General features: G+C 42.6%; 2 protein-coding genes across 7 annotated transcripts in view; both read right to left on the reverse strand.

Annotated features, from left to right (window-relative positions):
- Window positions 1-3,561: 3,561 nt before the first annotated feature.
- ube2j2 (ubiquitin-conjugating enzyme E2, J2 (UBC6 homolog, yeast)) lies at window positions 3,562-31,693 on the reverse strand. Its single transcript, XM_060937598.1, has 7 exons — window positions 31,441-31,693; window positions 16,419-16,549; window positions 16,268-16,308; window positions 16,081-16,183; window positions 11,649-11,787; window positions 11,448-11,528; window positions 3,562-5,104 (listed from the first exon to the last, which is right to left on the reverse strand). Exons 2-7 carry the CDS (start codon window positions 16,547-16,549, stop codon window positions 4,847-4,849), a joined length of 753 nt encoding a protein of 250 aa, XP_060793581.1. The 5' UTR covers window positions 31,441-31,693; the 3' UTR covers window positions 3,562-4,846.
- Window positions 31,694-57,809: 26,116 nt separating this feature from the next.
- Window positions 57,810-72,089, reverse strand: part of acap3a (ArfGAP with coiled-coil, ankyrin repeat and PH domains 3a) — a 213,213-nt gene continuing 198,933 nt past the window's right edge. For 3 of the 6 annotated variants that reach the window (XM_060937600.1, XM_060937603.1, XM_060937599.1), the window contains exons 25-27: window positions 63,093-63,132; window positions 62,587-62,689; window positions 57,810-60,075 (exon numbers count right to left, since the gene is read on the reverse strand). In XM_060937600.1, the coding sequence (XP_060793583.1) occupies window positions 62,629-62,689; window positions 63,093-63,132 (101 nt within the window). In that variant the 3' untranslated portion in view covers window positions 57,810-60,075; window positions 62,587-62,628. Of the gene's footprint in view, window positions 60,076-62,582; window positions 62,690-63,092; window positions 63,133-72,089 lie in introns of those variants that run through there. The other 3 variants (XM_060937602.1, XM_060937601.1, XM_060937604.1) reach the window with 2 other exon arrangements.

Genomic DNA, 72,089 nt, shown 5'->3' on the forward strand with positions numbered 1-72,089 from the left:
CCATTCTTTGGTAGAACGACTTGTGTGCTTAGGGTCATTGTCTTGCTGCATGACCCACCTTCTCTTGAGATTCAGTTCATGGACAGATGTCCTGACATTTTCCTTTAGAATTTGCTGGTATAATTCAGAATTCATTGTTCCATCAATGATGGCAAGCCGTCCTGGCCCAGATGCAGCAAAACAGGCCCAAACCACGATACTACCACCACCATGTTTCACAGATGGGATAAGGTTCTTATGCTGGAATGCAGTGTCTTCCTTTCTCCAAACATAACACTTCTCATTTAAACCAAAAATTTCTATTTTGGTCTCATCCGTCCACAAAACATTTTTCCAATAGCCTTCTGGCTTGTCCACGTGATCTTTAGCAAACTGGAGATGAGCAGCAATGTTCTTTTTGGAGAGCAGTGGCTTTCTCCTTGCAACCCTGCCATGCACACCATTGTTGTTCAGTGTTCTCCTGATGGTGGACTCATGAACATTAGCCAATGTGAGAGAGGCCTTCAGTTGCTTAGAAGTTACCCTGGGGTCCTTTGTGACCTCGCCGGCTATTACACGCCTTGCTCTTGGAGTGACCTTTGTTGGTCGACCACTCCTGGGAAGGGTAACAATGGTCTTGAATTTCCTCCATTTGTACACAATCTGTCTGACTGTGGATTGTGGAGTCCAAACCCTTTCGAGATGGTTTTGTAACCTTTTCCAGCCTGATGAGCATCAACAACACTTTTTCTGAGGTCCTCAGAAATCTCCTTTGTTCGTGCCATGATACACTTCCACAAACATGTGTTGTGAAGATCAGACTTTGATAGATCCCTGTTCTTTAAATAAAACAGGGTGCCCACTCACACCTGATTGTCATCCCATTGATTGAAAACACCCGAGTCTAATTTCACCTTTAAATTAACTGTTAATCCTAGAGGTTCACATACTTTTGCCACTCACAGATATGTAATATTGGATAATTTTCCTCAATAAATAAATGACCAAGTATAATATTTTTGTCTCATTTGTTTAACTGGGTTCTCTTTATCTAATTTTAAGATTTGTGTGAAAATCTGATGTTTTACATCATATTTACGGTATGCAGAAATATAGACAATTCTAAAGGGTTCACAAACTTTCAAGCACCACTGTATGCATAGGCGGCAAGCTTCAAACCAGGGTTATAACATTGATAGATAATGCTAGTGACACCCTAAAATAAACCTCCAAATATTTTTAGACATTCTAGACATACTGTCTACAGTATCTAAGATATTTGGTATACTCTATAAGGTGCCGTAATGTTTCATGAAAAGTGATCGAAATTTTGTCATAAAAGTCATAAAATAGCAGCTTTTTCCATAACTTTGAGCTCCTGGTGCCACCATTAAACTTTTGAATTTTGTCAAAATATTTCACCCAGTGTGTTTTCTTACCAAAAGGAACATAAAAACAAAAATCCATCATGATCGGAGGAACTTTTCATTTTTGGGGGCAACTGATGCACCCTAATAAGTAATTTAAGATGGATGTACTTGAGAAGAAAATGCTTCTTGTTTTTGTCGACATGATTGGTTCAAATCTTTGCAGCCATCAAGAGGAGAAAGTAAAAAATCTTCCAAGTGGCCTTACAGTCTTCAGAACAGAGACAAGAATCCAACGCTGCTCTTCTCCATCAAATGGGAAAAATAAAATCAACAAGCCAAAAACTGCTATCGTTTCAAACGGTGAAAGAGGAAAAAAAAAACACTAAAGGACATGCAGTTATTGGGTTGTTGATTTTTTCCCCACATATCAGTCCCAGTATCCACCCATCAAGAGAATAATAAACTTTTAATTAAATCAAACTTTATTTCAAATCTGTTGAATAATATTGTACAAGTTACACCATAAAAACAAAAATAAATGGGGTTTTTGTGTGTGTTATAGTGCACAAGTAATTGTGAAAATCCCTAAAATACACATAGAATACCGTAGTGTTGGATGAGCTCTTACAAACAAAACCTAAGCAGAGACACCAGGAAGCCATCATGAGAGATACGACAGAATTACATACTGGAACAGGCTACAATCCAGAGTGCGTTTCCTGAACAATCCATTGCATAATGAACGTCATTAACTTCACCTTAAGAATGAAGTCTTCTTTCATTAATAGCGGTGATCCACAAGCCTTCATGCAGGTTAATAAGACCAATTTGTAATCGATAAAACGTTTCTGGATTTGGTTCGGAAGTCCACTTGTCCCAATGTATACGGGTTAAATTTGGTACAAGGGCAAATTACTTGTCGTATTTATCAGTTATTTGTATCATTTGCCAGGTTTTCTGTTTAGTTCGGGGGGGGGAACTCAACAGAAAACCTGGCAAATGATACAAATAACTGATAAATACGACAAGTAATTTGCCCTTGTACCAAATTTAACCCGTATACATTGGGACAAGTGGACTTCCGAACCAAATCCAGAAACTCTCCGTGGCTGTGAGATTACGACAAGTAATTTGCCCTTGTACCAAATTTAATCCGTATACATTGGGACAAGTGGACTTCCGAACCAAATCACAGAAACTCTCCGTGTCTGAGATTTCACCCACTATTTGTGGATGACTGTTGTTAGTATATTTATAGACGCACGCCCGATTTGTCCTTGGATTGAACAGGATTTGCTTTTTCTGGTGTAACGCTGAGGACGCATTTTCAAATCTGATTCACCAGAAGTCATTGATTAATTTTCTATACCAGCAGCTCTGACAATAGTGCAACTCTAAATCAAATTTATACTGTATTAACACACTCAGTTTCTATCCTAACTTACACAGGGACTTGTACTGGGGACACTTCACATGTCTAATCTCTGCTATAGTGGAGACGTTGTATTAAGATTTACAGAAGGACGAGTCTACAGCGTCAGCGCTTTGGAGGAGTCCTCAGGATAGAGGACTGCGCTTTCTGGTTTCTTTTGATAATTGACTTGTAGAGAGAAAGTTAAAGAGAGCCTGGTGAGGAAATAACTGTTTTTATCCTAGCCACATTCACTGGATATGAGAAATCGCGTGCTCTGATTGGCGACGCTACTACTAGGCGATCAGCTCCTATACCGTGAGTAGAGAAATCAAAATGCCGGCACGTGTCGCTGAACCAACCGAGGATGAAATAAAAATGTTACTCGAAAACAAAACCCCCCAAAATTATCAAGTATTTAAAAGAAGCAGAAACAGATAAAAGAATATTTTTTGGTGCCCCCCCCAATATGTCCTGTTCCACACTCCAGCCCAGTCAGTGGCAGTAATGCCAAAAACCACCAAAAAAATCCTAAAGAAGAAGAAAACCCCAAAAAATACAAAAAAAAAAAAAAAAAGGAATGAAAATATTTGATGGTAAGAACGTATCTTTTTAATTTAAGAATTATTATGGCAGCACGGTGGTGTAGTGGTTAGCGCTGTCGCCTCACAGCAAGAAGGTCCTGGGTTCGAGCCCCGTGGCCAGCGAGGGCCTTTCTGTGTGGAGTTTGCATGTTCTCCCCGTGTCCGCGTGGGTTTCCTCCGGGTGCTCCGGTTTCCCCCACAGTCCAAAGACATGCAGGTTAGGTTAACTGGTGACTCTAAATTGAGCGTAGGTGTGAATGTGAGTGTGAATGGTTGTCTGTGTCTATGTGTCAGCCCTGTGATGACCTGGTGACTTGTCCAGGGTGTACCCCGCCTTTCGCCCGTAGTCAGCTGGGATAGGCTCCAGCTTGCCTGTAGAACAGGATAAAGCGGCTAGAGATAATGAGAATGAATGAATGTTACTGTCATTTCGCCAGTTTGTTTACATTCTAAGCAGAAATTATTTTGTCGGACGTTTTGTACAAAGTTTTTATTGATCGAATTTGCAAAAAATACAAATAAAAATGCTCCGTTCCTCAAAATCCAGTGAATGTGGAGAGAATAAAACAGTTATTCGACTCAATCTCGTCATACACGGCTTATAGACAGCTCGGTGCTACGCGCCTCGTCGGCTATCAGCTCGTGTACGACTCGATTTGGTGGAATAACTGTTGAATAGCTGCTAGAATATATAAAGTGATAACAAGGTCAAACTTGAATCATTTACTGGACCTTGAGCTCGTTTCTGATGTTGGCAAGGATTCAAGAAGGACATACTCTTCAGATAGCAGCAGTTCTTTTCTACAACAATTTTTTTTCAGAGAAAAAACAAAAACCACTACACACCACTAAGCTTGTGGGGCAAACTCTCCTAGGCTACTCTCATAACAAAGAATATAACGTGAGTTTTATCTACCTGAAAAAAACCCCTGCATACTTTATATATAAACATCTTCATATGTGCAAGATCTGACCATTCACGACAAATTCATATTTCACATCAGACTATCTGAATCAGCCCGTTTCTCCTTCACACCATTCCTTATGACCAGTGGTGATGGTGCTGCTGTTCTAGGTTGCGCAAAATACAAAATAACCTTCTCGTAAACAGAAAATAAAACCATACGGATGACAAAAATTCATCCTTATTGATAAGGTTGAGCTTGTTTATAGCCCACCATGTCTCAGTTGAACTGGAACAGGAGGATTATAAAAGGCACAGGACAATGACGCGCAGCGAGATGATTGCTCACAAAATCGCCGTCCTTCACACACAAACTCTCAAGCGTGCCACGTGGACAAAATAATTCCTGTTATGATGTTACATTTCTTTACCTATAAACACCTCGACTGTCTTTAGCTGGAATAAGGGCATCCTGTGACTCCTTTCCTTTGCTGGGACACTCACTAACTCACCAATAGCCCTGTTTGGTTTAGATTTGGACACAAGACGACACCACCTTGTGTTTTTGGTCTAAGAGGAGGTCCGGTGTTCTCCGTGTTTATTCCTGCGCGATGCTCCGCAGCACGTACTTGACCGTGTATGCGAAAGCGGCGAAGCCGACGATGACGAACAGGTTCGCGAGCGCTCCTCCGAGGAGTCCATGGTTGCGGTTGACCTGCTGGTGGTCAGGGGGCGGGGCCACCCTGGCAGGCACGTGTCCGTTCTGGGCCTCGCTGTTGGGCACGACGTCGGGCAGAGGGAGGGCCTGAGAGCGGGAACTCAGCTCTTCTTGCAGTCGCTGCTTCTGCTTGATCTCCTGTCGCGGAGGAACAGAGCAATAAGATTACGGTAATTAAGGCATGAAACATACAAAAAGGTACCAATTGCAAAGTCATCTGAAGTTTTTATTTATTTATTTATTTTTAAATTGTGCATGGCAGTGGCGTGCACAGACATTTTGGGGGGCAAGTGCTCTGGGGGGAAAAAGGGCACTTTTTTGCGCATGTGGAACACCTTATTATAAAAGTCTGAGATTTAACCCTCCTCTTGTGTTCATAATCATATCAAAGTTTTGGGTATTTTTCTGTAGTTCCATCTTTAAAAAGTCTGATAAAGTCTGAAAGTCTGATCTTCCCGTCACTGACTTGAGTCTCAAGACTGTGTTTATTCACAGAGTTCCGTGAGATCATCTTAAAATTTGTAACGAAATATACACACTCAATGGGCTCAACGGAGCTCTCCTTTATTTGCATAACGGCGTGCATACTAGCATAACGTGATATTCTTAATCAAGTTATAAAAACAGGTCGGAATTGATGGAGAGTGGGGTTGCCTCAATGGTTTAGGCTACATTTAAAATGTTGTTCAGTTTGTTTCTCCATATGGAAAGGGAGCAAACAAGCTGGCAAAGGCTGCCATGTGCAGTTGTTTCTGTATGCGACGGGCTACTTCACGACAAAATAATTACAGCTTGGGCTTAGAGGGCAAACAATACATTTTCACTCGATTCATGTGTTACCTGGCTGGTGGGGCAGGGGAAGAGCTGACTGACTGCCCGATGTGTTGTCTGCGCTACGACAAGGCCGTGGCTTCCAGGACGCTATGCTGCTGCAACCTCACATTGAATGCACTGCACGCTTGTTCACGTGACAGAGCAAGAGAGACAGAGGTCCGGTGTGTGTGCGGAGGGGGCACACATCGGGACATTATTTTCACACACGCTTTTAATGCCGCGGCTTTTCTAAAAGATCATGTTGACATTGGCCTGAGTAAACTGTAAAAAAAAAAAAAATTCAAAAGGGCACTTTTTTGGACAGAGGGGCAGGTGCTTGAGCACCACCTCGTGTCTATCTGTGCACACCACTGGTGCATGGCATTTCCCACATACAGTGGTGCTTGAAAGTTTGTGAACCCTTTAGAATTTTCTATATTTCTGCATAAATATGACCTAAAACATCATCAGATTTTCACACAAGTCCTAAAAGTAGATAAAGAGAACCCAGTTAAACAAACGAGACAAAAATATTATACTTGGTCATTTATTTATTGAGGAAAATTATCCAATGTTATATATCTGTGAGTGGCAAAAGTATGTGAACCTTTGCTTTCAGTATCTGGTGTGACCCCCTTGTGCAGCAATAACTGCAACTAAACGTTTGCGGTAACTGTTGATCAGTCCTGCACACCGGCTTGGAGGAATTTTAGCCCATTCCTCCATACAGAACAGCTTCAACTCTGGGATGTTGGTGGGTTTCCTCACATGAACTCTTTGCTTCAGGTCCTTCCACAACATTTCGATTGGATTAAGGTCAGGACTTTGACTTGGCCATTCCAAAACATTAACTTTATTCTTCTTTAACCATTCTTTGGTAGAACGACTTGTGTGCTTAGGGTCGTTGTCTTGCTGCATGACCCACCTTCTCTTGAGATTCAGTTCATGGACAGATGTCCTCACATTTTCCTTTAGAATTCGCTGGTATAATTCAGAATTCATTGTTCCATCAATGATGGCAAGCCGTCCTGCCCCAGATGCAGCAAAACAGGCCCAAACCACGATACTACCACCACCATGTTTCACAGATGGGATAAGGTTCTTATACTAGAATGCAGTGTCTTCCTTTCTCCAAACATAACACTTCTCATTTAAACCAAAAATTTCTATTTTGGTCTCATCCATCCACAAAACATTTTTCCAATAGCCTTCTGGCATGTCCACGTGATCTTTAGCAAACTGGAGATGAGCAGCAATGTTCTTTTTGGAGAGCAGTGGCTTTCTCCTTGCAACCCTGCCATGCACACCATTGTTGTTCAGTGTTCTCCTGATGGTGGACTCATGAACATTAACATTAGCCAATGTGAGAGAGGCCTTCAGTTGCTTAGAAGTTACCCTGGGGTCCTTTGTGACCTTGCCGGCTATTACACGCCTTGCTCTTGGAGTGATCTTTGTTGGTCGACCACTCCTGGGGAGGGTAACAATGGTCTTGAATTTCCTCCATTTGTACACAATCTGTCTGACTGTGGATTGGTGGAGTCCAAACTCTTTAGAGACGGTTTTGTAACCTTTTCCAGCCTGATGAGCATCAACAACACTTTTTCTGAGGTCCTCAGAAATCTCCTTTGTTTGTGCCATGATACACTTCCACAAACATGTGTTGTGAAGATCAGACTTTGATAGATCCCTGTTCTTTAAATAAAACAGGGTGCGCACTCTCACCTGATTGTCATTCCATTGATTGAAAACACCCGAGTCTAATTTCACTTTCAAATTAACTGTTAATCCTAGACGTTCACATACTTTTGCCACTCACAGATATGTAATATTGGATCATTTTCCTCAATAAATAAATGACCGAGTATAATATGTTTGTCTCATTTGTTTAACTGGGTTCTCTTTATCTACTTTTAGGACTTGTGTGAAAATCTGATGATGTTTTAGGTCATATTTATGCAGAAATATAGAAAATTCTAAAGGGTTCACAAACTTTCAAGCACCACTGTATCCTGCAAGAACAAGATCGTGTGAATGAGATGAGATGATTCTGATGGGTGCAGGGTCGCTTTTCTCCGTTTTGGGACTACCTCTTGAGGTACGGTCCTACAGAAACAGCCGAACGCGAGGAGCTTTAACTAATTCGCATAACGACGGAACTGGATCACACCAGGATGCCGATGTGCAGAAAACATCGTGACTCTGCATCGACCTCGGAGAGTTTTGAGTCGCAGGTGTGTAATTTGTGGTTGACGTTCGTGAAACAAAAAAGACGAATATCTCTGTTCTCCGTTACTGCTTTTGTGTTCTCGTTTCTTTCTCTGCAAGATCAAAATATTAGGTGTATAACTCCATACTCTGACTCACCAATCCAAGACAAGCGCCGCAAATTCTTCATCAGATTTCACGTCCGTTTCATCCTTCAGTCAATTCCGGCGATTAATCTGTCCCTTGACAACAACGTTTTGGTTACCATCGCTTTTCTGGCACACTTTCTAGCTGATTCGTTTTCATATTTTCATTTTCTTTTCCGCTGGCAGGAGAGCCGAGTCCGCCATGTTTGCCCATGCCGACTTTTGGTTAAAAGTAGGTTCAAACACGCCCCACGGTGGTCACGTGATATTGCTGCTCACTTCCTTTGGCAATCTCTGAAATTGTAAAACGTGCGACGCCTTTTATCTCGGCAAAACGTTTACACACAGGGTACACGATGTGTGCAGGAGTGAAACATCTCGAAAATCCAACAGCAACAGAAATAGGACATTTTACTGGAATTCCGGAAAACGACAGGCTTGTAGTACTCAAGTCTGACTCGTGCCCTAATTTTAAGGACTCGTGACTTGACTTGAGCACTGACGACTTAGACCCTTTAAGGACGTGCTGTTATAGGAACATAATCAATGACAGGTTGGTGTGACGTGGCCTGACATGAATTCTATCCTTTTTCAAAAACAGTACGTCATCACGCAGGTGTTTTGCTGCTCTTATACCACAGCACATGTCCAGTGACGACAATCTTATTTATTACAAAATGACAAGCTGTACATTTTATCCATTTACAGTTACATTTAACATCCGTGAAACATTATCATGCACTTTATAGCAGCTATAAACAGTCATTCCCTCTCCAAACTCTTTTACTCTCTTGAAGTGACCTATGAATATGACAGGCTTGTAGTACTCGAGTCCGATTCGTGCCCTAATTTTAAGAACTTGTGACTTGACTTGGACTTGAGCATTAACTGCATTCGGACTCATACTGTAAATTGAAGACGAGGACTGGGATTTTTTTCTTTATTTTTTATAACATGCCATAATAATTTGGCATAAGATATTTCTATTTCTATCTACAATGATTTTTATACTAATTTCGTACAAGCGAATGCACATCCACCTGTTCATACGTCATGTTGAGGAACAAACTAACATTAACGGCGCTAAAATGCCTGGAGAGAAGCCCCTAGGATTGTCTGCTTTGCTTAGACAGACTTCTCGTGCAGTGGGAAAAAATGCACTGCTGTGTGTTCCATATGTAGAAGAACTATCGAGGAGACGACGGGGACGACCTCGAACTTCAATCGTCATTTGGTGAGACCACACCCAGAGAAGGAAGTGACACGCTATGGTCATTGCTCTGTTGATAGCGGGGTTTGGTGAGCGATGAACTAGCTAGTGTTAACCCTCTCTCATGTTATTAGCCCTGTTGATAGTGGGCGGGGCTTGTGTTTGTGTTGGACTCAACTTGAAATTTTCTTTAATGACTTGGACTTGAACACTGGGGACTCGAAGTTTAGTGACTCAACTACAACACAAATATGGCAAAAATCACTGATCCGGTAGCCTGGGAAATCCCATGCTGCTTTGCACAATCATTCCGATCTGAAAAGACAGCATGGAAACTATGGTCTAAAGGCTCGCCTGAGTTAGGGAGCCAATCAGAGAGTGGGGAGGGATGGAAAGACGGTGACGTGTACTACTCGACAAATGGAAGCTTGTAGTTTATTTGGGACTGTTTACGGATCACATTTAACATGGCGGCGAGCGATACGAACCAAACTTTCGATCAAGCTTTAGACACTGTTCTGAATAGTTTAGAGCGAAAGTTTGTTTTAAAACGGCAGTAATCGTTCGGTGTCATTGTTTTCCTATTTTTGTTTTGCCTTCTCTTTCCTTCTCTTCTTCGTCGCTCTAACTACGTCACCGGGTACAACTGCCATGATTGGCCATGGGCCATGATTGGCCATACGCTAAATGATAGACATTCGCAACGTCCAATAAACGGCCGTTGACAATCGTAAACCACACCTCCCCTACGAGAAATTCAATAGGCGGATTCCAGACCATATTTCACTTGTGATATGGTCTGGTGTTAACCAGACTACTGATCCGGAGACCCTTTTCAAAAATGCTAAACAAACGTCTCCTTGGATCCAATGACGCACGCTTTTCAAATTTGTAAAAGGACTGTCCACTGTAATGTTGTTACTATAGAAACGATAACATGCATTATTTTTTTCGCGGTGCGGTTTCCATCAAATCCTGCGCTCTGATTGGCTGGTGAGCGGGTCCGTATCCTACGATACAGACCCCAGTTACGGACCTCCGGCGACTTGCTCGTTCACAACAACAACAAACATAGTAAAATTTTTTGTCAACATTTATCTTTTTTTAAGATTTATTTATAAGATTATCAAAAATTTTTGCCAGCATTTCTCAGGAGAATATCATTAATTTTACAGCATGGATAGCGATAACGACAGTGTTCACAGCGAAAGCGAGTTTTACTACCCTGAGGAAGAAGAAATAAAAGAAAGCATTTCAGGAGAAAGCTAAAAACCTCTAACTGTTGCTAACGCCGAGCAAAAACATGGCTGAATCCTGAATGACTCCTATTTGTATAAATAGGGGACTACATAGGCGGCAAAATGTAGTTTTTTCCTGCCATGGAAGTGCACTTGTATACCGAGGAAGAAGCCATTTACATTACAGCCGTGAATGAGGATTCAAAATGGCGGCTCAGCTCGGTTTTCCCTTTCGGGCACTCTCGTTTTCTGTTAGAATTTGGTAAAGAAAAAAATAAATATATTATTTACCAGCTTAAGGTCGGTCCGTATGGTGAAATACCGTGACCTCGGCCTTGAATACTGACTTCGGCCCAGAGGGCCTCGCTCAGTACTTTCATGACCTCGGTCACGGTATTTCACCATACGGACCTCCCAGCTGGTAATGTATTAGAATAAGGGTATTGATTCGAACTATAGCTGGCACTACTGTCAGAGCTGCTGTTATAGAAAATTAATCCCCTCCTGACCAATTCGAATCGAGAATTCAATAAAGGTTGTTTATTCATAGAAGAAAAATTGTATTCTTCCAAGAGTCATACGTTTTATAACGTTTGGATAGTCTGACTTCCTAAACTACCGGTATATCGACTCCACCGCTAATGGCATCTAACTGAACTGTAGAAACAATAAGGCAGGCAGTACCTCACATTAATACACCCAACAGCTTCATATTTCACTCCCAAGTCATCAGGTAGATTTCAGCGTGACTAGAAGACTACGTACTTTTTGTCCAGGTTTGCACGTTGCTATACTAAGGGTTGTGTGTTTGAAGTGGCATGATGCAGTGAGTTAATTTATTTTTAAGCACATCTACCTGTCGTACTTACATCGATGACATCTGGGAAGAGCTCGCAGAACACTTTGTCCTTAATGTTAAAGGCGAGGCTCTGCGAGGCAAGCTGTCTTTTCTGTTGATGTGGGAAAGTAAAATAACGCTCGACATTTTGCTGATACTAAACAAGAAATGTGTTACAAGTATGATATGCGCCGAATTAATACTAATTGATTTAATATTAAAACACACTCACGGTAAAATCGGATGTTTCTATGCTGCCCAGAGTGGGACCTTTTTCCACCATGAAGCTCAGGAGGCCAGTGAGGATGGTGGACACTGACCACGCAGGGTTCCACGTGTCCGGGTGAAAATCAGTAATGGAGAGACACAATCTGAAAGAGAACGAGAGAAGGCAGTAACGAGAATACATGGCTGATATACTGAAGCGTTAAATGAATGAAGTTCCAGCAAAAAAGGAACGCACGATGTTCAATTCACTCCCAAAAATCAGCTAATCAGGTTTTCGTCTTCAGTTCAGCACCAGAGACTAGCACAGAGCTTATAGTGTTTGTCGAGCATAATGGGCGGGGCTAACCGGACATCATTAGCACATCATCTTGGTTATGGCATGATAAACCGTGGAAGGACTTAGATTTATAAATGTTGATCCTACTTCGAATTCTGTCCCAAGTTCTTATTCTGAGCTGTGTTTAATACAGTATTAGCTATGGCCATGGGTGCCGCCAGGGGGGGAAAGGTTAGAACAATTCTAGGGGCCCAGCACTGCAATGGGGCCCTTTAAGGGGCTGATAATATGCTTTTAATGATTTTAATAAGACTTTTGAAATAACAACAATGCAATATTCCATCTGGTAAAATGAGCTAATTGAACAAGGTTGTCTATTTCTTGAGTTCTTCAACATATTGTCATTTAACCCTCCCCCTTTTGCGAAATGGTACGGTCCAGTTCTGGTAGAAGCGCGATGCATTAAATCTGTGTGCTGATCAGTGCAATGCAGTCAGCCAGCCAGCAGTGGAGTGCGTACAGTCTATGATCGCTAAATATGAAGAGTGGCTGTCAAAAACGTAAAGAAAGGCAGCTGAAAGCTGAGAGGGACCGGAGAGGCAGGCAACTGGTCACTCAGTTTTTCCCAAAGAAAGGTAGCTATCGCTCACATGTGTGTTCAAAATATTAGCGAATGGTAAATGAACAGTATGAACGTGGTTGGATTAGCCTATCAAGAGAACACTTTTACAGTTTGTACAGTGACATTTTTTCCATTTTAATAACTGAACTGACTTGTGTGATAAACAAGATGAAATATTACGTTATGCTGGTGCTAATAACCAGTTTCATAACTAATGGGGTGCCCTAAATATGCACAGATTCAGCCTCAGGGGGACCTCCACCCTACCAAACCACTGAACCCCCCTTTGGAGAAGGAGGTAAGCAGCAATACAACCCATAAATGCTTTAGGATTGAAGTTTTTAATGAGCGAGCGCCATATACAGTTTGCTATATTAAAGTGTTGCTAAGAACGGACACCAGTCAAGTGTTTGACATGGTTACGTGTGTGGAATGTTCACACGTTCTAAACCATTGGTTTCAAATTGAGGAGCTGGAGAAAGCGCAGCACACATAAAAGAGGGATAGAGGTTACAACATATGAAGAAATACGTACGTAATTGATCAAATTGAAATGTCACTCCGTGTCACTTTGAAATAAATTTATAATAAGATGTTTCCTTGCAATTGTGACGAGGGTGGGCAAAGTTGGGGGGCCCAAAATTCTAATCTTTCATGGGGCCCAAAATTTCTGGCGGCGCCCCTGGCTATGGCTAAATATTTCAGCTGTACATTTAGTACAAATTTTCTGAGCAACATAAACCTTGTTGAAAGCTGAGAATGATCCTACTAAAATTTATTTCACCTTTTTGTTTTTTTCCTGTTTAACATTCGTACGTCTTCACTCCTGGTTGATAAACAGCAGTTGGAATTGGTATAGTGCGGGAATTTTTTTTTTAACCTCTCATTCAACCAATGAGTGCTGAGTTTCCCAAAAGCATTGCAGCACAAAGGTCATCGTTAAATGATAGTGCGAGCAGCACAATGAACACTCTCTCTCTCTCCTAGTTAAGATGCTTTTAGCATTTGGGAAACTGACCACAGGACATTTAGAAACACACTAATATTCCATTATTATTCAGAATATGACAATATTTAACTCGCCTGCAACGGACGTATTGTAATCAGTGTGGTTTGTTTGTCTGTCTGTCTGTTAACAATCTAGCGCAGTGTTTCTCAAACTTTTTCAGACCAAGGACCACTTTGTCCCCCAAAAAAAAATTTCAGGGACCACCTGTCAACACCCGACCCCCACCTCGCCCCACACACACACACCATACAGAGATGTGTACTATTAGGTGTTCATCTCATCTCATTATCTGTAGCCGCTTTATCCTGAGGTTTGTTTTGCCTGGCAACACTTGCTCATAATTTGATACAGGTCATGTAAACAGCGTATTCAGAATCAGCCCTTATTCCGAATTTAGCATTTTCTGGTTAAAACATTTGGGATATGCTGATATTATTCAGGTTTTAGGAGCATTCTCTGGATGTGTAAATGGAGCATTCGGAATGCAGGTTTCATATGGGGTTTTTATGGCAGTTTGCAACACACGGCCTCTTGCCTGTTTACAGCCAGCTCTGTGTGTTACACACAAACCAACTAGACAATCGGAAAACGGACGGCCGCATGAAAACAGGAATATTAGTGGAATATTCGTTTTCATTCGCCATGTAAACAGCTTCGTAGGAATATTTTTGGCTTTGGAATAAGAGAAAAAGCGGGAATATTTTGTGTGTTTAAATGTAAAGACTGACGCAAGGTACGGTGCTGAAAGTGCATCTGCACTCACACATTCACAGTAATACAAGTGCAAAACTAAAGGGGAAAAAAAAGCAAATCTCAGGTAGGACTGATCCACTACACTTGGGATATGTGAAAAATTGTGTGTGTGTGTGTTACACTGTCACTCCTCTACTGTATAATGAACCCCTTGGGGGGACGTCCAAATAGTTCATTATACAGAAAAGTCTGCAATACTGAAACGGACCCAGTTGTCACGCCAAACACTCATGTTAAATGTGAAATTTTCACCGTATTCTCCTGATCATGAATTTCTCCTTCCGAGTCACTATCGCAGTTCATTGACTGACTTAAAGGATCACAAACGGAGGCAATGATTTCTTCGTCTGTTAAGCCTAGGTCACAACTGGCCGTACGTGTTCCTACGGCCAGTCTATGTGCAAAAAACGCAAGAAACGCACGGAGGGCGCGCGTGTGACGTGCTGATTTTCGAGCCGTAGACTGGCTGCAGACCGGCCGCAGAGGTTCTTTGTCATGTCAAACAAACTCTACGGGCGCTTACGTTTTTTTTTCCGGTTGCAAGACAAACTTACGACCAACGTGCGTCTTTCTCCATGAACAAAAAAAACGCAGCGATTTGGGAAACGCCAAAAATCGCACGGCCAAAAAAATCGTACGTCCGGTTGTGACCTAGGCTATACAGAAATGACAGAGGTTACCGGTGTATCGTTGGCAATGTCCACCCACTGACTCACTGTTTTCTAAATCTTCACTATTCAGTTCATTCATGTGTTGCAAATCACCAATTATATAATTTACGTCGCGCCACAGAGCCGGGCGGGGGTTATAAAAACACCGCCGGTGTGCTTTAACTAGGTGTTAAGTTTGTAATGTCTTAGCTCTTTATGTTCTCATCTCATCTCATTATCTGTAGCCGCTTTATCCTGTTCTACAGGGTCGCAGGCAAGCTGGAGCCTATCCCAGCTGACTACGGGCGAAAGGCGGGGTACACCCTGGACAAGTCGCCAGGTCATCACAGGGCTGACACATAGACACAGACAACCATTCACACTCACATTCACACCTACGCTCAATTTAGAGTCACCAGTTAACCTAACCTGCATGTCTTTGGACTGTGGGGGAAACCGGAGCACCCGGAGGAAACCCACGCGGACACGGGGAGAACATGCAAACTCCACACAGAAAGGCCCTCGCCGGCCACGGGGCTCGAACCCGGACCTTCTTGCTGTGAGGCGACAGCGCTAACCACTACACCACCGTGCCGCCCTAAGCAGGCGAATGATGGATGTAATTGCAGGAAGTGTGTTTATTTACAAACAGGCAGGCAAATAGTTCAAAAACGTAAAACAAAGGCAGGGTCGTGAAACGGGCAACAGTCAAGAGAGGCACAAACAGAATGGCGTCAGCAAAGACGAAAGAGAGAATCCAAATACACTAAACAAAGTCCAAACCACTAAAGCAATACACAGATATAAGGCTTGGTAATGTGAGACACTAGGTACAACACGTATACTTCAAATCTGTGTGTTTAGAGTCTCTTTATACTGTAAGCGTGCGCTGTGATTGCTTTCTAATCCGGAACAGGTGCATAGTACTGTAATTAGTCCTTATGGTGCTGCACACTCCGAGTGTGTGCGTAAACGTGACAGTGATTTTTTTTTTTAAGACTCTGACTCATTATTACTAAAAGTGGGGGGCATGAACATATAATAAACTACGTGAAAGTTCGTAGTAAAAAAGAATTCATTATGCCAGGGTTGCAGTGTAATTGCATGTGAATTGTATATACGTACCTCGTGTTACATTTAAACCTGCCGTTGGGTGTGATCATGTATATGCTCGGTGGTTTGAACGGGAATTCTCTCGGGAATATGAGCTTCCCGTGATAATACCCACCTGCGAACGGACACAAAAATAAAGTGTTAAAGTAGATCACACACACGCTGATTTCAGAGTTTTAAAAAACAATTTAAAAAACACCTTCATATGGCGTTTTCTCAGGACCTCGGACAAGATAGTGCCTGAAATGACAGCAGGAATGACGTGGTTTATTCAGATCAAACCAAAAATCACAAATATCAGCATATAAAGACTTAGGATCATACAGATAAAAGTTATTAAAGTGCTTTACCATTCCAGTATGTTTGAAGGGAGTGGTTCTGCACAAATGTATGGGACGGGATCTTTCTTTATTCGCAGGTAATCCTGTTTTAACCTCTGTGTCGCTGTCGCAGGGGCTCTCTTATTAATATTACTGCTCATCTAAAAACAGGACAACATTTTTCAAATCCATTGTTGTAACATGACCCCTTTAAAGAAAACTCCACCGTGAACATTCATCTTCATAATTAGTATGTGATCTTCAATTAAATTCTGAGTTGATATTTTAAGTTTAAACCATTTTCACTTTGCTTAACAGGTTCCTACGTTACACACATTGCAGTCTGACTGTTCACCGATTGTGGTGCAAGTGGGATTTTATCCCTCACTTCATGTTTACCTAAAGCCTAGGTCACAACCGGACGTACGATTTTTTGGCCGTGCGATTTTTGGCGTTTCCCAAATCGCTGCGGTTTTTTTTTGTTCATGGAGAAAGACACACGTTGGCCGTAAGTTTGTCTTGCAACCTGAAAAAAACGTAAGGGCCCGTTGACTTTGTTTAGCCTCGGTCACAACCGGCCGTACGTGCTCCTACGGCCGGTCTACATGCAAAAAACGTAAGAAACGCACGGAGGGCATGCGTGAAACGCACGGAGGGTGCGCGTGTGACGTGCTGATTTTCGAGCCGTAGACTGGCCGTAGAGGTTCTTTGTCATGTCAAACAAACTCTACGGGCGCTTACGTTTTTTCAGGTTGCAAGACAAACTTACAGCCAATGTGCATCTTTCTCCATGAACAAAAAAAACGCAGCGATTTGGGAAACACCAAAAATCGCATGGCCAAAAAAATCGTACGTCCGGTTGTGACCTAGGCTTTTGATATGACAAAGAACCTCTGCGGCCGGTCTGCGGCCAGCCTACGGCTCGAAAATCAGCACGTCACACGCGCGCCCTCCATGCGTTTCTTGCGTTTTTTGCACGTAGACCGGCCGTAGGAGCACGTATGGCCGGTTGTGACCGAGGCTTAAAGGGAGCGATACAGCGGCACTTTAGTCTGTCCAGCCTCCTCACCTGTACACTCTGCTCAAAAGGATCAGCTTACGACTTTCATGCTATTGGGCTTTTTCACAATCATGGTGGTCTTTTTGAATAACACCAACTAACTCCTGCAACTAGGTCCATGCTCGAGTTTCTTCTACCTTATTTTATATCATAATAATCCTTATCATCATCTTTCCCCTTCCACTGCTTCACCGGTTTGGGTGCCCAGAATTAAATGCTCCAACAAAGGCAGGAAACTTGACTTGTACTGCATTTCTCTTTGTAGAAGCGTTGCTGCGAGTCCAGTGAGTTTTTCATAGCTTTTCCAGATATTATAAGTAGTGCTGTCAAGCGATTAAAATATTTAATCGCGATTAATGTTGCGACTGTCATAGTTAATCGCAATTTAATCGCACATTTTTGTCACATGAAAAACCATTGTAATTCTCTTATCAGCATAAAAAAGTGAATGGGCTTGCGTTGTACCAATGTTTTTTTTTTTTTTTATTGCAGAGCATAACACTACGGAGCCGTAGAGGAGACATGGTGAATAAAAAAATAAAGCGTGGGAACGACGTGTGCACGAGATATTAATGCACGCGCACGAGTTATAACCCGTGCGCACGCTTTGCGTTAAGGCGTGCGCTCGGGTAATTAAAAGTGAGGGGATGAGTTACTACGGCTCCGTATAACACGTCTTGTCACAGCCACTGCAAAGTCGGGCTGGAGCCGCCGATGGGAAAACGAAACCTAAGCCGAGCACCGTGGCTCTTCGTCCCGAGGCGCGGCAGCGCGAGCTGCCCGTGCTGGTTCTTTGGGGGGAGGGCAGAGGACTCTGGCTGTGCGGGGCGTGACATTACAGTCTAGCTGCTATCGTTTTTCTAAGCAAAGTCTCTGTTCTGTTCCAAGTTCCTGGCAGTTTCAAAAGCTTATGAAAAACCTACATCATGTCACAGAGCGTTAATCTCGCGATAAAAAAAATTATCGCCGTTAAAATTGAGTCAAGTTAATGCGATAATAACGCGACATTTTTGACAGCACTAATAATAAGTATATGGCTTATTGTTAGATCAGAACAGAATTTGTTTCTGGAGGGCAGAGTTAGGAAATCTAGTGATACGGGCAATAGACTTCAGGTGCTGAGACAGACAGAAGTTTAGGACTGGTGAGGGAGAACATGTCGTTGTTGGTATATATGTAGTGCCAGTCCACGTCGTCTTCTTCGATAAATGGGGTTTCACAGCTGCCTCTTCGTCTTGATGGTGGGGCATTGACACGCTCGAAACCATTACGGACAAGTTCCATCCATCCATCCGTTATCTGTAGCCGCTTATCCTGTTCTACAGGGTCGCAGGCAAGCTGGAGCCTATCCCAGCTGGCTATGGGTGAGAGGCGGGGTACACCCTGGGAGACAAGTCACCAGTTTATCGCAGGGCTGACACAGAGACAAACAACCATTCGCGCACTCATTCACACCTATGGTCGATTTAGTGCGGACAAGTTTTCTAAGAAAATTCATCCACGTAGATTCCAATTTTGCCAGCTGCGAGGCGTTAAGATTACAGGCTTGGGTACTGTAGGCGAGACGACTGCGCACACAAGCAGTTAGAAACTTTACGCGCATGGACAGCGTTATTCAATGGTCCGTGAGTACAGTTTTTAACTCATTCCACTTTTCATGAACTGAAGTGATGCGCTGGATGGTAAATGCTGAATGGCCTTCCTCATTTGATATGATATGACCAAGATAAGTGAAGCTAGTGTTCAGGGACACGCCAGCCCTACCTATAGCACCAAGGTCTCTTATAAGTTCTTATAAATACTGTGTCAAATGCAGGCTCAGTTTTGACCTTGTGGTCATTTCATTTAATCCCACGTTAATTATTACACTTAGATTTTACTGGTTAAATTCAGAATGGGGGCGGCACGGTGGTGTAGTGGTTAGCGCTGTCGCCTCACAGCAAGAAGGTCCTGGGTTCGAGCCCCGGGGCCGGCGAGGGCCTTTCTGTGTGGAGTTTGCATGTTCTCCCCGTGTCCGCGTGGGTTTCCTCCGGGTGCTCCAGTTTCCCCCACAGTCCAAAGACATGCAGGTTAGGTTAACTGGTGACTCTAAATTGAGCGTAGGTGTGAATGTGAGTGTGAATGGTTGTCTGTGTCTATGTGTCAGCCCTGTGATGACCTGGCGACTTGTCCAGGGTGTACCCCGCCTTTCGCCCGTAGTCAGCTGGGATAGGCTCCAGCTTGCCTGCGACCCTGTAGAAGGATAAAGCGGCTAGAGATAATGAGATGAGATGAGAAATTCAGAATGGCGTTTTTTTTAGTACTAACTGGGTTTAACTTCTGGATGTATACAGTACTTTCTTTCACGACAGAAAGCTATTCAAGTAGAAGTTACATTATTTGTAAACTAATTGCTTCTGACAGGATCCCTTGTCCATCAATACTGTCCTCTCTGGAAAACATTCACCATATGATAAGGCTGTAGATGATTTTTAAGAAAATGTCTCTTTTGAAGCAGAATACTGTTGTTGCCCAGTAAAAAACAGGACTTGAAACAGATGCGAGACGCAGTAGCAGCAGAGCTTCACATGTGCTTGAAATATGAATCTATCAAAAAAAAAAAAGTGTCCTCTCTGGAAAACCACAAGGATTGACACCACTTCAGTTGTTATTAGTCACCACCATGTACGAACATCACGGCACAGGACGTGAAAATTTGTACTCAACATACACTACCGTTCAAAAGTTTGGGGTCACCCAGACAATTTTGTGTTTTCCATGAAAAGTCACACTTTTATTTCCCACCATAAGTTGTAAAATGAATAGAAAATATAGTCAAGACATTTTTCTGGCCATTTTGAGCATTTAATCGACCCCACAAATGTGATGCTCCAGAAACTCAATCTGCTCAAAGGAAGGTCAGTTTTATAGCTTCTCTAAAGAGCTCAACTGTTTTCAGCTGTGCTAACATGATTGTACAAGGGTTTTCTAATCATCCATTAGCCTTCTGAGGCAATGAGCAAACACATTGTACCATTAGAACACTGGAGTGAGAGTTGCTGGAAATGGGCCTCTATACTAGCCTGGGCCCGCCCATCCTAAGTGTGACGCAACACGGGGGCCTGTTGCGAACTTAGTCTGGCAAGGCAAGCTATCTCCAGCTCTTCCAAGCTCCCGAAAAATCGGGAGCCAATCAACTTTGAGCATCTCCAACGGCCCTGGGTAGAGGCGTGTTCAAGGCAGTGACGTAGTAGAACTGCGACCGGAAGCCATAGATTGTTTACAGAATCTATGCCGGAAGCGCTTCATTCACTAGAAACATTACGAACATGGAGCAGCGGCAAGCCTTTGACACAGCGGTAGATGCTGTATTGAAAGCATTCAACGGGAAGTTCTCATTGAAAACGGAGCAAAGAGCAGCCCTGGAGGTATTTATCTTCTTCCTGTTACTCAAGCAGTTTCCGTCGCGTCACATACGTCAGAGGAAAGAGTGATGTGATTGGTTTAAACTTCATCACAGCCTTTTCTGGCTTCGACCAGTAGCAAACTGAGGCATTTCAGGGAGGCGGGTCAACCACGCGCTTTGGGAAACGGTTGGGCTTAATATCTTTGCCAGACCAAATGCTCGCAGAGCTTTGAAGTTGCGTTAGCCAGGCTACCTCTATACACCTATGGAGATATTGCACCAAAAACCAGACATTTGCAGCTAGAATAGTCATTTACCACATTAGCAATGTATAGAGTGGATTTCTGATTAGTTTAAAGTGATCTTCATTGAAAAGAACAGTGCTTTTCTTTCAGAAATAAGGACATTTCAAAGTGACCCCAAACTTTTGAACGGTAGTGTACATCACATCCATTTCAACAGTTTTTCACTTTGTATATCTTACTCTTGTGGACTATAAGAAAGTGGGTCAGTTTTAGAAACACACTATATGCTGTCTTCTCACCACAAAAAAAAAAAAAAAAACACGCCCAGTACAGTGGTGCTTGAAAGTTTGTGAACCCTTTAGAATTTTCTATATTTCTGCATAAATATGACCTAAAACATCATCAGATTTTCACACAAGTCCTAAAAGTAGATAAAGAGAACCCAGTTAAACAAACGAGACAAAAATATTATACTCAGTCATTTATTTATTGAAGAAAATGATCCAATATTACATATCTGTGAGTGGCAAAAGTATGTGAACCTCTAGGATTAGCAGTTAATTTGAAGGTGAAATTAGAGTCAGGTGTTTTCAATCAATGGGATGACAATCAGGTGTGAGTGGGCACCCTGTTTTATTTAAAGAACAGGGATCTATCAAAGTCTGAGCTTCACAACTGAAGTGTATCATGGCACGAAAAAAGGAGATTTCTGAGGACCTCAGAAAACATGTTGTTGATGCTCATCAGGCTGGAAAAGGTTACAAAACCATCTCTAAAGAGTTTGGACTCCACCAATCCACAGTCAGACAGATTGTGTACAAATGGAGGAAATTCAAGACCATTGTTACCCTCCCCAGGAGTGGTCGACCAACAAAGATCACTCCAAGAGCAAGGCGTGTAATAGTTGGCGAGGTCACAAAGGACCCCAGGGTAACTTCTAAGCAACTGAAGGCTTCTCTCACATTGGCTAATGTTAATGTTCATGAGTCCACCATCAGGAGAACACTGAACAACAATGGCGTGCATGGCAGGGGTGCAAGGAGAAAGCCACTGCTCTCCAAAAAGAACATTGCTGCTCATCTGCAGTTTGCTAAAGATCACATGGACAAGCCAGAAGGCTAATGGAAAAATGTTTTGTGGACGGATGAGACCAAAATAGAACTTTTTGGTTTAAATGAGAAGCGTTATGCTTGGAGAAAGGAAAATACTGCATTCCAGCATAAGAACCTTATCCCATCTGTGAAACATGGTGGTGGTAGTATCATGGTTTGGGCCTGTTTTGCTGCATCTGGGCCAGGACGGCTTGCCATCATCGATGGAACAATGAATTCTGAATTATACCAGCGAATTCTAAAGGAAAATGTCAGGACATCTGTCCATGAACTGAATCTCAAGAGAAGGTGGGTCATGCAGCAAGACAACAACCCTGAGCACACAAGTCGTTCTACCAAAGAATGGTTAAAGAAGAATAAAGTTAATGTTTTGGAATGGCCAAGTCAAAGTTCTGACCTTAATCCAATGGAAATGTTGTGGAAGGACCTGAAGCGAGCAGTTCATGTGAGGAAACCCACCAACATCCCAGAGTTGAAGCTGTTCTGTACGGAGGAATGGGCTAAAATTCCTCCAAGCCGGTGTGCAGGACTGATCAACAGTTACTGGAAACGTTTAGCTGCAGTTATTGCTGCACAAGGGCGTCACACCAGATACTGAAAGCAAAGGTTCACATACTTTTGCCACTCACAGATATGTAATATTGGATCATTTTCCTCAATAAATAAATGACCAAGTATAATATTTTTGTCTCATTTGTTTAACTGGGTTCTCTTTATCTACTTTTAGGACTTGTGTGAAAATCTGATGATGTTTTAGGCCATATTTATGCAGAAATATAGAAAATTCTAAAGGGTTCACAAACTTTCAAGCACCACTGTATATGACCTGTACATCTGAAATTCTGTGCAGTTAATGTCCATCTCAAAAGGTCATTTTGGGAGCAGAGAAACAAAAATCTGGAGGTGTAATTTTTGGACTATTGTGGACCTGAAAAGTTTACCCCGATTGTGAAACAGTCCTAATAGCACTACCAACACCACCTCATAGATTAGGGGTCTTCAACCAGGCAGAATGTGAAGTTTGCACTTGGACAAAATGAGACGAAGATCAGTCCAGCAGTCGGAGCCAGGCGTCCTGCATCTCACGGAGCTTCTTCTGCACTTTTCGCCTTATGCTGGCAAAGGCATCTTTCTTTACTTGTGAAGAGGGATCATTCTAGTGAGCTCTGAACAGTTGATGTTTTTCTAACAGTAAGGTCTGTATCTCGTTGTCGTTCTCATCAAACCAACCTTGGTTTTTGCGGGTAGCTGGTCCGAAGTGTTCAAGGGCAGAAGAGTAGGCTGCATCTCTAAAGGCCGCCCACTGCACTTCAATGTTATCCTGATCAAAAGATATATTACACAACCTGCTATTCCAGTCACTGGCAAATTCCTCTGCAAATTTGCTGTCCTTCAGTCTGGAGACATTGATTCGCTTTGCTGTCTTCTGGCCTTGGGGTCTTTGAGCAGGCAGAATTCGAAGTTTGCACTTAGATACAATCAGATGATGATCAATCCAGCAGTCGGTGCCACACATGGATTTTGTCACTCTTGCATCCTGCCTATCCCTCTTCCTAGTGATAGTCATTCAGATGCCAATGTCTGGAACGAGGGTGCATCTAAGATGTCTTGTTATGGGTAGGGAGTCGAAATAGAGTGTTGGTAATGATAACATCATGAGCAGTGCTGAGTTCTGAGGAACAGTAAGCCATTGCTGTTACACTTGCCAATGCCGTGACTTCCTACAATCCCTTCCCAGATCTGGTGATCAGATCCCACTTTGGCATTGAAGTCTCCAAGAACAAAGAGCTTCTCTGACTATGGGACTGCTGCAATGATAGCGTCAAGTTCTTTGTCGAATTTATCCTTGATGTCCTCCTGAGTTAGTCATTGTGGGAGCATAATCAACGTTGTGTTCTTCTTGACTCCAAGTGGGAGCTGAAGTGTCATCAAGCAATCGTTGATGCCCTCCGGGAGTTTAGTAAGTTTCTGGTTGAGGTGGGACTTTACAGCAAATCCAACCCCTGCCTCTTGCCGTTCAGTGCTGCTACAACCACTCCAGAAGAAGGTATAACCACCACTGTGTTCAATGAGCTGGCCCTTGTCCACTAAACATGCTTCGCTAAGGGGTCATTCCATGTAAATTCACACACCCTCCCCAGTGACACCTCTTCAATTTGCCTGATATTTATTTTATTAGTGCCTTATGACGTCAAAAGAAAGAATCCAAAATTTTAGCTTCCTAGCTGGAACGGTTTTTGAATTTTGGCCCTTCAAAGTTTGGGTGCCACGCCCACTTTTGGGGTCCGGGAATTGTACACTTAATTTGCACGCATTTTTGGAGGCCCATATCTTTTGTTCTAAGGGGGATAAAGACCTGTAAATTGCTATATCTATGTATTCTGGCCCTGTCTATCTAATTCTGCACCTAAAAATAGCACAGGTTTACTAACTTTATAGATATTAACCCCTTAAAAGTGGATTTTTTTTAATGACAATTTTTTTTTTGACATTTCAGGGGTCCATATCTTGGAAAGTTTTTGTGTTGATAGGGTTTAAACGGATTTATCATCATATTTGGGAACTCTACTGTGTACTTAGAGAGTTTCAGGGCACTCAGAGGTTTGGTGGGGGTACAGAAGGGCCCCAAATATGGCTTCGGGACAAAATTACCGTTTGGTACGCCCTACTTCAGGCCATTAGTTGGCCATGTGGGCACATGATGACTGGAATGAGCCTTTAACCCTATCAACAGACACCTTTTATCAAACTTTTAAGCCAATAAAAACTTTGATTATCCAACTCCTTCAATACAAACTAAGTATTTGCATATGGTACTGTTTTTGCATATTTTCTGAAAAATCCGAAAAGTCCGGAAAGTAGGTCAACTACTGTTTTAACTGCCAATTCAAATCAAAAGGTACTAAAACACATTCAAATTATAAAATAGTAAGATTAAAACAAGGATAATATCACTGAACACATATATTTGAATATATAAACTGACAGTTTACATTTATTAACCCTTTGCACACACACGTAACTTAAACTACACTTACTTAAGAATAAATTAGTCATGTGATCAGATCAGACAATTTTAATGAGGCATGGACGCCATTTACTGCTGTAAAATACATGTAGGTACAATACAAAATGATTCAATTCAATATAAAACCATAACCAGGCTTGTTGACGGACACTGACAGTTAATTAATTTTACTTTGTATACAAAATAATTGTTACAAAAGTGAAACATTTGTTTACAGATATCTCTTTGATTTTTTAATGCTAACTGTTCGTGAAAATGGGCTGCACGGTGGTGTAGCGGTTAGCGCTGTCACCTCACAGCAAGAAGGTCCGGGTTCGAGCCCCGTGGCCGGCGAGGGCCTTTCTGTGTGGAGTTTGCATGTTCTCCCCGTGTCCGCGTGGGTTTCCTCCGGGTGCTCCGGTTTCCCCCACAGTCCAAAGACATGCAGGTTAGGTTAACTGGTGACTCTAAATTGAGCGTAGGTGTGAATGTGAGTGTGAATGGTTGTCTGTGTCTATGTGTCAGCCCTGTGATGACCTGGCGACTTGTCCAGGGTGTACCCCGCCTTTCGCCCGTAGTCAGCTGGGATAGGCTCCAGCTTGCCTGCGACCCTGTAGAACAGGATAAAGCAGCTACAGATAATGAGATGAGATGAGAATGTTCATGAAAATACCAGTGGGTTTGAGCCATATGCTCAAGGCTTTGATATTGAAACAACCAATTATTGTAAGTAATGAACACATAGCATAAAACTGTTAACATTTAGATGTCTTTATGATCAATACTTTAAAAACAATTGTATAGAAGAAAGGTATGTATCAAAAATATAGAGTTCCTCATGAATACCCTTGCCCCCTTCATGTTTATAATGATTATATATATGTAAAAAATTTCCCCTTTTTACTAATTGATATGCTAATTTTCCCCACATGAGTGGCTAGGGGCTCCTTCCCCTTTTCTTGAAAAAAAAAAAAACCCTGATGAGTCTAGGTTTAACTTCCAGATCGGATGTCAGAACAAATGTAGTAAAGCAACCAGGATGTTTTTCTTGGGATCATCCCCTTGTTTGCATCTTTCCCTTTCCTGTTCGAAAGATGCACTTAACTATTAAGTGTATAGTGGTCAGAGTTTGGTTGGATACAGGGAAAGGTGTCAAATGTAAAAAAAAAAAAAAACAGCATCGTGAAACAGCCGGGAAAGGGTTTATCCCTTGTAATTGTCAATATAACTAATGGGGTATTGGGTATAAATAATCGTCCCATAGATTAAAATCACTATATGGGTGTGCTTTTACTACCTTAAACATGAACAGGCAGTCAAAACAACAGTTGACCTACTTTCCGGACTTAGGATTTTTCAGAAAATAGTACCATATACAAATGGTTAGCTTATATTGAAGGAGTTGGATAATCAAAGTTTTTATTGGCTTAAAAGTTTGATAAAAGGTGTCTGTTGATAGGGTTAAAGGCTCATTCCAGTCATCATGTGCCCACATGGCCAACTAATGGCCTGAAGTAGGGCGTACTAAACGGTAATTTTGCCCCGAAGCCATATTTGGGGCCCTCCTATACCCCCACCAAACCTCTGAGTGCCCTGAAACTCTAAGTACACAGTAGAGTTCCCAAATATGATGATAAATCAGTTTAAACCCCATCAACATAAAAACTTTCCAAGATATGGACCCCCAAAATGTCAAAAAAAATTGTCATTAAAAATCCACTTTTAAGGGGTTAATATCTATAAAGTTAGTAAACCTGTGCTATTTTTAGGTGCAGAATCTGATAGACAGGGCCAGAATACATAGATATAGCAATTTACAGGTCTATATCCCCCTTAGAACAAAAAATATGGGCCTCCAAAAATGCGTGCAAATTAAGTGCGCAATTCCCGGACCCCAAAAGTGGGCGTGGCACCCAAACTTTGAAGGGCCATAACTCAAAAAACATTCGAGCTAGGAAGCTAAAATTTTGGATTCTTTCATTTGACATCATAAGGCACTAAGAAAATAAAAATAAGGCAAATTGAAGAGGTGTCACTGGGGAGGTTTTGGGCATTTGTGTGAATTGACATGGAATGACCCTGAGGGCAGCTATGTCCACAGTATAGCGAGCTAGTTCCCTGGTGATTAGTGCAGTTCTTCTCTCCTGCCTGTCTGCTTTGATGTTATCCAGTAAAGTGCACAAGTTCCACATGCCAAAGTTGAGTACCTTCACTATCTTATTTTCTTATTTATTGTATTTCGACCGCTGAGTGGAGTCCTTGTCAGCCACGGCATGCTGGCCAGGGTGAGGTGAAGCAGGCTATGTTTGGGGCACCTTTTCTAGCTCCTTCCTCCATGGAGGTGAGCAGAGCTAATCCTAAACAGGGCTGCTCAGACACCCAAAGGGCTGCCAAACTTCGCTGCTGCTTCGTTCTAGCAGAGAGCGACCCAATGCCCTAGGTTGCCTGTGTGCAGGTTCGTGACTACAGCTTCCAGTGTTTCCATACCTGCTGCTTCGCCACAGGACTTGAATTTGAAGTCATGACTTGCGCCTGACTTGGATTAGAGTATGGGAGAGTTGTGCAGCCGTCAGCCTCACTCTCTCATCCCAACCTAACTGGGTCCAGGGGCAAGACAGAATCAAGACGGCTGGAACTAGGTCGGGATGCAGTAGATGGCCAACAGTGTTCTACATGTTGCACTGTGCCCTGATCGTGCTCCACAAATGCTTTGCTGAGTCTGCCTTCCTGCCCGGTGAGCCACCAGGTGGTGGTCTCCTCTGCATAGTCTGCTGCGTCTAGTCTTCAGTCATAACCCTGACCAGGGGGAGCGAGGGGTTACTAGTGCTTGCTCAAGGCACCACACCAGGCTAGTGGAGGGAAGGAGACACCTTACTACTACACTGCATGGCGGTCGAGGATGGCACATGCCCACTGCCCTAATACAGACTCTACACTATTCTGTAACACGTTCTACACTATATCCCATACACATTCTACCAAATTCAAGTCCTGTGGCGATGGGCAAGTGGGGAAGCAGCAGGTGCAGAAACACTGGAAGCTGTAGTCACGAACCTGCACAGAGGCGGCCCAGGGCAGAGGGTTGCTCTCTGCTGGAACTAAGCAGTAGCGGAGTTCGGCAGCCCCCTGGGTGTCTGGGCAGCCCTGTTTAGGATTTGCTTTGCTCACCTCCATGGAGGAAAGGGCTAGAAAAGGTGCCCCAAACAGCCTGCTTCACCTCACCCTGGCCAGCACACCATTGCTGGCAGGGATCCCACTCAGCGGTCGAAATACAACAAAAAGATAGTGAAGGTACTCAACCTTGGCACGTGGAACATCGGCAAAGACCGGACCGGCCTCATCAGTCACCTCCGCACCCACAACCACCACCCACCAAATTGAAGCCTGTAGGACGAACATCATCAAACTAGCTGAATCTATGCTGTAAGGGTAGTATCTCACTGGGCTGCGACAGCCCGCAACTAGTTGGAGACACAACAATTGCGATTAAATATGCGAATTAGCGACAATTTTCACTTGGAATCACACTGAATTGATATTCGCATATTTTACCACAATTGTCGGGTCTCCAACTAGTCGCAGGTTGTCGCCACCCGGCTTTCCCTCGGCAGGCAGCGAAGTAGACGAAGCCTCACGGAAACTGACTTGAGAAGGGTTCGCGACGGCTTTGCGACACCAGCGACACATTTGCGGCTATTTTGTAGAGATGAAAGTGGAGCAAAGAAAAAAATCCTCAACTTTTGAAAGTCAAACTAAGATGGGGGGGGACAACGTCCCCCGAAAAATTTTTAATAACATAACACGCAAAACCCTGCATTCTAGTGCATTTTAGTACTTATTTTCACTAAAACAATTTATAAACTTTTAAGCCTTTTTCTTTCATGTACATTAATGATTAACATGTCAAAAATATCAAATTTAATTCCCCTAGTTAATGAGTAATTTTCAGGCGTGTATTTAGAAAACGTGGTGATTTTCCTGCTACACACTTCATTACTTTGAAAAAAAATCAGACAGTTGAAGGTAAACTCAGCAAAATCCCAAAACAGTCCTGTTAAAAAGTAAAGGTCTGTTAGAGTTTCTAAAGCTTTCAGGTTTCAGTGTTGGGGACATTGAGCCTCGTTTATCAATCTTTTAGTAGAGTTGTGCGTTTGCAGAAGCTAAAGTGAACTAAACATTTCCAATTCATATTTATGCGAGTTGAAGCCAATTGTTTACATTAGTTCGTATTGTCTGTAAATTTAAACACCAATGAATACCAAATTTCTCATGTAAATCAGGGGCGTAGCTAGGATTTTTCAGGGTGTGTGTGTGTGTCACACACTGACTGGCAGCCTGAGTGCATTATGTAACAAAAAATAAATTACCATTGCTAGTTTTAGGCAGTTTAGAAACCGGTTCTTCCATTATTGCTGTTTCTTCCACATTTTCTTGATGTTATGTTCTAGAAACGGCACTAAAACTTAGCTTCGAAACCACAAAATGCAACTTTGATGGAAAAAATAAATAAATAAATTGCTGACCTGTCTTCACGTCGAAAGGAGGAGGAAAATTTTGCTTGTTTTGACATGGCCAATTATGAACACAAGAGGAAATACTTGTAACTTGCAACTAAAAAGACTGCAGCTCCACTGGCAGCTCAAACATGCTTTCTAGTGCGATTGTGTTGCGCTTGCGCAGAACGGTGTCAGTCCTGCACGCCGTAGCTCGTGCACCTGAAGGTGCACCGTTAACAAAGAACACCTGTCTTTAATCAATGAACTGTGTTTGGGCTATTTAAGGACTGCGCCCATGCAAGGACGATGTGAAGTATTACGCCGCGTCTAGGAACGCGAAAAATCCGAAAAATAAATTTCTCCATTTGGAAAACTGGAGATTTTCAAGAGTTTTGTCAAATATCCAGATTTCCGGGTAAATCCGGAAGACTTTCATCTATAATTTTGAGAGAAATTTTGTCGCACGAATTTCTTGAACATGTTCAAAATTTCAGCGACGAAGGAGCGACACTTCGCGACTCATGCGAGGAAACTGAGAAGCCCCGCGAATGTTTCAAGACACTTCTGAAACCCTCTCATGAATGACGTTCGCAAGCTGTCGCAGCCCAGTGAGATACTGGCTTAACTCAGCTGCATTGTATTCTGGGACTCAGGGCCTCTGCATGCTCTTGCGACAAGGCTTTAGCAGATAGCTTTTCGCAGACAGTTGTAATTTATCGTTGAGCGGGGAGTAATAGGCGTGCGCGATGTTATTCACCACCACAACGCAAGGGGGCGCGAAGTCGCGAAATCGCTAGGAGTAGTTGGTGGGTGTGGTTAGCGGAGTGTTTATCCTCCGGTTACTTATAATGACTAGAACTGGAGTCGTATAGATGTACGTACTTCCTCGATCAACCGCTCTTCGTGCTGCTCCATTTTTGCTCGTGTTTTTAAAAATGGCGGTCGTGAAAACAAACCAAACCGGGAAAGTAGGGAAGCGGAAGTGCGTGTACAGCGGATGTAGAGTGGACCTGGAATGGACCAATCCGAGCCCTCTTGTCTGCGATGCTGTCTGCGAGGCTTCTGCGGTGGTCACAATTTTTGGGAGGTGCGTGCAGAGCGTCTGCGAAGGGGGGGGCTACACAGACGCCATCTGCGAGGACTGCGTTGTCAGCATAAATTGGCCTTCAGAATCCAGCGTTTACACCATCTTCACTACTACAAAGGTTGATTTCTCATTAAAATGACTTTGGGTGTCGCTGGAAAATGGTTTGTTTTTAGGTGTGAATAATGACACTTGACCATTATCCCTGATGTCTGAGATCCCTGAATATTGTTCTACACATTCTTCTGTACATTGTCCCCCTGTGACATCAGTGTGGCACATGTGCTCACTTCTCACAGGAATAACGAAAATACACCACCAACCACCACGTCAACAACCTAATCACTACACACAGCAAAAAGATTTCAACATAAACATATTTAATGTGTTTCAGGGTGAAGGTTTACTTTAAAGAAACACTTTTCTTCTTTGTGTTCTCTCTCTCTGTCTCTGTGCATGTTTAAATGAGTTTATTTTACTTTAAGATAAGATACTGGTCTACACAGCTAGAGTAATGAATATAGTATATTAGTACAGTGTTAATAAATGTTCCATTGTATTAAATATGACATAAACTGACTGAAAACATTCATTATCACCAGAGGGAGTAAATCCGGTGTGACACACACAGACACTTAGCATATCATGCTAACGGCGTCTTACCTCTTAAACACCGGCTAAAAACTCAACCAGGGGCTAAAATTTTATTTTTAAAAATATCCTAATATACTTCCGAACGAAAACACAGATGGAAAATGTTAAAGGAAACATAAATGCAGTTTTGAGCTCGCCGAAACGCTCATCTGTGCCCCTTCCCAATATGTCCGCCGACAAAACCCGGAAGTGATGATAAACGAAAATAAAAGTTCCGCCGTCGTGTGAAAGTAAAAGCACGACAGGAATAAACACAAAGGATGTAGACATGAGTGACAAACACTTTCTTTCTTTATCCATCCATCCATCTTCAGTAAGTGATTTATTCAGTGTAACCCAGGACCTTCCGACAGTAAGTGTGATGTGGGATTAGGGGAGAGCGGGGAGACTTGGGAGAGAGGAGACTTGGGACAGTTTGCATCCCCATCAATGAGCTAATGGCCCTTTTCCACTACCCTTTTTCAGCTCACTTCAGCCCGACACGGCTCGCGTTTCGACTACCTCAGAACAGCACGACTCAGCTCGCTTCAGCCCTGCTTAGCGCCCAAAACTCGCACGGTTTTGGAGTGGGGCTGAAGCGAGCCAAACCGAGCTGAGTGAGGCTGGGGGCGTGAGCAGACACTCCCCTGTGCACTGATTGGTGAGGAGGAGTGTCCTCACACGCCCACACATGCCCCGCGAGCACGCTGGGATCTGTAAACACCGTAAACCCGGAAGAAGAAGAATTACGAGAATTTCTGAAACCTTATGCGCCTCGCCTCATCTATACGCTCTTGCCAGTATCTGTTGGCGTTGTCACCGACAACAAGCCACAGAACCAAGACCAGCAACACTAACGACTCCATGTCCTCCATGTTTATTGTTTACTATCCGGGTCGTGAGACTACCGCTTAAAAGATCACTGATGTCACTGTTTGCGCCGCTTAACGACATCACGTGACGTCCACCCACTTTCGCTAACTCCACCCAATGTGTCCACCCACTTCCAGCCAGCACGGTTCAGCGCGGTTGTAGTCGAAATGCAACTCCAATAGCCCCACTCAGCTCGACTCAGCCCAACTCAGCACGGCACGGCTCAGCCGCGTTTGTAGTGGAAAAGCGGCATTAAAGTGCAAATCAGGGTAAATTCAGGAGCAAGATCAATGTCTCATCTCATCTCATTATCTCTAGCCGCTTTATCCTAGCCTAGTAAACTAGACCCACCTGCCTAGCGGCCAAAAATATTTTTTGCCTAGCGAGTGGGTCTAGCCTCGCACCATATAAACAAAAACACCCCGGGCATCAAATCGTGCCCGCCAATCACAACGCAAGGTTTTTGTTTGGATTCTTTGGGCGGGCTTTTGCAGGAGTGACGACAAAGCTGCGCGACGCTGGAGAAAGCACAGCAGGAAAGATGGCTACGGGCTAGTGAACAGCGCGCGTTTGACTCCGCTTTGGAATCAGTTTTAGAAGAATTAGACTTGGAGTTTTCGTTGAAACATGAGCAGGAAGAGGCTCTCCGCTCATTCCTTTTCAAGAAGGACATTTTCGCTGTTTTGCCGACCGGCTATGGCAAAAGTCTGATCTACCAGCTGGCTCCGCTCGTAGCCAAAAGGATGGGGCTAGTTTGTGCAGTATGAAGAATTAATAAACAGCTTTGAAACATTACTTTTTGATTGTTTCTTATTTTCCCGTTATTTTAAATTTAAGGGAAATTATTTCACCAAACACCACTAAATAAAAACTCTCAAAAACAGTTTAAGCAAACCCTTGAAAAACACTTGGAAAAAAAAAAAAAGAGTCTAAGTATGTGGTATAGACTCCAAACTTGTGGTAATTATTTCCAAACTTCTTAATATCTAGAACCTGTTTATTAATTAATATGCATTTTGAAAAATTATTTAATTTCAAGGCCTCCCCCACTGCTTTCTGTCGCTCTGACTATGTCACAGTCACTGTTGCGCTGATTGGTCAGAGCGTTGGCCTATACGCACAGAGACAGTTTGAAAGACAGCGGTTTGTTCCTCCTACCCGCTTCGGAAATGTCTACGGATCGAGGCCAGACTAAATATTCACATTTAGTCTGGCTTGCCAGGCTAGCTTTATCCTGTTCTACAGGGTCACAGGCAAGCTGGAGCCTATCCCAGCTGACTACGGGCGAAAGGCGGGGTACACCCTGGACAAGTCGCCAGGTCATCACAGGGCTGACACATAGACACAGACAACCATTCACACTCACATTCACACCTACGCTCAATTTAGAGTCACCAGTTAACCTAACCTGCATGTCTTTGGACTGTGGGGGAAACCGGAGCACCCGGAGGAAACCCACGCGGACACGGGGAGAACATGCAAACTCCGCACAGAAAGGCCCTCGCCGGCCACAGGGCTCGAACCCGGACCGTCTTGCTGTGAGGCGACAGCGCTAACCACTACACCACCGTGCCACCCCAAGATCAATGTAATTCTCCTATTTTATATTAAACTTTGGTCAAACATCTGTAACATTCTGCATTCTCTGCAATTTTTTTTTACCTTGCACAATACCAGAAAAGTTCAGTTGAAATCAAGCCATTTGAGGCGAATTGGTCCACCTCTGAAAAAACTTGGCGTTTGGATTTCCCAGCAAACATTGATTTTCATGACGTCGCGTGCGGGACGCCTCTCTCTGAATCCTACGTCAGCGCTGGTTTGTTTACGAGAAAACGACCTGGTGGTTTTCTGCAAATTTCTTCAACGTTATTGTGTAATTATTAAAATGGTTAACAGATAGAATAGAATGCCTTTATTGTCACTATACACATGTACAATGAGATTTAAAGCAACTCCAATAACAGTGCAAACAGCATGTATAGAGGGGGGGGGAGAAGAAAAAAAAAGGGGGGGTAAGGTAAGGAAAGGTGCACAGTCTGAGGTGTATGTGTTGTGTTGTGTTACACATTATGGAGTGAGGTATTGCACATATAAAGTATTGCACAGAGACAGTCACATTATAAATTATTGCACGAGAGAGTCACATTATAAGATAAAATATCACACATTATGAAGTATTGCAAGGTAAGGTAAGGTGCACAGACTTGAGGTGTGTGTGCTGTGTGTAAGGTGCACAGTCCTGAGGTGTGTGTGCTGTGTGTAAGGTGCACAGTCCTGAGGTGAATGTGTTGTGTGTAAGGTGCACAGTCCTGAGGTGTATGTGTTGTGTGTAAGGTGCACAGTCCTGAGGTGAATGTGCTGTGTGTAAGGTGCACAGTCCTGAGGTGAATGTGTTGTGTGTAAGGTGCACAGTCCTGAGGTGAATGTGCTGTGTGTAAGGTGCACAGTCCTGAGGTGTATGTGTTGTGTGTAAGGTGCACAGTCCTGAGGTGTATGTGTTGTGTGTAAGGTGCACAGTCCTGAGGTGAATGTGCTGTGTGTAAGGTGCACAGTCCTGAGGTGAATGTGTTGTGTGTAAGGTGCACAGTCCTGAGGTGTATGTGCTGTGTGTAAGGTGCACAGTCCTGAGGTGAATGTGCTGTGTGTAAGGTGCACAGTCCTGAGGTGAATGTGCTGTGTGTAAGGTGCACAGTCCTGAGGTGAATGTGCTGTGTGTAAGGTGCACAGTCCTGAGGTTTGTGTGTTGTGTGTAAGGTGCACAGTCCTGAGGTGTGTGTGCTGTGTGTAAGGTGCACAGTCCTGAGGTGTATGTGCTGTGTGTAAGGTGCACAGTCCTGAGGTGTGTGTGTTGTGTGTAAGGTGCACAGTCCTGAGGTGTGTGTGTTGTGTGTAAGGTGCACAGTCCTGAGGTGTGTGTGTTGTGTGTAAGGTGCACAGTCCTGAGGTGTGTGTGCTGTGTGTAAGGTGCACAGTCCTGAGGTGTATGTGTTGTGTGTAAGGTGCACAGTCCTGAGGTGAATGTGTTGTGTGTAAGGTGCACAGTCCTGAGGTGTATGTGTTGTGTGTAAGGTGCACAGTCCTGAGGTGTGTGTGCTGTGTGTAAGGTGCACAGTCCTGAGGTTTGTGTGTTGTGTGTAAGGTGCACAGTCCTGAGGTGTGTGTGTTGTGTGTAAGGTGCACAGTCCTGAGGTGAATGTGTTGTGTGTAAGGTGCACAGTCCTGAGGTGTATGTGCTGTGTGTAAGGTGCACAGTCCTGAGGTGTATGTGTTGTGTGTAAGGTGCACAGTCCTGAGGTGAATGTGTTGTGTGTAAGGTGCACAGTCCTGAGGTGTATGTGTTGTGTGTAAGGTGCACAGTCCTGAGGTGTGTGTGCTGTGTGTAAGGTGCACAGTCCTGAGGTGAATGTGTTGTGTGTAAGGTGCACAGTCCTGAGGTGAATGTGTTGTGTGTAAGGTGCACAGTCCTGAGGTGTGTGTGCTGTGTGTAAGGTGCACAGTCCTGAGGTGTGTGTGTTGTGTGTAAGGTGCACAGTCCTGAGGTGTATGTGTTGTGTGTAAGGTGCACAGTCCTGAGGTGAGTGTGTTGTGTGTAAGGTGCACAGTCCTGAGGTGTGTGTGTTGTGTGTAAGGTGCACAGTCCTGAGGTGTATGTGTTGTGTGTAAGGTGCACAGTCCTGAGGTGAATGTGTTGTGTGTAAGGTGCACAGTCCTGAGGTGTGTGTGTTGTGTGTAAGGTGCACAGTCCTGAGGTGTGTGTGTTGTGTGTAAGGTGCACAGTCCTGAGGTGAATGTGTTGTGTGTAAGGTGCACAGTCCTGAGGTGTGTGTGTTGTGTGTAAGGTGCACAGTCCTGAGGTGAATGTGTTGTGTGTAAGGTGCACAGTCCTGAGGTGTGTGTGTTGTGTGTAAGGTGCACAGTCCTGAGGTGTGTGTGTTGTGTGTAAGGTGCACAGTCCTGAGGTGAGTGTGCTGTGTGTAAGGTGCACAGTCCTGAGGTGAGTGTGCTGTGTGTAAGGTGCACAGTCCTGAGGTGTATGTGCTGTGTGTAAGGTGCACAGTCCTGAGGTGAGTGTGCTGTGTGTAAGGTGCACAGTCCTGAGGTGAGTGTGCTGTGTGTAAGGTGCACAGTCCTGAGGTGAATGTGTTGTGTGTAAGGTGCACAGTCCTGAGGTGTATGTGTTGTGTGTAAGGTGCACAGTCCTGAGGTGTATGTGTTGTGTGTAAGGTGCACAGTCCTGAGGTGTGTGTGTTGTGTGTAAGGTGCACAGTCCTGAGGTGAATGTGCTGTGTGTAAGGTGCACAGTCCTGAGGTGTGTGTGTTGTGTGTAAGGTGCACAGTCCTGAGGTGAATGTGCTGTGTGTAAGGTGCACAGTCCTGAGGTGTGTGTGTTGTGTGTAAGGTGCACAGTCCTGAGGTGAATGTGCTGTGTGTAAGGTGCACAGTCCTGAGGTGTGTGTGTTGTGTGTAAGGTGCACAGTCCTGAGGTGTATGTGTTGTGTGTAAGGTGCACAGTCCTGAGGTGAATGTGTTGTGTGTAAGGTGCACAGTCCTGAGGTGTATGTGTTGTGTGTAAGGTGCACAGTCCTGAGGTGTGTGTGCTGTGTGTAAGGTGCACAGTCCTGAGGTGAATGTGTTGTGTGTAAGGTGCACAGTCCTGAGGTGAATGTGTTGTGTGTAAGGTGCACAGTCCTGAGGTGTGTGTGCTGTGTGTAAGGTGCACAGTCCTGAGGTGTGTGTGTTGTGTGTAAGGTGCACAGTCCTGAGGTGTATGTGTTGTGTGTAAGGTGCACAGTCCTGAGGTGTATGTGTTGTGTGTAAGGTGCACAGTCCTGAGGTGTGTGTGCTGTGTGTAAGGTGCACAGTCCTGAGGTGAATGTGTTGTGTGTAAGGTGCACAGTCCTGAGGTGAATGTGTTGTGTGTAAGGTGCACAGTCCTGAGGTGTGTGTGCTGTGTGTAAGGTGCACAGTCCTGAGGTGTGTGTGTTGTGTGTAAGGTGCACAGTCCTGAGGTGTATGTGTTGTGTGTAAGGTGCACAGTCCTGAGGTGAGTGTGTTGTGTGTAAGGTGCACAGTCCTGAGGTGTGTGTGTTGTGTGTAAGGTGCACAGTCCTGAGGTGTATGTGTTGTGTGTAAGGTGCACAGTCCTGAGGTGAATGTGTTGTGTGTAAGGTGCACAGTCCTGAGGTGTGTGTGTTGTGTGTAAGGTGCACAGTCCTGAGGTGTGTGTGTTGTGTGTAAGGTGCACAGTCCTGAGGTGAATGTGTTGTGTGTAAGGTGCACAGTCCTGAGGTGTGTGTGTTGTGTGTAAGGTGCACAGTCCTGAGGTGAATGTGTTGTGTGTAAGGTGCACAGTCCTGAGGTGTGTGTGTTGTGTGTAAGGTGCACAGTCCTGAGGTGTGTGTGTTGTGTGTAAGGTGCACAGTCCTGAGGTGAGTGTGCTGTGTGTAAGGTGCACAGTCCTGAGGTGAGTGTGCTGTGTGTAAGGTGCACAGTCCTGAGGTGAATGTGTTGTGTGTAAGGTGCACAGTCCTGAGGTGAATGTGTTGTGTGTAAGGTGCACAGTCCTGAGGTGTGTGTGCTGTGTGTAAGGTGCACAGTCCTGAGGTGTGTGTGTTGTGTGTAAGGTGCACAGTCCTGAGGTGTATGTGTTGTGTGTAAGGTGCACAGTCCTGAGGTGTATGTGTTGTGTGTAAGGTGCACAGTCCTGAGGTGTGTGTGCTGTGTGTAAGGTGCACAGTCCTGAGGTGAATGTGTTGTGTGTAAGGTGCACAGTCCTGAGGTGAATGTGTTGTGTGTAAGGTGCACAGTCCTGAGGTGTGTGTGCTGTGTGTAAGGTGCACAGTCCTGAGGTGTGTGTGTTGTGTGTAAGGTGCACAGTCCTGAGGTGTATGTGTTGTGTGTAAGGTGCACAGTCCTGAGGTGAGTGTGTTGTGTGTAAGGTGCACAGTCCTGAGGTGTGTGTGTTGTGTGTAAGGTGCACAGTCCTGAGGTGTATGTGTTGTGTGTAAGGTGCACAGTCCTGAGGTGAATGTGTTGTGTGTAAGGTGCACAGTCCTGAGGTGTGTGTGTTGTGTGTAAGGTGCACAGTCCTGAGGTGTGTGTGTTGTGTGTAAGGTGCACAGTCCTGAGGTGAATGTGTTGTGTGTAAGGTGCACAGTCCTGAGGTGTGTGTGTTGTGTGTAAGGTGCACAGTCCTGAGGTGAATGTGTTGTGTGTAAGGTGCACAGTCCTGAGGTGTGTGTGTTGTGTGTAAGGTGCACAGTCCTGAGGTGTGTGTGTTGTGTGTAAGGTGCACAGTCCTGAGGTGAGTGTGCTGTGTGTAAGGTGCACAGTCCTGAGGTGAGTGTGCTGTGTGTAAGGTGCACAGTCCTGAGGTGTATGTGCTGTGTGTAAGGTGCACAGTCCTGAGGTGAGTGTGCTGTGTGTAAGGTGCACAGTCCTGAGGTGAGTGTGCTGTGTGTAAGGTGCACAGTCCTGAGGTGAATGTGTTGTGTGTAAGGTGCACAGTCCTGAGGTGTATGTGTTGTGTGTAAGGTGCACAGTCCTGAGGTGTATGTGTTGTGTGTAAGGTGCACAGTCCTGAGGTGTGTGTGTTGTGTGTAAGGTGCACAGTCCTGAGGTGAATGTGCTGTGTGTAAGGTGCACAGTCCTGAGGTGTGTGTGTTGTGTGTAAGGTGCACAGTCCTGAGGTGAATGTGCTGTGTGTAAGGTGCACAGTCCTGAGGTGTGTGTGTTGTGTGTAAGGTGCACAGTCCTGAGGTGAATGTGCTGTGTGTAAGGTGCACAGTCCTGAGGTGTGTGTGTTGTGTGTAAGGTGCACAGTCCTGAGGTGAATGTGCTGTGTGTAAGGTGCACAGTCCTGAGGTGTGTGTGTTGTGTGTAAGGTGCACAGTCCTGAGGTGAATGTGCTGTGTGTAAGGTGCACAGTCCTGAGGTGAATGTGCTGTGTGTAAGGTGCACAGTCCTGAGGTGTGTGTGTTGTGTGTAAGGTGCACAGTCCTGAGGTGTATGTGCTGTGTGTAAGGTGCACAGTCCTGAGGTGAATGTGCTGTGTGTAAGGTGCACAGTCCTGAGGTGAATGTGCTGTGTGTAAGGTGCACAGTCCTGAGGTGAATGTGCTGTGTGTAAGGTGCACAGTCCTGAGGTGAATGTGCTGTGTGTAAGGTGCACAGTCCTGAGGTGAATGTGCTGTGTGTAAGGTGCACAGTCCTGAGGTGAACGTGCTGTGTGTAAGGTGCACAGTCCTGAGGTGAACGTGCTGTGTGTAAGGTGCACAGTCCTGAGGTGAACGTGCTGTGTGTAAGGTGCACAGTCCTGAGGTGAACGTGCTGTGTGTAAGGTACACAGTCCTGAGGTGAATGTGCTGTGTGTAAGGTGCACAGTCCTGAGGTGAACGTGTTGCATTTCACATTATGGAGTGAGGTAAAGTATTGCATAGAGAGTCACCTTATAAAGTACTGCACATTATAAATTAGTAAAATAGTAAAATAAATAGACTATAAAGTCAGAGCATATCCGAGCTCAGGGCGGTTATGGCTTTTGGAAAGAAGCTGTTTTTTAATCAATTTCTCTTTGTCCTGATGCACCTGTAGCGCCTCCCTGAGGGCAACAGGTCGAACAGATCAAAGCCAGGGTGGGAGCTGTCCTTGATAATATTCTTAACTCTGCTAAGGCAGCGGGAGGTGTAAATGTCCATCAGGGAGGGGAGAGGGCAGCCAATGATCTTCTGTGCTGCCTTAACTACCCTCTGGAGCCTCTCCCTGTCTACAGCAGTGCAGCTGCCGTACCATACTGTAATACAGTACGTCAGCAGGCTCTCGATGGATGAGCGGTAGAAGGTCAGCAGCAGGTTGGAGCTTAATGATGTATTGTAGGAGGGTGTAGTAACACCAATCTTGATGGGATTAGTACTCATCGTTTCCCAAAAGACCGGACAATGAGAGAGAAATGGGATCGCTTGGTCTACGCAGGCTGTGCACTGAAACCGCGCAAGCTCGCACAGCCTGCTGGCGCTTCCACAGGTAACGTCACGAATCTGGCTCCAGACTCATCTCATCTCATTATCTCTAGCCGCTTTATCCTGTTCTACAGGGTGGCAGGCAAGCTGGAGCCTATCCCAGCTGACTACGGGCGAAAGGCGGGGTACACCCTGGACAAGTCGCCAGGTCATCACAGGGCTGACACATAGACACAGGCAACCATTCACATTCACACCTACAGTCAATTTAGAGTCACCAGTTAATCTAACCTGCATGTCTTTGGACTGTGGGGGAAACCGGAGCACCCGGAGGAAACCCACGCGGACACGGGGAGAACATGCAAACTCCACACAGAAAAGCCCTTGCCAGCGACGGGGCTCGAACCCGGAACTTCTTGCTGTGAGGCGACGGCGCTAACCACTACACCACCGTGCCGCCACGCGTTTTGTTATTTTATTTTTTTCTGCTGTAGACAGATGGCCTTGTGCAAAATTACCCTTCTGGATGAGTGTGTAAAGGGACATACTTTCATATAAAAAAACACGAAATTGGTCCAGAATATGCACTTTAAATCACTCAGGTTTTAGATTACACCAGAAGTTAAGCCTCACTCACAACCCACCGTACATGCTGCTACGGGCAGTCTACGGTAAAAAATTTGGCAAAACCATGCTTGAGACTTGCGCGACACTCGCGTGTGTTCAGCGCCATAGAAGGTCGCAGACTGGCCGTGGAGACTTTTGGTCCTGCACATGCAAATTCTACAGGTCTTGCGACAAATCAAGAACACATACACTATGTACGGGACCCGTACTCCTTTTTTACGCCTGAACTGAGTCAGCAGCGCGGCTAGTAGGGGCTTTTTGCGATGACCGTAAGACGCACGAGTGACGCATGGTCATTGTACGAGTGATGTGCCTCAGAATTACTACACAAGTATTCCACATTTGCTATTTGTGCAGCCTGCAAGACAGAAGTACATCTCACTTTCTACCCCTATGTGTGGCGCATGCGACCTGCACGCGACACGAGGGGCAAGACTCTGGGTATATATATTGGGGAGGAACCAAGGAACCGATCATGTAGCGTGTAGCATTGTAGAAAGGAAGAAGACCACCTCATTTGCTGTTTTTATTTGAGTATATGTTTAATTTACCATGCAAACATCAAATAATAAAACATGAGTATAAGGGATAACGCATTTTATTAAATTGTAAGGCTCATTGATCTGCAAGGAAATGCTGCATTAAGAGAGCATTTTGAGACAACTGACCCTGCTACTTTCTGGTTACAGACTGTTTCTGAGAGTGTGTTCCCTTGTCTAACCAAAGGAACACTGCACACCTTGACTATGTTTGGATCGACTTACAGCTGTGAGTCAGCTTTTTCCACTATGAACATTGTCAAAACCAAGTACTGTTCTAGGCTCAACAGTGAACACCTACATATCTGCATGAGAATGGCACTCCAACCAAGATTTAAATTACTGGCAGGTCAGCCACATGCCTGTTTTTCTCATTAAGAAGAGTAAAAGAAGAATTAAAAGAGAAAAGTTCAAAGAAAAATGTTCTGTTTGCATTTCCCCCCAAAAAGCCACTTGTTTGCTGAAAATGTGGACTTTTTTTTCTTGAAAAGTAGGCTCTCATTTTTTTAGGCTGGGACCTCCTTATTTTAAGAACAAAGAAGAGAAAATGTGAAGTCAACGCTCTGTTTGCACTTTTTAGTTAATGTTTTCTGAGTTGACTTTTTTACTTGAAGTGTAGGCCTTCAATTCTTCAGGTTGGGACCTCTTTCATTTAAGAGAAAAAGGAGTTATTCCACTCTGTTTGCACTTTTTTATTTATTTTATTCTGAGGTTTCTGTTTTCTTTAATCTGAAATAAAGGCCTTGAATTTATTTTCCTGGGATTACTTTTACACTACGTTCAGACTGCAACCTGAAACGACCCATATCCGATTTGTTGTGAAATCCGATTTTTTTGTTAGGCCGTTCACATTACCAATTATATGAGACTTGTATGCGATCTCCAATATGAACGGAAAACGACCCAAAAGTGTCCCGCATGCGCAAATTGACACGTAATAAGCACATCTACGTAATATGTAAACAAAAAAGCGCGCGCACTCTTCAAGTTTGCAAGTAAAGCATGGAGATGAGGCGAGACCTGGCGATGTGGTTTTTGTGGCGGCGGCGGAACTCACACAATAATCTGATTAATGTGGGCAGCAGACTAATGAGACCGAAGGTGTCAAATTACTGGAAATTTCCAGAACAATCTTATAATCTTGTAATACAGGATGGTTTAAGTTATAAATCAGTTATAGAAACTGTTTTATTTAATCAGGCTAACAGATCAACATCCAGGTCCCTACCAAATCCACCATTAGCTTGATCAATTCTATAAAAGTCTATTTAAATTCTGAAAACTGTACAAATGTTGTTGTTTTCCACCAAAGAGGCGGGATTAGCCAACGCAGAATAGTGACGTTTGTCTCTTGTTGATGACGTGTAGGTCACATGAATGCGACCTGTCCGGTCAGACTGCAGTCGCATGTGAAAATAACGGATATGCATCGGAATTAGGACCACATATCCAAGCGGCCTGGGTTGCATGTGAAAAAAATCGGATCTGTGTCGTTCAGATTGTCAATAACAAATCGGATACAGGCCGCATATGGGCAAAAAAATCGGATATGGGTCGTTTCAGGGTGCAGTCTGAACGTAGTCTCCTTTATGGTAAAAGAGATAGTTGTGCACTCAGTTAATTTCTTGCATTGGAAATTAACAATAAATATTGTTGAAACCATATGAAAATGTGGACATAGGGGAAGGCTATAAGACACAAGCTGGACTTCGGGTCGGACCTTCTACTTGGACAAAATTTAATAACTGAACCTCAGTGACTTTTAATTGAATAACCCTGCTTTAGACGTTGCCCACTGATCTCTACATACATGTCAACCCCCTTAGGACCCCACCAGTATCATCTTCTGTAAACATCCATATTTAAAGAAAAAAATCCATAAGATCTCTAAACTGGATTGCAATGTGACATTTTAATAATTCAGTGAAATAAAAGACATGCTCATACAAACTAGTGAGTAGCACAGCTGCATTAAACAATATATGAACTGATTATATTCATCATGCATCACAAGCTGCATTCCAATAATTTTAATAATCTCATCTCATCTCATCTCATTATCTCTAGCCGCTTTATCCTGTTCTACAGGGTCGCAGGCAAGCTGGAGCCTATCCCAGCTGACTACGGGCGAAAGGCGGGGTACACCCTGGACAAGTCGCCAGGTCATCACAGGGCTGACACATAGACACAGACAACCATTCACACTCACATTCACACCTACGGTCAATTTAGAGTCACCAGTTAACCTAACCTGCATGTCTTTGGACTGTGGGGGAAACCGGAGCACCCGGAGGAAACCCACACGGACACGGGGAGAACATGCAAACTCCACACAGAAAGGCCCTCGCCGGCCCCGGGGCTCGAACCCGGACCTTCTTGCTGTGAGGCGACAGCGCTAACCACTACACCACTGTGCCGCCCTAATTTTAATAATATAATGATAATAATAAACAAGATTGTAGAGGTTTAATATTGCAACAGACGTTCTTTTATAGCATAAATATTAATAAGCTGGTATAATTAATGAAGTGACAACTAAAATAATTTCATACTTTCATTAAACCTGAAAAAATGCTTATTTCAAGTGCGAAAATATAAAATACCTCAAAACCTCATCCAGGACAGTGAAGATCGCCTCGCTGGTGCCAATGTTACACACTGGCATGTCCAGGATCCTAGATTTCGCTCCAGTGTCTGTGAAAATCTGCACCAAGATTGCTAGTCTCTTATCCATTTTCTTATCATTCAATTCGTCAATCATGATAGAGAATGGCGATGTCCGACAGTGGTCAATGACAGGCTGTGTTGCTTCAGTAGTCAGGCTCTTCTTGATGATTTGTGTGGTCTTTGTACGTTTGCAGCTGATGCTTTTCGCGATTGTACTGTCCGTACAAATGTTGGGCAGAAGCTCTGTCAGATGATCAACGACGGCCATGGGCAAATTGTGTTGTGCTATGAAGTTACACAACATGACTTCGGCCTTCACAACAGTTGTTGGCATATCAGTTTTTGAGCGCGCAAATACTGTCATCAGTGGCTGATTTTGCCTTTGGCTTGCATTCCGCTGATGTCGTTTCGATTTGAAATGTTCTTTCACATCATACACTCCCGATGCTGCAACTTTGATGTCACGCATACACAGTGTGCAGTGTGCGTATTCTTCGTTTTTGGAGGCTGCCGGTTGGATTATGCCATTGAAAAGGTCCTTCCATTCAGGGAGAAACCTACCGCTGTATTGTGTTTTGAATTTCTTTGCCGGAGTGCCCATTCAGAATCTTTTCAGTCGCTAGTGAAAGTCGCTCAGGTGGAAATACGCTTTTCAAACAAAATGTTACTTCCCGGTTGGCGGGATTCTCGCCAGTGCGGTGTGCGCATGATCAAAAGTGGAACAAAGTCTCGCTACCACGAGATAATGCGCGATTTCATAAGACTCTTTACTGGCTGGCTGTGGTGTACAGTACGTTTGTAAATGTTATGTGCTCTTTTATCATCGTGGGAATTGATTATAGCTCTAAATAAATATTGAAGTTTTTTTAAAGAATCCGTATAACTTTATTTGTATGCCCGTATACTACGTTTATTGAATCAAATCCGTATAAAATACGGACATTCCGTATAGGTTGACGTATGTCTCTGTGGAAAATATCTGGATAGCCCATTGGCTTGTCAGAGTGAAGCCATCTGGCCGCCATGTTACCACACACATCGGCTCGGTACGGTCATATCTCTGCTTAGGAAGCTACACAAAACTGGACATGTTATTCATTTAATTTCTGAGAAAACACACACACGCAACCTGGACATGTTATTTATACGTGTGTGTCCCTGCATGAGGTTGAATCTTATTTCATTCCTTCTTGAGAATGAAAATGTTTTGTCTCGTCAGGTTTTGGGTAAATTGACATTTTTCTATCGCTGTACCAGCATTGTGTGTTCATACAGTTCATATGTTACAAGTTCTCATCTCATCTCATCTCATTATCTCTAGCCGCTTTATCCTTCTACAGGGTCGCAGGCAAGCTGGAGCCTATCCCAGCTGACTACGGGCGAAAGGCGGGGTACACCCTGGACAAGTCGCCAGGTCATCACAGGGCTGACACATAGACACAGACAACCATTCACACTCACATTCACACCTACGGTCAATTTAGAGTCACCAGTTAACCTAACCTGCATGTCTTTGGACTGTGGGGGAAACCGGAGCACCCGGAGGAAACCCACGCGGACACGGGGAGAACATGCAAACTCCGCACAGAAAGGCCCTCGCCGGCCACGGGGCTCGAACCCAGGACCTTCTTGCTGTGAGGCAACAGCGCTAACCACTACACCACCGTGCCGCCCTGTTACAAGTTCTGATAATAAATAAAAACTAAACATGTCAGATGAAGCTTGGTATTTTATTTTTGTTCCATGACAAACAGGTGAAAACGGAACCTCCTCCAACAAAGTTGGCAGAAGTAAAGAACATACACTGGTTCCAGGTTTGAGAGCAGAATCAGGACCAGCACCCTGTCAATGGAAAAAGGTTAAGTGTGTATCATTGTAGTGCATCTGACCAGTTTCACACTCACTACAATGCCAAGAAACTACTATTACTATTTTAATAGTCGATGTGGATTTAGCCCTGAGACCTCTGGTATATTAGCAGAGCTCCCCACACGTGAAGAACACAGAGCGGAGCTCCATATTTAAGAGCATATGGTCATGCATCAACCTGATTTTTGATGGATTTTGCGACTGTATGACATCCAGTGGTGCTTGAAAGTTTGTGAACCCTTTAGAATTTTCTATATTTCTGCATAAATATGACCTAAAACATCATCAGATTTTCACACAAGTCCTAAAAGTAGATAAAGAGAACCCAGTTAAACAAATGAGACAAAAATATTATACTTGGTCATTTATTTATTCAGGAAAATGATCCAATATTACATATCTATGAATGGCAAAAGTATGTGAACCTCTAGGATTAGCAGTTAATTTGAAGGTGAAATTAGAGTCAGGTGTTTTCAGTCAATGGGATGACAATCAGGTGTGAGTGGGCACCCTGTTTTATTTAAAGAACAGGGATCTATCAAAGTCTGATCTTCACAACACGTGTTTGTGGAAGTGTATCATGGCACAAACAAAGGAGATTTCTGAGGAGCTCATAAAAAGCGTTGCTGTTGCTCATCAGGCTGGAAAAGGTTACAAAACCATCTCTAAAGAGTTTGGACTCCACCAATCCAGTCAGACAGGTTGTGTAACAATGGAGGAAATTCAAGACCATTGTTACCCTCCCCAGGAGTGGTCGACCAACAAAGATCACTCTAAGAGCAAGGCGTGTAATAGTCGGCGAGGTCACAAAGGACCCCAGGGTAACTTCTAAGCAACTGAAGGCCTCTCTCACATTGGCTAATGTTAATGTTCATGAGTCCACCATCAGGAGAACACTGAACAACAACGGTGTGCATGGCAGGGTTGCAAGGAGAAAGCCGCTGCTCTCCAAAAAGAACATTGCTGCTCGTCTGCAGTTTGCTAAAGATCACGTGGACAAGCCAGAAGGCTACTGGAAAAATGTTTTTTGGACGGATGAGACCAGAATAGAACTTTTTGGTTTAAATGAGAAGCGTCATGTTTGGAGAAAGGAAAACACTGCATTCTAGCATAAGAACCTTATCCCATCTGTGAAACATGGTGGTGGTAGTATCATGGTTTGGGCCTGTTTTGCTGCATCTGGGCCAGGACGGCTTGCCATCATTGATGGAACAATGAATTCTGAATTATACCAGCAAATTCTAAAGGAAAATGTCAGGACATCTGTCCATGAACTGAATCTCAAGAGAAGGTGGGTCATGCAGCAAGACAACAACCCTGAGCACACAAGTCGTTCTCCCAAAGAATGGTTAAAGAAGAATAAAGTTAATGTTTTGGAATGGCCAGGTCAAAGTCCTGACCTTAATCCAATGGAAATGTTGTGGAAGGACCTGAAGTGAGCAGTTCATGTGAGGAAACCCACCAACATCCCAGTGTTGAAGCTGTTCTGTATGGAGGAATGGGCTAAAATTCCTCCAAGCCGGTGTGCAGGACTGATCAACAGTTACCGCAAACGTTTAGTTGCAGTTATTGCTGCACAAGGGGGTCACACCAGATACTGAAAGCAAAGGTTCACATACTTTTGCCACTCACAGATATGTAATATTGGATCATTTTCCTCAATAAATAAATGACCAAGTATAATATTTTTGTCTCATTTGTTTAACTGGGTTCTCTTTATCTACTTTTAGGACTTGTGTGAAAATCTGATGATGTTTTAGGTCATATTTATGCAGAAATATAGAAAATTCTAAAGGGTTCACGAACTTTCAAGCACCACTGTATGTATGAACGTGTCCCACCACAGGGAGCCCAATTGTAAGTGCAAGGTAACGTATCCCATAAACACCTGACCACCAGACAATGAAATTTGTATCTTTATCCAGTGCTTATTTTTAATTTGGTTTTTAAAAATAACGTGGGATTATTTACTATCACATTTTATAGAAAATATTCATGACAGTTTCATATAAAGCTAGTTAAATCAGTTGTATTAGTCCACTAGCTTGTTGGACAGTTGACAGTTTATGTCATGTAAGAGCGATAGACGGATGTAATTGCAGGAAGAGTTTTATTGAAAACATGCGAACAAACAGATCCAAAACATACACAGAGTCGAAAAACAGGCAGTGGTGGAGTGAGGCACAGACAGGATATCAGAGATAATACAATACTTACAGTCCAAAACCTCAAACAGGGTGAAAACCAGAAAAGTGATACAAAACACAAGGGTTTCGCAAAGTCTGTGTGTTATTGAGAGTCCTTATATACAGTGCTCAGCGTAAATGAGTACACCCACTTTGAAAAGTAATGGCACGGTGGTGTAGTGGTTAGCACGGTCGCCTCACAGCAAGAAGGCTCCGGGTTTGAACCCAGCGGTCGGTGAGGGCCGTTCTGTGTGGAGTTTGCATGTTCTCCCCGTGTCTGCGTGGGTTTCCTCCGGGTGCTCCGGTTTCCCCCACAATCCACAGACATGTGGTCAGGTTGACGTGGGGCGGCCTTGGGCTGAGGTGCCCTTGAGCAAGGTACCGAACCCCTGACTGCTCCCCGGGCGCTCTGGTGTGGCTGCCCACTGCTCTGAGTGTGAGTGTGTGTTCACTGGTTCAGATGGGTTAAATGCAGAGGATGAATTTCACTGTGCTTGAAGTGTGCATGTGACGAATAAAGGTTTCTTCTAACATTTTAAACAATATCTCAATGAACACAAACAATTTCCAAAATGCTGAAAAGACAAAGTTTAATATAACATCTGTTTAACTTATAACATGAAAGTAAGGTTAATAATATAACTTAGATTACACATTTTTCAGTTTTACTCAAATTAGGGTGGTGCAAAAATGAGTACACCCCACAACAAAAACTACTACATCTAGTACAACCCTTGGCAAAAAGTATGGAATCACCAGTCTTGGATGAGCACTCATTCAGACGTTTTATTCTGTAGAACAAACTGAGATCAGGGCGGCACGGTGGTGTAGTGGTTAGCGCTGTTGCCTCACAGCAAGAAGGTCCAGGTTCGAGCCCCGTGGCCGGCGAGGGCCTTTCTGTGTGGAGTTTGCATGTTCTTGCCGTGTTCGCGTGGGTTTCCTCCGGGTGCTCCGGTTTCCCCCACAGTCCAAAGACATGCAGGTTAGGTTAACTGGTGACTCTAAATTGAGCGTAGGTGTGAATGTGAGTGTGAATGGTTGTCTGTGTCTATGTGTCAGCCCTGTGATGACCTGGCGACTTGTCCAGGGTGTACCCCGCCTTTCGGCCGCAGTCAGCTGGGATAGGCTCCAGCTTGCCTGCGACCCTGTAGAAGGATAAAGCGGCTACAGATAATGAGATGAGATGAAACTGAGATCACAAACATGATACAATAATAAAGTCATTCCAAAGTGCACCTTCTTGGCCTTCAGAAACACTAAAATAAACGAAGAAAATATGGAATCACTCAATTCTGAGGAAAAAAATATGGAATCATGAAAAACAGACAAACAAAAGAACATTCAAAACACATCACTAGTACTTAGTTGCACCACCTCTGGCTTTTATAACGGCTTGCAGTCTCTTAGACATGGACTTGATGAGTGACAAACAGTATTCTTCATCAATCTGGTGCCAACTCTCTTTGATTGCAGTTGCCAGATCAGCTTTGCAGGCCGGAGCCTTGTCGTGGACCATTTTTTTCAATTTCCACCACAAGTTTTCTATTGGGTTGAGATCTGGACTATTTGCAGGCCATGACATTGACTGGATGTGTCTTTCACCAAGGAATGCTTTCACAGTTTTTGCTCTACGGCACGATGCGTTGTCATCTTGGAAAATTATTTCATCATCCCCAAACATCTTTTCAATTGAAGGGATAAGAAAACTGTCCAAAATGTCAATGTAAACCTGTGCATTTATTGAAGAAGTAACCACAGCCATCTCCCCAGTGCCTTTGCCTGACACGCAGCCCCATATCATCAAGGATTGTGGAAATTTGGATGTTTTCTTCAGGCAGTCCTCTTCATAAATCTCACTGGAACGGCACCAAACAAAAGTTCCAGCATCATCACCTTGTCCAATGCAGATTCGTGATTCATCACTGAAGATAACTTTCATCCAGTCATCCACAGTCCATGATTGCTTCTCCTTAGCCTACTGTAGTCTCGTTCTTTTCTGTTTAGGTGTCGATGATGGTTTTCTTTTAGCGTTCCTATATGAAAATCCCATTTCCTTTAGGCGATTTCTCACGGTTCGGTCACATACTTGTACACTGACTCCAGCTTCCTCCCATTTATGCTTCATTTGTTTTGTTGTACTTTTTCGGTTTTCAAGACATATGGCCTTAAGTTTTTTGTCTTGACGCTTTGATGTCTTCCTCGGTCTACCAGTACGCTCGGCTTTAAAAACCTTCCCATGCTGTTTGTACTTGGTCCATATCTTAGATACAGCTGACTGTGAGCAGCCCACATCTTTGGCAGCCATGCGTGAAGAGTTACCTTCTTTAAGAAGTTTGACAATCCTCTCTTTTGCTTCAAGAGACATCTCTCTTGTTGGAGCCATGATTCTTGCCAATCCACTCGGTCCAGCAGCCCGCCAAGGTGCGAGAACTGCGCTGTTTCGATAGCTTTTCGCAGACAGTTGTAATTTATCGTTGAGCGGGCAGTAATAGGCGTGCGTGATGTTATTCTCCGCCACAACGCAAGGGGGCGCGAAGTCGCGAAATCGCTAGGAGTAGTTGGTGGGTGTGGTTAGCGGAGTGTTTATCCTCCGGTTATTTATAATGACTAGAACTGGAGTCGTATAGATGTCCGTACTTCCTCGATCAACCGCTCTTCGTGCTGCTCCGGCTTCGCTCGTGTTTTTAAAAATGGCGGTCGTGAAAACAAACCAAACCGGGAAAGTAGGGAAGCGGAAGTGCGTGTACAGCGGATGTAGAGTGGACCAATCAGAGCCCTGCTGTCTGCGAGGCTTCTGCGGTGGTCACCATAGATTTACATAGAAGACCAGATTCCTCACCGCGTATTCCAGAACGTCCGCACAGGGCGGCCATCTTACCACAGACAAGGGGGATGAAGACTTACGCAAGCACAGCACAGCCCAGCACTCACATTATGATTTACAGGAAATCAAAGTACTGACTTTGATGACAAGATGATGTGTGTGTCTGTGTTTTAATTGTAGATGTTTATATCAGTATGTTTAGTTTTATTTTAACTGCACATTGGAGCCTAGTCAAATGAAATTTCAGTCTTCTGTGCTAACATATATTGACTTTGACATGATAATCAGCTTTGAATGTTCTTTTTGTACATGTAAAGATATCTTTTTATCCTTGGAAGTATAACCACGTGATTAATTAAATGCTTTTTTTTGTCACAAACTACCGTGAGTCACTGTCACTGTTTTATACTATTACTTACTCGGGCAGTGCATTTGTTATTATGCTATGATGTGAGTTTACATTTGTTATTATGCTATGATGTGAGTGCATTAGGTTTTTGAGGTGGATGAAGTATTTCTGAAGTTTCAGAAGTGAGTAAGCTGTTTATTTAACTTTAGTTTCCCCTACGGCCCTATCACATGTAAAAATATTTTCACTAAAAATTGGAAATAAATTGTATGGTTATTTGTCCTAAGGCCGCAGTTATCCATAAGTATGCAGTGTTAGGCTTCTCACAGCATAGGAATTTCAGCATGCATCCTGTCTTACAGTCTGTAGTATACTGAAATATTTTCGCCAAGCTATGCGTATTTTTTTAAAACATAAAATGATTATTCATCATTCATATCATAAATACATACTTATGTTTTTTTTATATAACAAACCAAACCGTTTGAATATCGATTGAAATTTGAGGAAGTTACGGTCATCTGAAAAGTACATATCGCTACCAACACAATGGAATGGGTAAGCCAGCTGTCTGAGGTAAGATGGCCGCCATGTGCGGACGTTCGACTTCGTTGACGGGCAACGGGGACGAGGCATCTAGTCTCATCTCATCTCATTATCTGTAGCCGCTTTATCCTGTTCTACAGGGTCGCAGGCAAGCTGGAGCCTATCCCAGCTGACTACGGGCGAAAGGCGGGGTACACCCTGGACAAGTCGCCAGGTCATCACAGGGCTGACACATAGACACAGACAACCATTCACACTCACATTCACACCTACGGTCAATTTAGAGTCACCAGTTAACCTAACCTGCATGTCTTTGGACTGTGGGGGAAACCGGAGCACCCGGAGGAAACCCACGCGGACACGGGGAGAACATGCAAACTCCACACAGAAAGGCCCTCGCCGGCCACGGGGCTCGAACCCGGACCTTCTTGCTGTGAGGCGACAGCGCTAACCACTACACCACCGTGCCGCCATCTAGTCTTCTATGTAAATCTATGGTGGTCACAATTTTTGGGAGGTGCGCGCAGAGTGTCTACGAAGGGGGGGCTTCGCAGACGTCATCTAAGGCCAGTGTTGGGCGGATGTGTTGGGCCAGTGTTGTCGCAGATTGGGCGGTTTTGAATTCTACTTTGCGGGCAAAAATGGCTTGGGCTGGTTGACAAAAATTGGGCGGGTTTGACGTTAGTTTGGCAGGTTTTTATCAGATGTTTATATAGTTTCACTACCACTAGAAAGCAGAGATGGGAGAGAATGTAAACACCTAAGCCGAATAATGTTCTTGAATATGCGAAGAAAATCAGGAAAAACAGCTCTCTTTGGTCAACTGAGGCGAGTCATAATAGACCTAGACTGCAACCTGAAACAACCCATATCCGATTTGTTGTGTAATCCGATTTTTTCGTTAGGCCGTTCACATTACCAATTATATGAGACTTGTATGCGATCTCCAATATGAACGGAAAACGACCCAAAAGTGTCCCGCATGCGCAAATTGACACGTAATAAGCACATCAACGTAATACGTAAACAAAAAAAAGCGCACTCTTCAAGTTTAATGATTTCTTTTTTTGTTTGTTTGTTTAATTATCTGGTTAGTGTTAAAGTGTGAGGTCTCGTGTGTGTTTTTGTTTCTGAACTGAAATGAAAACGTGTAGCCTGGTAACGAGGGTTGACTCCTAAATGTCTCTCTAATTTCTATATAAGTGCACTACATGTTACTAGGAAGTAATGGATTTTTAAACTCTATATAGTGCACTCGAGCTTCAGTAGGCAGTCATTTGGGATACGGCCGCTGTATTACCAAACTCTTAATTCAGGCTTAATAATTTGCACATATTTATTTCGGCATATTAATAAACTTTTTCTACATTTTTATAAATATTTATTTAGATTGTTTATAGCCAGCTGAATTCTGCAACTTCTCTCAGCGCTGGCTCAAGGTGCAGAAACACCAGTGCAGTTTGCTATGGAGATGAGGCGAGACCTGGCGATGTGGTTTTTGTAGCGGCGGCGGAACTCACAATAATCTGATTAATGTGGGCAGCAGACTAATGAGACCGAAGGTGTCAAATTACTGGAAATTTCCAGAACAATCTTATAATCTTGTAATACAGGATGGTTTAAGTTATAAATCAGTTATAGAAACTGTTTTATTTAATCAGGCTAACAGATCAACATCCAGGTCCCTACCAAATCCACCATTAGCTTGATCAATTCTATAAAAGTCTATTTAAATTCTGAAAACTGTACAAATGTTGTTGTTTTCCACCAAAGAGGCGGGATTAGCCAACGTTTGTCTCTTGTTGATGACGTGTAGGTCGCATGAATGCGACCTGTCCGGTCAGACTGCAGTCGCATGTGAAAATATCGGATATGCATCGGAATTAGGACCACATATCCAAGCGGCCTGGGTCGCATGTGAAAAAAATCGGATCTGTGTCGTTCAGATTGTCAATAACAAATCGGATACAGGTCACATATGGGCAAAAAAATCTGATATGGGTCGTTTCAGGGTGCAGTCTGAACATAGTCCCAGTTTACCCAGCACCCCTTAGGTATTTTAAACAACCAAAATCGAGCATTGGCCTAAATTAATCATTAACAATAAACATTAATCTCATTAAGTATTATTTAAACAAAAAAATGTCGATGTACCTGTAAGACTAATATGAATGTGTGTAATGTAGCGCAGAAACTGAACTCATAAACTAGTAAATAAGAATGACGCAATCCATTCTCCATTTTCTCTTCTCATGTTACATTCAGCCATGCATCGGAGCCTAACTTTTTTTTAAATTGAAATATATAAAACAGGTACAATCTAACAAATCCACAAAAATCAGGATAACAGATGAAGAAAATACATGGATGTAGACAAAAATAAATTAAGCAGAATAACTAGGCCTATAAAATTAATAAAACAAACAGGGTAAATAAAAAGATAAATAAATAAAAGACAAATAAAAAATAAATAACCTCAGCAATGCAGATGTTAGATATGCATCGTAGCCTAACATAGCCTACAGAATATTATGCGTGTGCGTCACCTACTGGTGCATGTAGGATTCAGAACACAGCAGATGATTGCAAAGTTATAATCTGATTCAACCATACGGAGCCGAGTACCAGACAGCAGATTTTTCACCTCCAGCACTGACGGGCTCATGTTGCTATTTGTTCGATTTACAAATAGTATACTGGACTTTAGCTGCATATTTTTTACTTTACAAGATAGGCATCAAGTACATTTTACATTTTGGGTGGTTTTAAGTGCATTTTGGCGGGTTTTGAACATATTTTGGGCTGGAAAACGTCAGCAGTATCTGGCAACACTGTCTGAGGCAGGTGTCAATTTAGGGAAAGGAAATTGACTGGGTGAGTCATTTTCTACCTGAAAATTGAGTGATTCCATATTTTTTTAATGACGGCACCAAGTCTTCTAGGCATGGAATGAACAAGTTGGCGACATTTTACAACATCAATCTTTTTCCATTCTTCAACAATGACCTCTTTTAGTGACTGGATGCTGGATGGAGAGTGATGCTCAACTCGTCTCTTCAGAATTCATCTCATCTCATTATCTGTAGCCGCTTTATCCTGTTCTACAGGGTCGCAGGCAAGCTGGAGCCTATCCCAGCTGACTACGGGCGAAAGGCGGGGTACACCCTGGACAAGTCGCCAGGTCATCACAGGCCTGACACATAGACACAGACAACCATTCACACTCACATTCACACCTACGGTCAATTTAGAGTCACCAGTTAACCTAACCTGCATGTCTTTGGACTGTGGGGGAAACCGGAGCACCCGGAGGAAACCCACACGGACACGGGGAGAACATGCAAACTCCGCACAGAAAGGCCCTCGCCGGCCACGGGGCTCGAACCCAGACCTTCTTGCTGTGAGGCGACAGCGCTAACCACTACACCACCGTGCCACCCGTCTCTTCAGAATTCCTCAAAGAAAATAGTTTCTTTCCACCACAAAGGTGAAGGCGACAAGAAGATCAGCAAAGCTTTAGTTATCAGTCAGAATACTGTAGCTAAAGTGGTACAAAAATTTAAGAAAGATGGAACTGCAACCATCTCACAGAGACGTCCAGGTCATCCACGGAAGTTAACACCTCGACAGGAGCGTCTTCTGATGAGAAGGGTTGAAGAAAATCGGCATGCAAGTTCACTGCAGTTATCTAAAGAAGTAGAAAGCCAAACTGGGGTGACTATTTCCCGTGACACAATACGGCGTACACTGTAGAGGAATGGCATGCATGGACGCCGTCCACAAAAGAAGCCTCTCCTAAAGCCCAGGCACAAAAAAGCCCGCCTAGAGTTTGCCAGGGCCCATGCTGACAAAGATGAAGACTACTGGGACTCTATACTCTGGAGTGATGAGACCAAGATAAGTGTTTTTGGAACTGATGGCTTCAAAACTGTATGGCGTCGCAAAGGTGAGGAATACAAAGAAAAATGCATGGTGCCTACAGTGAAACATGGTGATGGCAGTGTCCTTATGTGGGGCTGCATGAGTGCTGCTGGTGTCGGGGAGCTGCATTTCATTGATGGCATCATGAATTCACAGATGTATTGCTCTATACTGAAAGAGAAGACGCTACCATCACTCCGTGCCCTTGGTCATCGTGCACTTTTCCAACATGACTAAACACACATCTAAGGCCACTGTTGGATTTCTGAAGAAGAACAGAGTGAAAGTGATTCAGTGGCCAAGTACTGTATGTCTCCTGATCTGAACCCAATCGAACACCTATGCGGAATTCTGAAGAGACGAGTTGAGCATCACTCTCCATCCAGCATCCAGTCACTAAAAGAGGTCATTGTTGAAGAATGGAAAAAGATTGATGTTGCAAAATGTCGCCAACTTGTTCATTCCATGCCTAGAAGACTTGGTGCTGTCATTAAAAATCATGGAGGCCATACAAAGTAGTAGTTTTTGTTGTGGGGTGTACTCATTTTTGCACCACCCTAATTTGATTAAAACTGAAAAATGTGTAATCTAAGTTATATTATTAACCTTACTTTCACGTTATAAGTTAAACAGATGCTATATTAAACTTTGTCTTTTCAACATTTTGGAAATTGTTTGTGTTCATTGAGATATTGTTTAAAATGTTACTTTTCAAAGGGGGTGTACTCATTTACGCTGAGCGCTGTATATGCTCTGTGATTGAGCTCTAATCAGGAACAGGTGCATGGTAATTAGTCCTAATGGTGCTGTGTTCTCCACGCTCCAACGTGCGTGGACTTGAGAGATGGAACCAGATAACTGTTTGACATCAAGTTTGATATTCAGTAGTAAATATATAGTACTGATATAAAGTGAAAGCGCTGGTTCACTGCTGTCCACCAGGCACCCAGCAGAGTCACACTATAATAAATGTCGTGGTGTTGTTTCTGGCGCATGTCATGTGGTGTCAAAGAAAGGAATAAATATGCATTCATAACTGTGATGTGTATCTCATTATTGCTATCACTGTCACAAGACAATGCAGCAATTTACTGACGTGAAATACACGACACTACACAATTTGATGGTTCGTATGCTATAATATTATTTTGTTATTCTGATGAGTGTATTTTGCTCATACACTCATCAGGAGCTCCGCTTTTAAGCACTGCCTAATATATATATATATATATATATATATATATATATATATATATATATATATATATAGATAGATAGATAGATAGATAGATATAGATATATATAGATATATATATATATATATATAGAGAGAGAGATTCCACGCTTACGGGTACTGAAATGGGGACATGAACTTATTTTTAAAAATTCACCTAAAATCATTTCTTTTTTTTTTACCATCAGGTCACAAAACATGTAATCTTTAATGAATGATATGTTAAAAGATAACTTTAATTTTCTGAGATGTAATAAAAACATATTTATATGCCAAAGTCAGAACGTAACAGAAGTGTTGTGGACATATATATTCTCAATTTTAACAATGTAGAATTACTTTTTGAAACATAGGAAGGTGATGTTTTAGCAAATATAATTAATAAACATGTGTAGTAGAATAAACATACACATTCTTTCAATAAGATTAACATGGTATATAGCTAGATTGTAATTAATTTGTAACAGACGCGAGATGGACAATCGTAACAGAAGTAATGTAACAGACATCATTTTGGAACTCATAGGCTTGACTTTGGCATATAAATATGTTTTTATTACATCTCAGAAAATTAAAGATATCTTTTAACATATCATTCATTAAAGATTACATGTTTTGTGACCTGATGGTAAAAAAAGAAATGGTTTTAGGTGAATTTTTAAAAATAAGTTCATGTCCCCATTTCAGTACCCATAAGCGTGGAATCACTCATTTTATATATATATATATATATATATATATATATATATATATATATATATAAAACCCTTACGTTGAGATGCCACACATCAAAACCAGACACAGAGGTTTATTTTAGTTTTATTTATTTTTGTTACAAAATACCACAAGTTTCATGATATATTAGCATTTTGCATCTAAAAATGTACAACATCTGCTACTGAGTTCCCATCGAGTTCCTTTATGGTAACTGTACAGAATAAAGAGCAGGACCAATGTCGGACTACACCAGCATAGTCATCACTGAACATCACACTTCGCACCCAACGCAACCGGAAAGGAGCTTAAGACAAACTAGATCTACAGTCGTGGCCAAAAGTTTTGAGACTGACACAAATTTTGGTTTTCACAAAGATTGCTGCTTCGGTGTTTTTTAGATCTTTTTGTCGGATGTTTCTATGGTATACTGAAGTACAATTATAAGCGTTTCATAAGTTTCAAAGGCTTTTATTGACAAATGCATCAAGTTTATGCAAAGAGTCAGTATTTACAGTGTTGACCCTTCTTTTTCAAGACTCCTGCAATTCACCCTGGCACGCTGGATATCAGCTTCTGGGCCAAATCCTGACTGATGGCAACCCATTCTTGCATAGTCAGCGCTTGGAGTTTATCACAATTTTTGGGTTTTTGTTTGTCCACTTGCTTTTTGAGGATTGACTACAGGCTCTCAATGGGCTTAAAATCTGCATGGCCATGGACCCAAAATTTCAATGTTTTGTTCCCGAAGCCACTTAGTTATCACTTTTGCCTTGACATGGTGCTCCATCATGCTGGAAAAGGCATTGTTCATCACCAAATTGCTCCTGGATCGTTGGGAGAAGTTGCTCTTGAAGGATGTTTTGATACCATTCTTTATTCATGGCACTGTTCTTAGGCAAAATTGTGAGTGAGCCCAGTCCCTTGGATGAGACACGACCCCACACATGAATAGTCTCAGGATGTTTTACTGTTGGCATGAGACAGGACTCATGGCAGCGCTCAACTTTGCTTCTCTGGACAATCATTTTTCCAGACGTCCCAAACAGTCTGAAGGGGGCTTCATCAGAGAAAATAACTTTACCCCAGTCCTCTGCAGTCCAATCCCTGTACTTTCTGCAGAAGTCCCTTCTTGACACCAGGCCATCCTTCAAAAGTCTTCGCCTCACTGTGCGTGCAGACGCACTCACACCTGCCTGCTGCCATTCCTGAGCAAGCGCTGCACTGGTGGTGACCCGATCCCGTAGCCGAATCCTCTTTAGGAGACGGTCCTGACATTTGTTGGACTTTCTTGGGCGCCCTGAAGCCTTCTTCACAGCAATTGAACCTCTGTCCTTGTTCTTGATGATCCGATAAACGGTTGATTTAGGTGCAACATCCTTGCCTATGGAGCTCTTTTGATGCAAAGCAATGATGACTGACTTGGAGGTAACCATGGTTAACCGAACAAGACAATGATTTCAAGCACCACCCCCATTTTAAAGCAACCACTCTGCTCTATCAGCATGACAGAGTGATATCAACCGCCGTGCCCTCCTTAACACTTTCTCCTGAGCTAACGAGAAGATCACTGAAATGATGTTAGCAGGTCATTTTGTGGCAGGGCTAAAATGCAGTGGAAATGGGGTTTTTCTGATTAAGTTCATTTTCATGGCAAGGAAGGACTGTGCAATTAATTGCAATTCATCCGATGGCTTTTCATAACAATCTAGAGTCTATGCAAATTGCCACCATAAAAACTGAAGCAGCAAACTTTGTGAAAACCAAAATTTGTGTCAGTCTCAAAACTTTTGGCCACGATGGTACACGATACTGCCAACTGCGATTCATTAGCAAGTTTGTTTGAATTTAAAAAAAAAGAAAAGAAAAATAAGCAAAGGGAATAAATGCATTGAGACAAGAGCAAAAAGTGCAATTCTTCTTCTTCTTCTTCGTACATACATGCAGCCATGAACTAAAGAAGAAATCCTATCCTGTATAATAACTGTAGCGATGTGAGCTTTAATATTCACTATTCTCCAAAAGTTTAAACTGTAATAAAATACAAAATACTCCAGAAAGAAAAAAAAAATTCTGCAGGTAAAATGCAAAAGAAAATGAAGGATAAGTCCAGCTGATCCCCATAAAATCATTAAAGCTTACAAAACAATATTGCTATAAAGGAACTTTTGTACATTTCAAACATTCAAATGAGCGCGTTTGTAACTGATTCTATTCCAGCGGCGGCATCTTTACCGCTTCCAGAAACTTTTTTTATTTGCTAACTCTGTGTCAATAATCCGGCTTTATAACTCGAGCCTGCATGTGAACGATGAAGTTCAGTCTCTTTTCAGGTCCACGGGAAAACGTCCATCAAACTCTGGATGAAAAGAAAGAAAAGATTTCAGTTTGCAGGAAGGTGGATTGATTGATTATATTTCAGCAAATCAGTCATTTTAAAACCACACCGACCCTGAATAGGATTCCAGTCCCAGTGTAAAACCTCGATCCAAGCTTGTAGTACTCGAGTCTGACTCATGCCTTAATTTTAAGGACTTGTGATTCGACTTAGACTTCAGCACTGATGACTCGGACTCGTGTATTAACTGCATTCGGACTCGTGAATTGGAGATGAGGACTCGGGTTTTTTCTTTATTTTTTGTAACATGCCATAATTTGGCATGAGATATTTCTACAGTGGGGAAAACAAGTATTTGATCCCTTGCTGATTTTGTTGGTTTACCCACTAAGAAAGACTTGATCAGTCTGTAATTTTAATGGTAGGTGTATTCTAACATGTGGAAACAGAATATCACAAAGAAAATCAAGAAAATAACTTAAATATCTATATTAATTTATTTGTATTTTATTGAGAAAAAGAAGTATTTGATCCCCTAGTAACCATCAAGAGTTCTTGTTAATACAGACAAGTTAGACTCTCCAAATTACCTTGTCACCTAAATTGAAGACACCTGATATCACTAATGACTTGTATAAAAGCCACCTGGCCACAGAATCAATCAGTTTGTCAGACTCCAAACTCTCCAACATGGGAAAGACTAAAGAGCTTTCTGTGGATTTAAGGGAGAAGATTGTAGGCCTGCACAAGACCGGTATGGGCTACAAAACCATTAGCAAGAAGCTGGGCGTTAAGGTGACAACTGTTGGTGCAATTGTGTGCAAGTACAAGACTCACAACATGATCATCAATCGACCTAGGTCTGGGGCTCCAAACAAGAGCTCACCTCGTGGGGTTTCCAGGATCATGAGAACGGTGAGAAATAGACCTAATACAACACGGGCAGAGTTAGTAGATGATCTTAAAGCAGCTGGAATCACAGTCACCAAGCAAACAGTTGGTAACACTTTACACTGCAATGGTCTAACATCTTGTAGTGCTCGCAAAGTACCCCTGCTTAAGAAAGCACATGTGCAGGCCCGCCTGAACTTTGCCAATGAACATCTGAATGACTTGGAGAGTGACTGGGAGAAGGTGTTATGGTCAGATGAGACCAAAATTGAGCTCTTTGGCATCAATTCAACCCGTCGTGTCTGGAGGGAGAGACATGCTGCTTATGACCCCAAGAACACCATCCCCACTGTCAAGCATGGAGGTGGTAACATTATGCTTTGGGGGTGTTTTTCTGCACAGGGCACAGGGCTACTTCACCGTATCAATGGGAGGATGGACGGAGCCATGTACCGTAAAATCCTAAGTGAAAACCTCCTTCCCTCTGCCAGGAAGCTTAAAATGGGTTGTGGATGGGTCTTCCAGCAGGATAATGACCCAAAGCATACAGCCAAGGCAACCAAGGAATGGCTGAAGAAGAAACATATCAAGGTCATGGAGTGGCCCAGCCAGTCTCCGGACCTGAATCCTATAGAAAATCTATGGAGAGAGCTGAAGCTCAGAGTTGCCAAGCGACAGCCACGGAATCTTGATGATTTAGAGGTCATTTGCAAAGAAGAGTGGACCAAAATTCCTCCTAATATGTGCAGAAACCTGGTCATCAACTACAAAAAACATCTGACCTCTGTGCTTGCTAATAAGGTGTTTGCCACAAAATACTAAGTCCTTTTGGCAAGAGGGTTCAAATACTTATTTTCCTCAATAAAATTCAAATAAATTAATACAAATTGTTTAAAGTCGATTTCTTGATTTTCTTTGTGATATTCTGTCTCAGCATGTTAGACTACACCTACCATTAATATTACAGACTGATCGAGTCTTTCTTAGTGGGTAAACCAACAAAATCAGCAAGGGATCAAATACTTGTTTTCCCCACTGTATCTACATTAATTTTTGTACATATTTCGTACAAGCGAATGCACATCCACCTGTTCGTACGTCATGTTGAGGAACAAACTTACGTTAACGGCTCTAAAATGCCTGGAGAGACGCCCCTAGGATTGTCCGCTTTGCTTAGACAGACTTCTCGTGCAGTGGGAAAAAATGCACTGCGATGTGTTCCATATGTAGAAGAACTATCGAGGAGACGACGGGGACGACCTCGAACTTCAATAATCATTTGGTGAGACCACACCCAGAGAAGGAAGTGACACGCTATGGTCATTGCTCTGTTGATAGTGGGCGGGGTTTGCTTGCTGAGCGATGAACTAGCTAGTGTTAACCCTCTCATGTTATTTGCCCTGTTGATAGTGGGCGGGGCTTGTGTTGGAAGTGGACTTGACTCAGACTCAACTTGAAATTTTCTTTGGACTTGACTCGGACTTGAACACTGTGGACTTGAGACTGGACTTGGACTCGAGGTTTAGTGACTCGACTACAACACTGCCTCTATCACAGGATACAGTACGCAAGTATAGCGCCTTTCTGAACGCACCGTCAATGAGCAGCTCCGGCCAGACAGTAGCGCATGGTGGGAGTTACCTGAAGGAGTGGCGAAAGTGAATGCTCCTGCGCTTCAGCTTCTCAGGGTTGTGAGATGCCATGTGGGAAAATTCGCGGAAGATGTCCAAATATGTGGTGTCGCCTAGAAGAGGAGGGAAAGACAAGCATGTGTTTAGGAGACACTCAGGAAATCAACATATCTGTTTCAATAATGATATGATGCAGACTAACAGTATTAAAAAAAATTAATAATAATAATCATGATAATAAACACGAAGCACATCCTCCAGTATAATACTGTACAGATATTCTACTGATTTCAATTTTTTTTCTTTTTTGGGTAATCACACATGATATAACTGAGGAATTAAACACTTGGGGACATGCTGGTTTAAGAAAATAATCAATGATGAGAACGTTGATGATTAACATGTTATAGAAGTGCTTTATTCCTCTTATTAATTATTAGTATAAATCTGGAGGTGATTATAGGAAATTGCGTGTGCTGATTGGTTGAGAAATTCGGGCTATTTCTAAATAATCACCTCCAGCGACTCCGCAAAATGACGGCCAATCGCTGTGTCACTGTAAGTGAAGAAGAATTACAGATTATGAAAGAAAACGCTGTTCCTAAAAGCACTAAAGATGCAGCAAAGTTTGGTCTAAAACTATTCAAAGGTAAGGTGGAATTGTGATTTATTTGATCTGTTTCAAAACAAAGTATTTTATGTGACTCGGCATAGATAAGTGACAAGTCTGCGCCGCGCCGTTATGACATTTGCATCAATGATTTTTTAAGAGGATTTAAAAAAAATAATCACCTGTGTGTTTATACGCAAACAATTATCCGCCTCAGGCTCAGTGAATATCGGTGAACAATAACCCCAGCTTCATCTCTGTTATTATTCACTGATATTCACTTCACCTACAGCGAATAATTGCTTATTATTCTCTCCACATTCTCTGGATATGAGCAATCACATGCTCTGATTGGCGACTCTACTACTCGGCTATCAGCTCATATACGGTGAGTAGAGAAAAACAAAATGGCAGAGCGTGTTGCTGAAACAATCGAGGACGAAATATAAACTCTACTCGAAAACAAAACCCCCAAAATACAAAAAAAGCAACAAAATATGGAATAAAGTATTTGATGATAAGAACATTCTTTTATTTTTCAAGAATTATCATCATAGCATTTTTCACAAATTGTTACTGTCATTTTGGCGGTTTGTTTACATTCTAAGTGGAAATGATTTTGTTGGACATTTTGTATAAAGTTTTTAGTTATCGAATTTGCAAAAAATAAAAAATGTTCCATTTCTCAAAATCCAGTGAACGTCGATAGAATAAAACAGTTATTTCACTCAATCTCATCATACATGGCTTATAGCCAACTCGGTGCTACGCGCTTCGTCAGCTATCAGCTCATCTACGACTAGATTTTGTGGAATAACTGTTTAATAGACAACACGTCTCATATCCATTTATAGTGCCTTGCAAAAATATTCATCCCCCTTGGTTTTTGTCCTATTTCGTTGCATTACAAGCTGCCATTAAAATTGATTTTTGGAGGGTTAGCACCATTTGATATACACAACATGCCTACCACTTTAAAGGTGCACATTGTTGTTTTATTGTGACACAAACAATAATTAAGATGAAAAAACCGAAATCTGGAGTGTGCATAGATATTCACCCCCTTTCGTATGAAACCCCTAAATAAGAGCTGGTCCAACCAATTCACTTCATAAGTCACATAATTAGTTGATTAAGATCCACCTGTGTGCAATCAAAGTGTCACATGATCGGTCACATGATGTCTGTATAAATCACCCTGTTCTGGAAGGACCCTGACTCTGTAATGCTACTAAGCAAGCAACATGAAAACCAAGGAGCCTCCAAACAGGTCAGAGACAAAGTTGTGGAGAAGTATAGATCAGGGTTGGGTTATAAAAAATGTCCCAAACTTTGAATATCCCACAGAGCACCATTAAATCCATTATAGCAAAATGGAAAGAATATAGCACCACTACAAACCTGACAAGAGAAGGCCGTTCACCAAAACTCACAGACCGGGCAAGGAGGGCATTAATCAGAGATGCAACAAAGACGCCAAAGATAACACTGAAGGAGCTGCAAAGATCCACAGCGGAGATGGGAGGATCTGTCCATAGGACCACTTTAAACTGTACACTCCACAGAGCGGGGCTTTATGGAAGAGTGGCCAGAAAAAAGCCATTGCTTAAGAAAACACGTTTGGAGTTTGCCCAACAGCATGTGGCAGACTCCCCAAACACATGGAAGAAGATTCTCTGGTCAAATGAGACTAAAATTTCTCTTTTTGGCTATCATGGGAAATGCCATGTGTGGTACAAACCCAACACCCTGAGAACACCATTCCTACAGTGAAGCATGGTGGTGGCAGCATCATACTGTGGGGATGTTTTTCATCTGCAGGGACAGGAAAGCTGGTCAGGACTGAAGGAAAGATGGATGGCACTAAATACAGGGCAATTCTGGAGGAAAACCTGTTTGAGTCGGCCAGAGGTTTGAGACTGGGACGAAGGTTCATGTTCCAGCAGGACAATGACCCTAAACATACTGCTAAAGCTACACTGGAGTGCTTTAAAGGGAAACATTTAAATGTCTTGGAATGGCCTCATCAAAGCCCAGACCTCAATCCAATTGAGAATCTGTAGCATAACTTGAAGATTGCTGCCCACCAACACAACCCATCTAACTTGAAGGAGTTGGCGCAGTTTTGCCTTGAGGAATGGGCAAAAATCCCAGTGGTTCCATGTGCTAAGCTAATAGAGACATACCCCAAGAGACTTGCAGCTGTCACTGCAGCAAAAGGTGGCTCTATAAAGTATTGACTTTGGGGGGGGGGGTGAATACCTACAGTATGTACACTCCAGGTTTCTGTTTTTTCATCTTAATTATTGTTTGTGTCACAATAAAACATTTTTCACCTTTAAAGCGGTAGGCACGTTGTGTAAATCAAATGGTGTGAATCTCCCAAAAATCCATTTTAATTCCAGCTTGTAATGCGACAAAACAAGACAAACACCAAGGGGGATGAATACTTTTGCAAGACACTGGAATTCTTCATTTATCTAATGATTATTATTATTATTATTATTATTATTATATTTTTAGCTTGTATTTTTATTTGGCATTGAAATATAAAACCGGTTGCTTTTAGTTTACATTCCTGATGTCTTTTCAAGAAACACGTCCCCGTTTTGAATGATTTTAAGTGGCTATAAAAATGAAGACGTGAAGAAATGAGCTAGCTGTCGAACTGTAACTGCAATTATCAAACTATTATTTAAATTTTTCCTGCATATAAAATGTTGCAATTTTTCATAATTTGATGCTGTCGTTATATGTTGTTGCTGTCATCTAGTCAAAAGCAGAGGCCCCAGAGAAGAATAAAAACAGAATTTTACTATAAAAACACTAACACGTCAATATGCTAATAAAATAAAAATAATAAAATATTAAACCATATTCAAACCACTGCAATATCTATACATTGCGCTGTAAGAGAAGAGGCTCGGGATTTAAGACATGATATAATTTTCCATTATTATTAACACGTTATTTTAAGCTTTTTCACTGTAATAAATGCATTTCATGGCAACATTATTGATATGAAAACATTGTTCATTTGACGGTAGATTGCGTTTCCTCATCCCTCTGAAGTTAACTGATGGTTACACAACTGCTAGTACAACATACGACATACTTCAGAATTGTTTTGAACGTGAATATGACTTATCAAGTGCATCACATAGATGTTGATTTGAAACTGTTGGTCAAGCCAGCTGTGATAGAAGTCAGAGTGCACATATATACAGTAGTTTATGGTAACTATCTTCAGGTGGCGATGCTACAAATCGGCTGTGAATTCTCAATATTGTTCAAATGGTGTATAACGGGCCGTTTCAAGACTGTAATATTTTTTCAAATGAGCAAATTCATCACACCACTATTTTGTATTGCAACGATATTTTGTTTCATGCCTTCTATGCTTAGCATAAATGCTAAACAGCTGTTTAGTGGCTGAACTGATATTTAAGTAAAACTTGTAGAAATATTTGTATTTAAAAGTGTATATTCTTAATTTATACAGTACGTTTGTTGTGGCAGGTGTGTTTATAGAGACAATGTGAGGACAACATTAGCTAGTTTTACAACCTCAATTCCAAAAAAGTTGGAACACTGTGTACGTAAACCATAAATAAAAACAGAATGTGAAAAGATTTGCAAATCATGGAAACCCTATATTTCACTGGAAATAGTACAAAGACAACATATCAAATGTTGAAACTGAGAAATTTTATTGTTTTTTGAAAAATATTTGCTCATTTCGAATTTGATGTCAACAACACGTTTCCGAAAAGTTGGGACGGGTCAACAAAAGACTGAAAAAGTTGTGCAATGCAAAACAAACAAAAAACCCAAAAAACAAAAACTAATTTGGTTAATTGTCAACAGGTCAGTAAGATGATTGGGTATAAAAAGAGCATCCCAGAGAAACGGAGTCTCTCAGAAGTAAAGATGGGGAGGGGTTCACTGCACTGTGAAATACTGCGTGGGCAAACAGTGCAACAATTTAAGAATAACGTTCCTCAATGTAAAATTACAGTACAAAGAATTTGGGGATCACATCATCTATGGTACATAATATCATTAAAAGATTCAGAGAATCTGGAGAAATCTCTGTCTGCAAGAGACAAGGCTGAAAACTGACACTGGATGCCTGTGATCTTCAGTCCCTCAGGCGACACTGCATTAAAAGCAGACACGTGTCTGTAGTGGAAATCACTGTATGGGCTCAGGAACACTTCAGAAAACCATCGTCTGTGAAAACAGTTCATTACTGCATCCACAAATGCAAGTTAAACCCAGATATAAACAACATCCAGAAACATCGCCACCTTCTCTGGGCCTGAACTCTTTTACGATGGACTGAGGCGAAGTGGAAAATTGTCTCGAGGTCTGACAAATCAAAAGTAGAAATTCTTTTTAGAAAATCATGGACACCACGTCCTCCAGGCTAAAGAGGAGAGGGACCATCCGGCTTGCTATCAGTGCACAGTTCAAAAGCCAGCATCTGTGATGGTATGAGGGTGCATTAGTGCACATGACATGGGCAGCTTGTACATCTGGGAAGGCATCATTAATGCTGAATGATATACAGTGGTGCTTGAAAGTTTGTGAACACTTTAGAATTTTCTATATTTCTGCATAAATATGACCTAAAACATCATCAGATTTTCACACAAGTCCTAAAAGTAGATAAAGAGAACCCAGTTAAACAAATGAGACAAAAATATTATACTTGGTCATTTATTTATTGAGGAAAATGATCCAATATTACATATCTGTGAGTGGCAAAAGTATGTGAACCTTTGCTTTCAGTATCTGGTGTGACCCCCTTGTGCAGCAATAACTGCAAGTAAACATTTGCGGTAACTGTTGATCAGTCCTGCACACCGGCTTGGAGGAATTTTAGCCCATTCCTCCATACAGAACAGCTTCAACTCTGGGATGTTGGTGGGTTTCCTCACATGAACTGCTCGCTTCAGGTCCCTCGCAACATTTTGATTGGATTAAGGTCAGGACTTTGACTTGGCCATTCCAAAACATTAACTTTATTCTTCTTTAACCATTCTTTGGTAGAAAGACTTGTGTGCTTAGGGTCGTTGTCTTGCTGCATGACCCACCTTCTCTTGAGATTCAGTTCATGGACAGATGTCCTGACATTTTCCTTTAGAATTCGCTGGTATAATTCAGAATTCATTGTTCCATCAATGATGGCAAGCCATCCTAGCCAAGATGCAGCAAAACAGGCCCAAACCATGATACTACCACCACCATGTTTCACAGATGGGATAAGGTTCTTATGCTGGAATGCAGTGTTTTCCTTTCTCCAAATATAATGCTTCTCATTTAAACCAAAAAGTTCTATTTTGGTCTCATCCATCCACAAACATTTTTCCAATAGCCTTCTGGCTTGTCCACGTGATCTTTAGCAAACTGCAGATGAGCAGCAATGTTCTTTTTGGAGAGCAGTGGCTTTCTCCTTGCAACCCTGCCATGCACGCCATTGTTGTTCAGTGTTCTCCTGATGGTGGACTCATGAACATTAACATGATCCAATGTGAGAGAGGCCTTCAGTTGCTTAGAAGTTACCCTGGGGTTCTTTGTGACTTCACTGACTCTTACACGACTTGCTCTTGGAGTGATCTTTGTTGGTCGACCACTCCCGGGGAGGGTAACAATGGTCTTGAATGTCCTCCATTTGTACACAACCTGTCTGACTGTGGCTTGGTGGAGTCCAAACTCTTTAGAGATGGTTTTGTAACCTTTTCCAGCCTGATGAGCATCAACAATGCTTTTTCTGAGGTCCTCAGAAATCTCCTTTGTTTGTGCCATGATGCAGTTCTACAAACGTGTGTTGTGAAGCTCAGACTTTGATAGATCCCTGTTCTTTAAATAAAACAGGGTGCCCACTCACACCTGATTGTCATCCCATTGATTATAAAAACACCTGACTCTAATTTCACCTTCAAATTAACTGCTAATCCTAGAGCAGGGGTGTCAAACCTGATCCATAAAGGGCCGTGTGGCTGCAGGTTTTCATTCCAGCCATGCAGCAGCACCCTGATTTGGCTTATTCAATCAACTGACACACCCACCCTTTAATCAAGGGTGGGTGTGGCTGCAAGTATTTGACTGTGTGAAGACAGTTCAGTTGATTGAATGAGCCAAGTCAGGTGTGCTGCTGCATGGCTGGAATGAAAACCTGCAGCCACAAGGCCCTTTATGGATCAGGTTTGACACCCCTGTCCTAGAGGTTCACATACTTTTGCCACTCACAGATATGTAATATTGGATCATTTTCCTAAATAAATAAATGACCGAGTATAATACTTGTGTCTCATTTTTTTAACTGGGTTCTCTTTATCTACTTTTAGGACTTGCGTGAAAATCTGACTATGTTTTAGGCCATATTTATGCAGAAATATAGAAAATTCTAAAGGGTTCACAAACTTTCAAGCACCACTGTATATACACGTTTCAGAGCAATATGCTGCCATCCAGACAAAATCTTTTTCAGGGAAGGCCTTCCTTCTTTCAGCAAGACAATGCCAAACCGCTTTCTGCACATATTAAAACTGCATGGCTCTGTAGTAAAAAAGAGTCCAGGTGCTGAACTGGCCTGCCTGCAGTCCAGACCTGTCTACCATTTAAAACATTTGGCGCATTATGAAGCACAAAATACGACAAAAGAGACTCTGAACTGTTGAGCAACTGAAATTGTATATCAGGCAAGAACGGGACAACATTTCTCTTTCAAAATGACAGCAATTGTGCTCCTCGGTTCCCAAACGTTTACAGAGTGTTGTTAAAAGTGGAGGTGATGCAACACAGTGACAAACATGCCCCTGCCCCGACTTTTTTAAATTGTGCTGCTGACATCAAATTCAAAATGAGCATATATTTTTCAAAAAAACAATACAATTTCTCAGTTTCAACATTTGATATATTGTCTTTGTACCATTTTCAATGAAATATAGCATTTCCATGATTTGCAAATGACCGCATTCTGTATATTTACAGTTTACATAGCGTTCCAGTTTTTTGGAACTGGGGTTGTATTTATTCCCCTTGGTTTCTATTGGCTTTTGGTGAAAGAATTAAAGATGACATTGATGTGATTCAAACAATTAAACACCGTTATGTTGTTTTCCCTTCAGTGTTTGCTGCTGCTAAACCGTACATGCTGGTAGAAAAGCGTCACCTAGACGTCTGGAATAATTAAATAACGGACAGCAAAAGTGCATTTATTTTACAACCCTGATTCCAAAAAAGTTGTGACAAAGTACAAATTGTAAATAAAATCGGAATGCAATAATTTACAACTCTCAAAAACTGATATTGTATTCACAATAGAACATAGACAACATATCAAATGTCGAAAGTGAGACATTTTGAAATTTCATGCCAAATATTGGCTCATTTGAAATTTCATGACAGCAACACATCTCAAAAAAGTTGGGACAAGGGCAATAAGAGGCTGGAAAAGTTAAAGGTACAAAAAAGGAACAGCTGGAGGACCAAATTGCAACTCATTAGGTCAATTGGCAATAGGTCATTAACATGACTGGGTATAAAAAGAGCATCTTGGAGTGGCAGCAGCTCTCAGAAGTAAAGATGGGAAGAGGATCACCAATCCCCCTAATTCTGCGCCGACAAATAGTGGAGCAATATCAGAAAGGAGTTCGACAGTGTAAAATTGCAAAGAGTTTGAACATATCATCATCTACAGTGCATATACAGTGCATCATCAAAAGATTCAGAGGATCTGGAAGAATCTCTGTGCGTAAGGGTCAAGGCCGGAAAACCATACTGGGTGCCCGTGATCTTCGGACCCTTAGACGGCACTGCATCACATACAGGCATGCTTCTGTATTGGAAATCACAAAATGGGCTCAGGAATATTTCCAGAGAACATTATCTGTGAACACAATTCACCGTGCCATCCGCCGTTGCCAGCTAAAACTCTATAGTTCAAAGAAGAAGCCGTATCTAAACATGATCCAGAAGCGCAGACGTCTTCTCTGGGCCAAGGCTCATTTAAAATGGACTGTGGCAAAGTGGAAAACTGTTCTGTGGTCAGACGAATCAAAATTTGAAGTTCTTTATGGAAATCAGGGACGCCGTGACATTTGGACTAAAGAGGAGAAGGACAACCCAAGTTGTTATCAGCGCTCAGTTCAGAAGCCTGCATCTCTGATGGTATGGGGTTGCATTAGTGCGTGTGGCATGGGCAGCTTACACATCTGGAAAGACACCATCAATGCTGAAAGGTATATCCAGGTTCTAGAGCAACATATGCTCCCATCCAGACGACATCTCTTTCAGGGAAGACCTTGCATTTTCCAACATGACAATGCCAAACCACATACTGCATCAATTACAGCATCATGGCTGTGTAGAAGAAGGGTCCGGGTACTGAACTGGCCAGCCTGCAGTCCAGATCTTTCACCCATAGAAAACATTTGGTGCATCATAAAACGGAAGATACGACAAAAAAAGACCCAAGACAGTTGAGCAACTAGAATCCTACATTAGACAAGAATGGGTTAACATTCCTATCCCTAAACTTGAGCAACTTGTCTCCTCAGTCCCCAGACGTTTACAGACTGTTGTAAAGAGAAAAGGGGATGTCTCACAGTGGTAAACATGGCCTTGTCCCAACTTTTTTGAGGTGTTGTTGTCATGAAATTTAAAATCACCTAATTTTTCTCTTTAAATGATTCATTTTCTCAGTTTAAACATTTGATATGTCATCTATGTTCTATTCTGAATAAAATATGGAATTTTGAAACTTCCACATCATTGCATTCCGTTTTTATTTACAATTTGTACTTTGTCCCAACTTTTTTGGAATCGGGGTTGTAAAAGATACTAAAAATATCTGTATAACTAGGATGTATCAAGTTTACTTTTTTCCACTGCTA

This window comes from Neoarius graeffei, chromosome 13 (genome assembly GCF_027579695.1).
Source record: "Neoarius graeffei isolate fNeoGra1 chromosome 13, fNeoGra1.pri, whole genome shotgun sequence".
In the NCBI taxonomy this organism is placed as follows: Eukaryota; Metazoa; Chordata; class Actinopteri; order Siluriformes; family Ariidae; genus Neoarius; species Neoarius graeffei.

Excerpts from the sequence above, each read along its gene's own strand:
- ube2j2 (XM_060937598.1), bottom strand. The coding sequence starts at position 16,549 with ATGAGCAGTAATATTAATAAGAGAGCCCCTGCGACAGCGACACAGAGG. Across the intron at positions 16,309-16,418 it reads CCTTCAAACATACTGGAATG|GCACTATCTTGTCCGAGGTC; the intron begins GTAAAGCACTTT and ends CTGTCATTTCAG. Across the intron at positions 16,184-16,267 it reads TGAGAAAACGCCATATGAAG|GTGGGTATTATCACGGGAAG; the intron begins GTGTTTTTTAAA and ends GTCCGTTCGCAG.